The sequence below is a fragment of the Periplaneta americana genome, chromosome 17 (assembly GCF_040183065.1).
Source record: "Periplaneta americana isolate PAMFEO1 chromosome 17, P.americana_PAMFEO1_priV1, whole genome shotgun sequence".
Lineage (NCBI taxonomy): Eukaryota > Metazoa > Arthropoda > Insecta > Blattodea > Blattidae > Periplaneta > Periplaneta americana.
Genome location: NC_091133.1, coordinates 41,825,463 through 41,897,551, shown reverse-complemented (window position 1 = coordinate 41,897,551; position 72,089 = coordinate 41,825,463).

Below are 72,089 nucleotides of genomic sequence, written 5' to 3'. Positions count from 1 at the left end.
TATGGGCTGTGGGACGCTTATGAAAGTACATATAAAGTTACATTCATGTACAGTCGCTAGTAGTAATCTAATTGTATTGACTAATTGACTTCATGTCCCACATCTGACCTATTTCTTGTGAATTCGCCTACAAATCTATCAGGCTGCGTTCAATTCGCATGTCTATACATTGTACTTTGCAAAGTATACCAAGGAATATATACATTTTTTTGTAAAATAACAGTTATTATTTATATAAATGTAAATTAATTTAAAATTATTTCAGATAACAATTCTTTGCTCCAAGATACCTAACCCAGACCTTCGGAACTGTAGCTCCTCAGAGAGCTGCCTTCTTACCCCTTCTACCCCACCCACCTTTCTACCAGTGTGGTCATGGCGTTCTAGTTGCGTTCAGCTATATCAACATTCATCCTAGCGGCGGCAGGTACATAATACGCGTACTGCAGCTTGAAGAGAACTGAAACATGGCAAAATCTAAACCCGTGAAGAAATACTGCTTCAAAGGAAATGGGAATATGATTATTTTGTTGTTGAAGAAGACGAAAGAATTGTTTGTTTACTGTGTTCCATCCAATTTATTTGTACTCGTCATTTCAATATTAAACGACGTTTAAACAAAGCCCATATTAAGAATTGTGGAATAGACAAACTTTCGGGTAAATTCATTATTACGTACTGTATATTGATTACTTACTTACTTAGGACTTTTAAGGAACTCGGAGGTTCATTGCCGCCCTCAGATAAGCTAGCCATCGGTCCCTATCCTGAGCAGAGTAATCCAATCTCTACCATCATATCCCACATCCCTTAAATCCATTTTTATATTATCCTCCCACCTACATCTCGGCCTCCCCAAAGGTAATTTTACCACCGGCCTCCCAACTAACAATCTATATGCATTTTTGGATTCAACCATATGTGCTACATGCCTTGTCCATCTCAAACGTCTGGATTTAATGTTTCTAATTATGTCAGGTGAAGAATACAATGCGTACAGTTCTGCGTTGTGAAACTTTCTCCATTCTCCTGTAACTTCATCCCTCTTAGCTCCAAATATTTTCATAAGCACCTTATTCTCAAACACCCTTAACCTCTGTTCCTGTCTCTCAACGTGAGAATCCAAGTTTCAGAACCATACAGAACAATCGGTAATATAACTATTTTACAAATTCTATCTTTCAGCTTTTTTGAGAGCAGATTGGATGACAGAAGCTTCTCAGCCGAATAATAACTAGCATTTCCCATATTTATTCTGCGTTTAATTTCCTCCAAGATATTTGAATTTTTTCACCTCTTCAAAGGGTAAATTTCCAATTTTTATATTGCGTTTCGCACAATATTCTGGTCACGAGACATCATCATAAAGTTTGTCTTTTCGGGATTTACTTCCAAACTTATCTCTTATATATTGATTATTTATTTATATACTGTTAAATGAAGGACTTTACTCGTTGTGTTCATTTTGTATTGAAATGAAGTGACATATATATTAACTTTGAAAGTTCATTACTTAAATGCTACAAATTTATGTTCTCGTAGGTGATGATAGGAGGAAATTTTTGGAAAATCTAAAGCAGGCTAGGTGCAAAGAAATCTAAAAGATACTACCGACAGAAAATCTAGCATAATCGTGCACCTTGAAACGACATAACGCATTATAAATACAATGACTTTATTACAATCCTTTTTGAAAATTACAGTGCCGCCACTGATAAACCTTCCTACACGCAAAGAATGTCAACAACTCTACGTAAAAGTCAATCATCCCCAATAGACGTGGAGTGATGCTGACGTCGTATTTGTCCTACTTCAGGGTTCTGCAGGCCTGACCTAACCTAATACATTTGTCAAATTTACATAGGGCCTACCTGTCCCAATTACTGAAGTAGTGCAACATAAAAAACCGCCATACATAAGTATTACTGGCCTGTCTATTAAGATTAATACGTACTTATAATCTACATTCGCTTGTCTCAGGAATAATATAAAAGTTAGGTAAGACCATGCGAGGTCGCTCTACTGTAATGAAGGGATTAGCTCCTTTTCACACACTGTTAGTCAACTGTGTACCAGCGGTTGAATGTCCGCAATACAAATCTGTTCCCCTCCAACAGTTTACTTTGATATTAGTCAGTTGCTTGACAGTAAGTAATAGTCAGAACTATTATAGACGTATAATACTTTTTAATAATTTTCTGCATTTTAAAAACCAATTTTTAATTAACGAAGTGTTATTGCAAATGTTTTAAATATAGGCTTAGGAATGGATATATTGTGTTCATTTTTGCTAAATTTATTAGTTACATTTGTTTAAAATATTCACTGGAAATGAAGTGAATTATGGAAAATGGCGCTTATGGACAAATAGTTAATTTGAGATCACTTATCAAAAAAGTATTAACACATTTACTTAAAACTTATTATCATATTGTAACTTAATAAAATATAGTACTTTTAGAGAAAAAGTAAGGATTAATATATATACTATTTGGGTGACCAATATATATTTAACGATACGGTAATGAAGTAAATACATTATGAAGCGAAATATTACTAAGGTGTAGCAAAGAGCATGAATTTTTGCAAAATTGAAAAAACTATAATGACAAAGTATGTCTCCTATTTCACGCTCTTTTTCGTTTTATTCTATTCTTTGTACATCGTAAGTAAAATATAATAGTTCTATGTATATAGAAAGAAACTAAAAAATGCAAAAAATATACGGAAATTTTACTAATTTATAATAATAAGGAGAAGTGCGCAAAAATGTGCATTAGTTTTGGGCTCTGCTGTATTCCAGCAGCGATTTTCTCTTTACACACTCACTGAAGTGGTATCTTGCACATGGTTTGTCACAGTTTACACACGCATTCCGGTGATGGGTCGTAATAGTTTGACCTTCTGCAGAGTTTGTGGTGATACCCTTACTAAATTATACACTATTAGTTCTTATATTTTATAAGCTACTTAAAACTGACATACTGCATTTACTTATAGTTGCATGCAGTGACGACAGTCAATAAATTTGAATATCCAGTCGACAGGCGGTCAAAAATAATTGAATATAGAAAAATATGACATAGTCATATGTTATTAAAGAAAAAATTCAGGATGCGTATAATTATTTACGTTATCCGTCACAGAGAAGAAATAGGAAGAAGGAAAAATTCACGGAGAACTCGAGTTGCGCGAATGGTCAACTTTGATCATATTTACCATACATACGTTGTGCGTAATCATTTCCAAAAGGTGTGCACGAATTGCACGTAATGGAATATACTTCTTTCTTACGCTTGTTAGAAACATAATTTCTTCTTTCAGTTGTGTAAGTCGCCAGGAGTTAGAACTGTCATCCATTTACAAAGATTCAACAAGCGAATGTGGAAGGTGGTTGAGATCTACTTTTGGAATGATACATAGATTCAAGTAAAGTAAAGAATGCTTTTGTGTACGATTTTATATCAAGCCAACCAACCATCGGAAATGTCACAGTTTTCAGTCTATTTAGTAGACACTTACATTGGAGTTAATGCAGTTTTCCAACCATAATTATGGGCTTCAGAATCTATTTATCTAGTGATAACGATAGCAGAGAAGAGAATACGACAGACATAGACCTAATATGTGTGTATTTATTTTACTGTCTGTGTTATAATACTCTTTGTTAGAAGGAATAAGGATTCACAATTTGTTCTAGTTATTTTTATTTTTATTATTATTATTATTATTATTATTATTATTATTATTATTTGCTATGACCGCGATATCATACGGACGAAAAATCCTCGTGGACAAGCAATATAGGCGGAAAATGGAGGAAAGATTAGTGTATACGAAAAATAAGAGTAGACGAAAAGATAACGGAACTCATGTGGACGAAACCTCTGGGAACCGTGAATATATGTTATTATAATATTAATAATGAGAATGAATGGTGGTAGTGTCAGAAAATTGTCATTTTGTTTATTCGTTAACTCTATACTGAAGGATTAATGTAATGTTATATAAAGTAAATAGCTCTGTGTAGCGTTGTGGTAAGGTGAATGACTTCATTGTATGGAGACCCAGGTTCGAACCTGTTCTCAACTAACTTCTTCAAACGAAACACTACAAAGACTGACGAACACTACTGACGCAGCAGAACGAGCCACGGCAACGAAGTGGACCTGGGGGGACATGTGGCGAGACTACATCAGACAAGATGGACCCATGCAGTCACGATGTGGGACCCCTACGACGGAAAGAGAGGACAGGGAAGACCACTGCTCAGATGGTCTGACACAGAGGCGGGGAAACAGTGTTCGAGGACAGCAAAGAACAGAGTTTTGTGGAAAGAACTAGGGAAGGTCATTATAAATAGATAACGTAACCAGTGTTAAGATATTGTAAATAATAAAGTCAGTATTAGTGAAAGTGTGAGATAAGTTTTGTAAAGAGTAAAGTCAGTGTTGAGAAAGTGTCAGTTAAATAGTGTGAATAGCAATCAGTGTTTGTCAAAGTGCTGGTGTTAGTACGAGTATAATATGGGTAGTGCAAAAAAAAATGAACAAAGAACAGAATGCTGAGACTAGTTAAAGTCTAACAGGGTTATTAACCATATCGCAAAAGTAGTATACACGACAAGCTCGCCTGGATTGGCTCACCAAGCGAGTACACATCCCTGCCGAGGGGGTTCTAACCCCATCATAGGAGGCCTGTGCCCAACATGGGATATTATGGCTAACATTCATTCATATAATGCTTTATTTTTTATATTTTACTTTTCACATTTGAGTATGAACACATTTAATGTGATGATACTTTATTTCCAAAATAATAAGAGTAATTGATAAGGTTATTTTCATGAATATGTTAGGCCTATATTATGCATAAAGTGAAGGAATGTTTTGTTGTAATACATTATTTACAGAAACAATAGTCAATGTTATACAAGCGGATCTTTTGAGATAGTAATAAATCAGTCGATGAAAGAGGACAGAAAGAGAAAGGCTATGTCGTCTTTCGAGACGGGTTCGGAGTTCCCTGCCTCAAGTTCGAACTATGAAGGAATCGTTGCGGTCTGCAGGCAGGCTCTGCATGGGCTCCGCGGGCTGGCCGACTCGGGCTCAGTCGGTCTAGAGTTCATTGCCTCGAGCTCGAACTCTTTAGGAGAAGTTCATAAGGACCGCGGGCAGCCTTAGTGGGCTTACTGCTGTACAGGTAGTCGGCTGAAAGTCCGCGGTTCGCTCATGCACATCTCTAGTCTATACACATCTGTCATTCGTTTCTTCGGTAGTGTTCAATATTGCGATATGATTAAGTGTGACATTTTTAATTAATATTAATATACGTATGTCTTACAAGGTATTCTATGTAAGTATCCAATACTCAGGATTTAACAGTGAGTCCATTAACCCGTCTTTTCTCCTCTATTCAATTATATTTAATAACTTGAAATATTGCTTTTCGATATCGAGCAGAAAAGAGAAAGTAAAAAAGAGAAAGGGCAGGGGTGGGTAGAGAGATATCAATTACCTCCTCTGTTCCATACGTATTTCTGCGAACTACTTCTCTGCTGATACACTTCTCATAATATAACATTATGCATTCATTAAAACGGTCCATTCCGAATTGATTTGAAACTTACGTAAAGCTGCAGAATGTGTTTCGTTTTACTATGTACACTCTGTCTAAGGGAAATTCGGTAATAATTTTCAGTCTGGTTCAAAAAACAAAACTGGCAGCTAAATGGAGAGTATTCATATTATAATTCTGCTTAAATATTAAAACAATACTGAGATTGTAAATATATAACTACATGAAATAACGTACAACATAAGCAATACGAATTTGAGAGACATAGGCTACACACGATATCAACTTTTATTCTAAACAGGGTACAGGGGTAATTTTGAATAGGCGAATTTTAAGGTATCCCCATCTGATGTTCGTAGGTTTCTCAAAACAATATTTAGGGTCATATCTTTTCATTGAAATAAACTATCGAAATATCAATAAATTGTGACGCGTATTTAAAAACTTTAGGAAGTGTGATGATTTTCCCACACTTTGCATCTCACTCGTTCTATTAATATTATTTTAATAGTAACGTCTAGAAAGATGGCGAGCGTATATGACCTTAGCACACCAGCGTTCTGGTTACAGACTGATCTGGAATGGAATGTCAAGGCATTTATAGGAGGGGGGGCACTATGGCCCAGCACTGCAACCTGTTACGATCTATTGCGCTAACCCTCAGGCTGACTACACTAAGGTTCGCTGCGTACCCAGATTTCGAGCATGCAATCCTCCTCGTTCCTAGGCCTGCTGGCAATCAAGGAATGTTAGGGAATGATGACGGAATGATGAAGAGCCTAATACGGAAAAAAACCGGAGAACCCAGAGAAAAACCCCAAATGCGACCCTGTCCGCTACAAGTGTCACTATAGATTTTTCAATGAAAAATTCAGGCCTACAGACTGAGCTACACCATTGCTGTACTTACGAAGTTATTATAACTTCATAACCTGGAAATATACCCAGTACTTTCCCACAATTATTATTGATACAATACAACATATGCTAATATATAGGTATTCTTTTGCGGTACAGCCATGCAATTTCGCGACAAATCCGATGAGAACCGCTGTAAGAACGTCAATAAAAACCCTTATGTCATCCTAGCATTATAAACAGGTTGTTACTACATCCAATATCTTGCATGATCGGCTTATTATGGCACGGGTGCCAATAGTAGCAATGACGTAATACTGGAACGCTTGTGTGGGGTTGCATGCAACTCATCTGGCTATTTTGCTTACCGCTTCTGCGCGCCATGTAACAAGAAATGAAATGCAGTACAGGAGGTAACGTATCATTTAATTCCAATCTTTAATAATTTTGTATCATTTTTGTAATATCACATAAAACAATTCTGTGATTCAGAAAAACTATATTAACAAAATAAACGAACATTTGTAACCTACAATTTGATAGCTATAACTAAAGTTTGTAATGCCTACAAGATCATTTAAGCTTTTTAACTTAAAAATTAAATTCAATAAAAATAATAAGAAACAGTATATTCCTCTTTATCCAATGCCAACGCCAGGCGCAACTAATCGATACGATCAATAAGAACATATCAACACTTATCTCAGCTATGGATGCCGAATTATTTCATAATTTATTTCCTACAATTTATAATGCTAAGATATCATAAAATGTTGTATACGACTCGTGGGTAATCTTATTATGACACTCGTGAAAACTGTCGCTCACACTATCGTTAGTGCGACAAACATTCACTCATGCCATAATCATCAAGATTATCCACTTGTTGCATAAATAACTATTATATAATCTGAACTTTGTTCTTAGCATCTAAAATATATTACCTCATATGTTTCAACAACGCTGGAAAAATTCCACCATGCCCATCATGGGGAAACGATAATCTTCAGGAGAAAACTAAGAAACAATTTACAGTCACTTAAAATTCCATCGGCCTCGTCTAGGTTTTCTTCCGTGACACTTGTATCCTTAAGTAAAATCTTTAATCACTTGACAACCAACAATGACTGCTACTGGTCCTAAGTTAGTCCTCTAATATAGCATAAGTTGTCTTTCGGATTTTTAAAATGCATGATCTTCCATTTATTTAGAAGTATGGTTACAATCAAACCACAAGTTCATTTCACATGTAAAAATTTTGTCAAAATAATATTGGTTTCAGCAGTGAGGAAAGCTCTTTGATTATTATGCAGGTACTACGTGGTTCTGTGTTATTGAAGCAGTTGCTGATACGTTTAATCTTTTCAAACCGAACACAGGCAATTTGGTGGCATCAACACGGCAAATCTTTGTTTATAAAGCAAATATTATTCTACTTTACAGTGGCGATTAATTACATTTGCGAGCCGCAGTGTGTAATAGTAATCATGTTTCCTGAATCTCGCTACGGCTCATGACGCCGGGAAGTGTACACCTAAGCTGATCAATAATCCATTTCTTTAATATCAACATTACGAAATTACAGTTCACTAGTATACTGTATATGAAAATTACACAACATGCATTGTGTCCATTCTTCATCCCAATACTTAAATAATATTGTAACTGTATTGAAATGGATGAGACTAATCGACTGGTTTGTTGTTTCTCTCGCGGTTTTTGTTCTTTCGTTGGTGATCGGTTTAATGTTTCATTAGTTGTTTCATTCGTTATTTTATTAGTTGGTTCTTTCGTTAGTTTGTTCTTTTGTTGGTTCCTTCGTTAGTTTGTTTTTTGCTTAGTACTTTTGTTGGCACTTTGATTGGTTTGTTTCATTCTTTAGTCTGTTCTCTGGTTAGTCAGTTCGTTAATCCGTTCTTTAGTTGGTTAGTTGTTTGGTTGTTTTGTTCGTTAATTTGTTCTTTGGTCGTTTTCGTTATTTGGTTCTCCTTTCTTTTGTTCATTATCTGGTTCTTTGAATGTTTCATTTGTTACTTGGTTCTTTTGTTAGTTCTTTCTCTACTTTGATGTTTCTTCGGTTGCTTCGTTCGTTACTTTGTTAGTTGTTCTGTTGGATCGTTAGTTAGTTAGTTTGTTTCCCGATTGTTTTGTTCTTTAGTTTTTTATTTCTTCTGTTGATTTGTTCTTTAGTTGGTTCGTTCATTAGTGTGGCTGATTATTTCCTTAGATCAGTTCGTTATTCGTTCACCGGTAAACTCGCTAGTTCATTGCCCGTTTGGTTCAATGTTCGGTTCATTCTACATTTGTTTTATTAATTTGTTTTTCACTTTGTTGGGTGTTTGGTTTATTTGTTAGTCGATTTATTTCCTTTGCTGATTATTTGACTTATTAAGTGCTTGGTTTATTGGTTATTTACGTTAGTTGCTTTGATCTTCGGTTACCAGTTTCTCGGTTGCTTCCTTAGTCTGTTCGGCGAATGGTTAATTGTTTAGTTTGTTTGCTGATTGTTGAGCCTATTGGTGAGATGGTTGGTTATTCGGTTGATAAATTAGTTGCTTATTTAATTGATGAGTTAGTTGATTTTTCAGCTTGTAAGACAGTTGTACATTCGTTTGTTCAGTTGGTCGGTTGGTTTGTTTGCAGATTATTAAGCTGTTGTGTATTAGATTGTCCGGTTGGTTTTTCGATAGTTGTTTGATTAGGTTGTTATTCGGTTGTTAGTTATATTTCATTTGTTATTAACTTTGTTCATTGTTTCGCTAGTTTGTTTTATTAGCTGATTTCTATGTTGGTTCTTCATTTTGTTCACTCATTCGTTAGTTGATTCTTTGATTTTATAGTTGGTGATTGGTTATTCGTCTTGTTAGATAGTTAATTGGTTGTTCGTTTTGTTAACTAGTTTGTTAAATGGTTGGTTGTTCGTTTCGCTCGCTAGTTCGGTGCTTATCGCTTATAACTTGTTGCACGAATGATTGCCGATTTCGAGAGAGGCATTGGCGCTGCGTTATACGATACGAGCCAGAGTTTATGCCTTAGTTCGTCAACTGGCCGCCGGCAATCATTCGTGCAACCAGTAATATTTGATTGTTTGTTTAGAGTATACATTTAGCTCGCTATTTAGTTCTTTGTTTGGTGCCTAATTTTATATATTATGTAATAGATATTATACAATACATGAAAAAGATATTTTATGACTACAAAGGGCTGCCAGACAGTATACCCACTCAAATATTTATTAAGACTACAACGCGGACTTAGTGGATCGCACCAAAATATAACTAGCGAGGAAACGATCTGGATAAAGTAGGCCTAAATAACTTACATGGAAACAATTTGCTGTCATGAATGCTCAAAGTTTTGAAGATTGTGTTTATGAAAGTCACCACAATGATCTGACAATAGTGTTTCTTTCAGTAAATTGATGTTATATTAATTTGTAATAAAGAAAAAAGTGAAAGAATACAAGAAAATATTGTCAGACTTACAGGAGGCATTCCCAAAGTAAGGTCCGGCAAACTACCACTAACGACCAAGTTTTCCAAAAAGGTTCGTTCATGTACTTTCTGTTTAATGTGAATCATTGGGAAGCCTACTGCCTCCTCGTGGGATCGTGTGGTTATTTATTTTGAAAAAATTCGTTAGAATAAGCAATACAATTGAGAATTCGACAGCTATGCAATTTACGGTTTTATTCGCGAGAAATAATAAATAAAAATGTGTTCTGTTTAATTCAGCCACCAGTGAAACTTAATCGGATGTGGCGCTTTCCTGCGGGATCCGGTCTTTTCGCCACATTTTTTTCGTCATAGTTATGTTTCGTCACACTTTACATTTTCGTCATACTACGTTTTGTCATAGTATACAGATTCTTAACGATCATATTATGTCTCTTATTAGTAGACAGTGAATGCGGGATGACTTAAGCAAAAGTGAAGTTGTTTCGTATCAGAGTATATGGCACGTGCCACGTCGTCCGTCTTTTGTGTACCTGGCGAGTACAGCAGCGTACAAAACGAATTAACCCCGATCTTTTCATAGTAACTTTGCAACGCAATGTGTGCAGTTTGTGTTATCCTGCTCAAGTATTTAGTACGCGTTGAATATGTTGTGCTGATTCATTCATAATGGTAAAACGTTAAATTCGCTCAGAGATACGAAATGCAATTAAGAAGTACGAGAGAGTGACATTTTATGTATTAACGAAGCCAATATCGTGTGTAATGTATTTAGAATTAAAATAAAAACCAGAACAACTCAGGCTATAGAGAAACACTGCAACAGTACATCGCACAGGAAATGCGTTGAAATGAAATCTGAGTAACCATCTATATCATCATCATCATCATCATCATCATCATCAATTAGTTGTGCGGGTCTAACGACACGTGAAACATGATGCTCAGTGCAAATATACCTCTAAAGAAATTGAGTGATCCCCATTTTAGAGGTTTTCTTCAGAAATTCTCTCGATAGAAAAACAGTTTAAACGATAGAGAATATATCGTCGTTTACTGCAACGCTGGTAATTGCATCAATGATGACGAGGACTGAACCTTGCAAGGTATGTACTACAGTACGTTATTTTTCTTTTACTTCTGACTGTACGGAGATACAGTAGCATGTTGAAGTAGTCCATTTACGTTTAAAGCCTGTTCAGCCATGGTATGAATGAAAAAATTGTAACATATAGTAAATGTGCACTTACATTCAACGATAAGTCTTCCCGCATCCACTGTCTATTTATTAGACTTCGACATAGACAAAGGTTGTTAATTTATTGTTGCTTATTTCCATTAACACCATCATCGACTCATTTCCGTCCCGTCACAAAATTAACAGTTACGTCAGACGATAAACGTTTTTCAAAGTCTAAACGGGAAAAGAAAAAAATTAATCGATGAAGGACAGAGTACAAGCAGGTAGAGTGGAGGTTTGAGCAGAGGGACAGTTATAATTCTACAACAACGGTATTCATGTGAACGTCAATGGGCATGGCTTCCAGTTGTCGTTGCATTTATAAAAATTAGAACAAGATGTGCCTATGAAATAATTTTTAATTTCTTAAACAGAAGGTAAATAATCGTTTTTATCTACAACTGCAACAATACTTTTTATCGACAGATTATGAAAGCAATCGTCCTGACAGTTGTTCCAAATACATTCCCACAGGCAAAGCTCGCCGATTGTTTCTTCTCGGATAGAATTTTCGGAGACTACTCCAGTCCTAGGGATTGTCTGATGAGTACCGTCAGGAAGATAATGTTAACTTATTAACCCACTTCCACTCGCTAATATAATTAGCTTTCGTTCCCGAAGAAGTCGTGGTCTATATTTTGACCTGCTTCAGGACACACTCACTGATGATCTCATTACTGTTTTTGTAACTACATCAAAGATACGTAAATGAAGGGACGGAACAAAGGCAGAGGAAAGCAATAACCATCTTTTCTCCTTCCACCTGAAACTGTTACGCCCAGACATTGGAGAACCTTTCGAAAACAACAAACACATGCGAGTCGTAACAGAGATGTCTTAACACATTAATTTAGGAAAACATCATCCTCCATTGTATCACCTTCTCCACGTGCTGTAGAGTGAAACCAAGACATGAAAAGGTTGGATCGTGGACAGTGAGCAACGCGTAAAACAGAAAAGGTACGTTGATGTCGATACTAGAATTGCTGGAATCGTGGAAAACTATCAAGAATAAAATTATCAGAATAATATTCTCACATACTTGAAAATCATTGGACACAGTTTGGCTGGACACATCGCGTAAAGTTCACTGACATATTCTGATACTTTGGACATAACTCACTTTACAGAAAGAGTTTTGGCGAATACACATTTACTGGGCTCCATATTTTGTTTTACTGCTAATTGTTAGAAACTCCCAAAAATCGAGGCTGTAACGGAAGTCCTTCTGTCACAAAAATACCATGTGACAAAAGACGACATTGTTACAAAACCTATCATGTCGAAATTGCCGTGATGAAATATACCAGTGACGAATCTGGTCGTTATGAAAACGCCTAAACTCCTTGCCTGCCTATCCAGAGTTGCACTCGGGCGCGGGTTCGATTCCGTTTGGTCTGATTATCTGGTTGGGTTTTTTCCGAGGTTTACCCCAGCTTTAAGATGAATGTCAGTAATCTATTATTATCTTGCCAAATACCATCTCACTATCACCAATCCCATTGACGCTAATAACCGAGTAGTTGATACAGCGTCGTTAAATAACCAACAGATAAATTCTGGTGTCATCAAAATAAAGCACTATTGTCTAGTCCGACTTCTTATACCATATATCGTACACCCCTGATCGAGATCCTACTTATTAATGCTTATATTTGCACATCAAGCAGCATCTAAGATTAGGCCTACGAGAAAGATCACAAGTAGCCTACTAAGCAACGAAAATATGTCTCAATTGTATTTGCATATACAGAGAAAATAAACATTGACTATAAATTTAATAAGGTCTAGATAGTTAAACATTTTAATAATAATTTTTTAGTGATCTACTGACCCTTCGTAGACCTACTTCTCAAATGGTTCTGATAAATTCAATTTTTTGCCCATAATACATTTTCATTACAGAATAATACTAAAGACTGTCATCATAATCTATTTAGGACGGATCAGATGAACCTTTCCGATCATACAGGAAATAAAGTCATCTACCTATCTTATTTGTGAACGTCCCATATCTCGACATCCAGTACGTGTGTAATCCTTCGCTTTTCGAGCTGCTTTTTATTATAATCCCTTCTTGATGTGTGTTCATACTAATTGTTTTTTGTTTGCTACCTGCTCCCTTATGTTTAAGATTTCGAATCTTTGTATAATAATGGCATCAATTTCGGCTGTTTTCATTTTCCGTATGTCATTTATATTGTGCCCATATCTCGCAAACCACTAATTAACATGGAGACAGCCATTAATTTATAAAAATTTTAATCTAGGGTCATTTCGGGTTTTATAATTTTTAAGGTTCAATGTGTGGTTTCACACAGCTGTTAGTATTTGTATAGTTTATTTTATAAATAATTATCACTGGGTAGAATACAACAAAGCCTAAGTATTTAAAATTTTAATCCATTTAATAATAGTCTCACATTTCACTGCATACTTTCCATTCCATGTCATACCCTTTTCTTAATTTAAGGATGTGTTTAAGTTTATTTTTCATGTTGTATTACAGATAAGACTGATTATAGATCGTTTTTAGACTGTCCTATGATGAACTGATTATCATAAGGTACTCTATGATAGTATTTTGTTCATTTCCATAATTTAAAATTTCCTGATAGCTGATATCGAAAACTGACTTCAATTTTGTTGATAGAAATTTCAATAACAGTTAATTATAATGGGCAGCCTCGTCTGATTTCTTAGTGAACAATTTCATAGGCCTATGTAGAAATTGTATTTACGTTTTCAATACATATTTAAATTAAGACATTATTAAGTATAAAAATAGTAATAATAATAATAATAATAATAATAATAATAATAATAATAATAAATTTAAGTATGTATGTGTGTATGTATATATATATATATATCTGTCTGTCTGTCCGTCCGTCCATCCATCTATCTACCTATCTACCTATCTACCTACCTACCTACCTACCTACCTATCTATTTATTTATTTATCTATTTATTTATTCTGTCGAAGTTAAGGCCATCCGGTCTTCTTTTACACTCAGACAAAAACAAAAGATTCTTATATAGTACAATGTTGCAAGTTCATAATAAAAATATTTAATACAGTAGAACCTCGAATATCCGTCACCCTATTAACCGATTGCTGGATTATCCGACTATCTTCCTCTACTTTTTTTTTTTTTTTTGCTACCGACACATACATAGTTTGTCTTCTTCATATGTATGAAGCATTACTATACGTTATATTAGTACCACTACGTATTTTTTCTAGAGTCCTATGTTATTACAAACCTTGACATTTATACAGTATGATCTGTTGTTAGAGTTGCCGTACTGTAGAATTTCTATATAAAATATATTCCATGAGTATGAAAACAAAACGTGTTGTGCTAAGTACCGAAAAAAACGGAAATAATTGAGTGGTTCGGGGAAAGAGAAACTCTCTCGCATCAGAGTACGAGATTGGTATTACAACTGTGCGCGATTTAATAAAAATTAACAATATAGTGTATAAAGTATGTAAATCTACAACACGAGATCTGTATTATCCCTATGTTTCCGCTGACAGCCATTACAAGGAATTTCCTTGCCCCTTAAAAACCCGTCGTCGACAACCTGACTTGAATGATGAACTTTTGATTCACTATTTAACGTGTTAAACACAAGAACATGGAGGAAATTAAGAAATGCAAGTATTATTCACTTAATTTACGAAAATATTTTACGGTACGGATTACCCGATTTTTTTCGCTTTACCGTTCAGTCCACCTCCTTCATTACCATGGATAATAGAGGTTCTACTGTATGAGTATAAATTAATTACAAATATGAACTTCTAAGGAATGTTGTGCAATTCATGAAACTTCAACACTGAATTTTCATTATTTCATCATGCCAGTCCTATTCAGTTCTCTTTGTAGGCTACAAGGGATATAAACGTATACACAAGGGATATAAACGTCCACACAACGAAAATAAATAATATTTTATTCAATTCAGAAAAAAGTAACACAAATGTGACGTTATTCATTATAATAATTACCCTGTTCTCATGTTTTCACAGTTACGCAAGGGAGATCTGGAAATTACGACCAAATAAATGCTCCATTATTCTTAAACTATGGAACCGAAATACACCAGTGATTTTATACCATATTAACTTCTATATATTATTCACAATTCCAGAGAGATGGACGCTGGAGACCTGAGATGGATTACTGGACATATTTTCCAACTGTATCTCTGCGAATAAAAATTATCTATTAAATTATTACTCAAAATTCAGTTTATTATTATTATTTTAATCGTCAAAAACAATTGAAATTATATAGGCATACTAAAAGGATTATGTATGAAACATTTCCTGAAAGAGTAATGAAACTGATAACCATCTAGACGAAGGAAAAGAGATAGATCACCGGATACCTGGATGAAGGGAAAACAAACATCAAAGAGGAAGAAAATTTTGTGGGCAAACTAGCATGGAGAGGAAGAATAAGAACAAATCTTATGTAATCGTAAAGTCCGGAAAAAAGTATAAATATTGTTAAACCGGAAGTATAATATCAACTTCCGTTAATGGAAAAATTCATTCCTTAGACAATTTTTGGACTCATGGCCAAACATTTATCTCAGTTTCAACAATGCATCTTAAACCTAAACGTTTTACACACAACGGCCAGGCTCTTATATTAAAAGACATTTCAAGCATCAATGGGTGGCTTCACAGGTTATAATTTAAAACTAAGAAACATTATACTTATGTATAGTTGAGTTTTGAACAATCTTATATTTACATTTGTTTAGAAGACTACATCCATGTATGCAGACTGACAATAAAATTACGTAAATTTACCGAAACTATTATTTCTCAAATCACATAGTTTTTTTACTACCAATAATTTTCGTTTAGATTCCTAACCAGTACTAATCTTACGCATTTAATAGGACTTACTGGTCATGAAATGATCTTAGCACAATTTGAAGATAACACAAGAGAAGTAACACGCCACTATTCGATACGAGAGGTAGATAAGCATAAGGTTTTCGTCCTGAAAGTCAAACCTAGGTCTTCTGAATTTAGAACTAGAAACGCTACCGAATACGCGATAATGATGTAATAATTAATAATAATTATAGTTATAGGTAACTACCAGAAGTAGCCTATTATTAGAAACTAACAAGGTCCATCCGTAAAAAAATTGTAACTTGTTCCATTCTTAAAAAAGCTCATTCCAACTTTAAAAAATATTTTGGAAAAATTAGACAAGTCCAAATCTTGGCAATTGATGCTGGATGTAACTGTAAACTATCTTCAGTTAAGTAATGTTTATTATATAGTTGGAAGATGACATACAACTGCAATCAGAAACATTTCAGGAGGAATTATACCAACGCTGATTGAATTTTTATAATACGAGTACAATACTTCTTTGAAGTTCTTTATTACTGTAAAATAATACAGAGACTTATCACCTGTATTCAAATCAATATTTCTGTAGACCAGAATCCTAATACATAGTGACTATAGACTCATTAAATTTCACATGGTTCACTACTGCAACGGTTAGCATGTCTGCCCGTGAAACGAGCGGACCCGGGTTCAAGTTATCTGGTTGAGAATTTTTTCCGTGGTTTTCTCTCAACCCATTCTGAGCAAATCCTGATTAACTTTAAGTACTGGACCATGGACCTTTTTCGCTGGCACTATTACCATCATTTTACTCAGATGCTGATAAACATTGCAGTTGATAAAGCGTCGTAAAATAAAAATATTGTAATGTACTGAAGTATGTATGATATTTCCGTGCAGGAATTCTGTATTATCATATTGATGAAGGATGGGTGGAGCGGAGAAAAATCCTCTCCGGCACCGGAATCCGAACCCGGGTTTTCAGCTCTACGTTCTGACGCTTTACCACTAAACCACACCGGATTCCAGTTCCGATGCCGGATTGAAACCTCTCAGTTTAATTTTATTTTATTTTATTGGGTTATTTTAAGACGCTGTATCAACATCTTAGGTTATTTAGAGTCTGAATGAAATGAAGGTGATAATGCCGGTGAAATGAGTCCGGGGTCCAGCACCGAAAGTTACCCAGCATTTGCTCGTATTGGGTTGAGGGAAAACCTCGGAAAAAACCTCAACCAGGTAACTTGCCCCGACCGGGATTCGAACCCGGGCCACCTGGTTTCGCGGCCAGACGCGCTGACCGTTCTCTCTCTCAGTTTAAGTTCCACCTCTTAGTTTCCCTTTAGTGGCCGACTCTCAAGCACTGTGTCGCAGATGTGTGACAGTGGCACAATATCCAACACACTATGTGCAGAGGTGCACTCATTACGAGTGACTAAGTGGTCGGGATCCGACGGAATGAGCGCCGTCTTAAATAACTAAGTGATTACTTACGCATATCATATTATTGTGATGTACTGAAGTACGTATGATATTTCCGTGCAGGAATTCTAGATTATAATATGATGAAGGATGGGTGGAGCGGAGGATTCAATCCGGCATCGGAACTGTGTGTCTTAGTGGATAAAGCTTCAGCACGTAGAGCTGAAAACCCGTGTTCGGGTCCCGGTGCCGGAGAGAATTTTTCTCCGCTCCACCCATCCTTCATCATAACCATAAAGAGACCATATCATATTCCAGTATATAGGCTACAGAGTAAAGTCTAAAGTATTTCGTTCGTGTATGAAATTTTTACATTATCTATTGTGTTCCATTTCAAAACAGAGCTGGTTAGCAGAATGGTAGAGGGCTGGCTTTGCATTCGGGAGGTCCGGGGTTCGATCCCAGGGGCCGGCAATGCTGAGGTTTCTCATGGTTTCTTCAGTTATTTCCAGGCAAATGCCGAGACTGTACCTCTTGAAAGTCCGGCCATGGACGGCGATCCATCCCTTAATCCTTTCATATATGTGAGTGAATGCTGTGTAATATCTTAAATTTTTGTGTTGTATCGGAGGTGGTCCTGGCATTCACTGATCCCTCATCCGGGGAGGCCCTCCATGTCCTTGTGTGGTCAAAAAAGTATGAATGTGATCCATAGATTAATTCCTCTCCGACAGGTAGCGGTCCTGTAAGGCACGTGTGGAGTGGGTCGTATAAATGAACCTAAAAGGGAGAGGTTAAACTAAGGTAAAGAAGAAGAAGAAGAAGAAGAAGGTCCATTACATTTACTATATTATCATTTATCATTTAACACTCTATAATGACTTTACAGAGTCAATGTACAAGATACAGCATTTCTGTAAAATCCAACCTCAATGTCACAAATGCAACAAAATTAATAATTGCATACAACTAACATAAGAAATATACAACAAATTGACTTTTAAATATGTAATCGAACTCTAATAGATAGTTATCATAACACATACCCTTATTAGGTACTAAACTACAGAGTGGAAGTATCCCATTTTTCTCATACCTTCAGAAAGTTATAATTAGGAAACCGTCGCAATATTAGAAGACATTTCTGTGTCCCAGAACAAATAAATTTGAATATGCCTACACAAACTGTATAAATAGGTCTATTATGTATGTTTATCGTATCTAATAACTATTAGAAATAAATAATAGCATTATTAGTAAAAACGTAACGACAGCAGACTAATAATAGTAATAATTAGACACTGGATGCGGGATGACTTAAGGCAAAGTGAAGTTGTTTCGTATCAGAGTATATGGCACGTGCCGCGCCGTCCGTCTTTTGTATACCTGGCGAGTACAGCAGAGTACAAAACGAATGAACCCCGATCTGTTCATAGTAACATTGCAACGCAATGAGTGCAGTTGTGTTATCCTACTCAAGTATTTAGTACGCGTTGGATATGTTGTGCTGATCCATTCATAATGGCAAAACGTTAAATTTGCTCAGATATACGAAATGCAATTATTAAGAAGTATGAGAGTGACATTTTTTGTATTAACGAAGACAATATCGTGTGTAATGTATGTAAAATTGAAATAAAAAACAAGAACAACTCAGGCTATTGAGAAACATTGCAACAGTACATCGCACAGGAAATGTGTTGAAATGAAATCTGAGGAACCATCTACATCATGATCATCATCATCATCATCATCTAGTTGTGCGGGTCTAACGACACGTGAAACATGATGCTCAGTGCAAATATACCTCTAAAGAAATTGAGTGATCCCCATTTTAGAGGTGTTCTTCAGAAATTCTCTCGATACAAAAACTGTTTAAACGATAGGCGAAGACGATTCAGGTTCGACAACTTACGAGAATATATCGTCGTTTACTGCAACGCTGGTAATTGCATCAATGATGACGAGGACTGAACCTTGCAAGGTATGTGCTACAGTACTACAATACGTTATTTTTGTTTTCCTTCTGACTGTACGGAGATACAGTAACATGTTGACATCGTCTGTTTACGTTTAAAACCTGTTCAGCCAATGGTCTGAATGAAAAAAAAAAATGTAACATATAGTAAATGTGCACTTACATTCAACAAGTCATCCCGCATCCACTCTCTACTTATTAGATACTAAGCTACAGAGTGGAAGTATCCCATTTTTCTCGTATCTTTAGGAAGTTGTAATTAGGACAACCGTCGCATTAATAGAAGACATTTCTCTGTTCCAGAACAAATAAATTTGAATATGCCTACACAAACTGTATAAATAGGTCTATCATGTATGTTGATCGTATCTAATAACCATTAAACATAAATAATAGTATTAGTAGAATAGTAATGCTAATAGACTAATAATAGTAATAATACTCCACACGTGCAGCAATAGCTGCATTGCACACGTGAAGAGCAGGACTACCACAGCCATCGTGGTAGAGCGCAGGGGGTTGAGCACCGGCACCAATAATTTAAATCCTTGATGGAATTGCTGATACTGATGAAACCTCGAAATTTGTTTAGCGAGATGAGTGTTAGTGAAGCCAAATATTGTGTGTACTACACACAATAATTGCTTGACAAAAGCGTCACCATATGGCAATTCCAGATCACTGATTGCGAAATACACTCATATCCCAACGCTGCCTACACATCGCATCCAAAAACTTCAATGAAACAGAGCATATGTCCATTATAGTGCACTACTAATTTCATACAGACCCGTGTTATATTTCGTTTTAAAAATGTGCAACAAGCATGCATGGAAGGCTAAAGGTGACATCTTTTGTCAGATAATTTACAATTCACGTACCGTTTTATGAACTAGAATCTCCACACCCACAAATGCATACAGTGAACATCCATTTCACCGCTGAATTTGGATTTTGTAATGGTGGAGTGTTCATATGGAAGTCTGGGAGTGCGGGAGGGAAGTTAGAGAGTACTTAGCTTGGGTTTAGAATTAATTGCAAATTGCTTTTTTTATCCTCTTCACTGGCGCGAGAGTTATGTGGAAAATAATAAAGGCTGATGACCCTTCACATATATCTGCGCCCCCAGGGTTAGTTTAGCATACATAGCCACATACAAACACAAAGTTAATAAATTCGTGTTTCACATTTATTTCACAACTAGCACCGCGAGCTGTTTTTCTGTCAACATGTAAAACGTTCTAACGTGTTTCAGATTATATAAAATAATATCAAGTATTGATATTAGTTTATATGTATTGAACTTCGAATAGTATTTCTCAACTGATATTTCGATTCGCCAACAATTTGTGTAATTTGATAGTGTTTGGTTCTGGCCAATTTATATATAATATGAAATGTAGTGTACAATTTGTAACAATAATTTTCATTTGTTTACATCTAATCCTGTTGATCTGAAACAGCTGGAAACTCATTAATCCTCTGCTTAGCATGATATTAACATAAGATCATTCTTGCCCCAAAGAACAATCGTGTCAGCATTGACAAATTACATATATACACTGTGAAGGTGAATGTTTGAATTGATTGAAATGTCAACAGAATATTCTTACTGAATTAAATAATACTCCCTATTAGCTTAATAAAAACATTTCAATTAATCAGCATCATAAAGTAATCAGGGTTATAGACTCCACCGTCTGGCCTGATCCTATCCTCCTGAGTCCTGAGACATTTATTGTTTTATTTTTAAAGCTGAACATAATTCTACACTTCAAAAAAGGGCACTGAAATGAGGAAATATGCTTGAAAAAATTCTGCACGTTAGAGTTAGGGCACAAATGCAGGTATATTATACTATACTTCTAATCTCTGCACATACATCTTATAGGCAATCATAATCATGTTCGAGGTTTATTCATTAATTCATTAATTCATTCATTAATTCATTAATTCATTAATTCATTAATTCATTAATTCATTAATTAATTCATTAATTCATTAATTCATTAATTAATTCATTAATTCATTCATTCATTCATTCATTCATTCATTCATTCATTTATTTACTTACTTATTTACTTACTTATTTACTTACTTACTTACTTATTTATTGATTTATTGATTGATTGATTTATTTATTTATTTATTTATTTATTTATTTATTTATTTATTTATTTATTTATGTATCTATCTATCTATCTATTTATTTATTTATTTATGCATTCATTTAACTAGCTAGCTAGCCAGTACAAATTAAAATTATAAAACGAAAATGTTTCTAGCCACTACCGTGAGAGCCAGGCTCGTGTACGTTGTGGTCCTAGCGAATAATATAACATAAAATTTACAAGGACAGTTTACTAAATACAGTAAGTAACTTAATTCAAACCCATAAATAACACACAAAAGCAAAAAAAAGGGCAGAAAGGGAAAAAGAGAGAAAAACACATTTAATATACATTTACAATCAGATAAAAGCCAGTGATATTCAATAAAAACATGAATATAGTCGACAGAAATAAAAGGGAAAAAAATATACACATTTGTTAATATTATATATCATGAATAATTTTATAAATTTCTTTTTTTAAAGCTTCAATTTTAAAATATTTCAAATTTGGAAAATGGTTTGTAATTGCATTATAAAGTCTTGGGTCGTTATGCTATACTCTCAGAACTCGGGAGGTTATATTCCTGATGTATCAGTCTAAAAAGTCTCTTTAAAGATTGACCTTGATTTCATCTTCCACAGGAGTAGTATTTCAGAATTAAATGATTGGTAATATGTTGTCTTCATTCGATATGTTGAATACTATTTGCAGAGGTAATTTTGAATTCCGTCCACAACGGAGTTGACTTAGGGTATTAATAAAATTTCTTGATTTGTTTAATATTTTTTCCATGTATATTTTCCTGTTCTTCCTAAAAACTTAATCTCTGTTATCCTTGTTCTGAATTTATCCTGTTCTATTATTTAAAGTCTTGCATATTTCAAATGTAACATGTTTCTCAATTTGGGATGATGTTAGAATTTTGTTCATGACATTTGTTATTTGAAGAATAAATATATGGAGAATGCCTGCTATTATTTGGTTGAGGCGCTTTTTTCATCCAGTCTGCTTTCAAAATAATTTAAAGTTAGAATTTATAAAACAGTTTTAATACCGGTTGTTCCGTATAGTTGTGAAACTTGTACTCTCGCTTTGAGAGAGGAACAGAGGTAAGGATGTTTGATAATAAGGTACTTAAGATCTTATTTCAGGCTAAGAGAGATGAGTTACAGGATAATGGAAAACGTTATGCAATGCAGAACTACACGCATTGTATTCTTCACCTAACATAATTGGAAACTTTACATCTAGAAGTTTGAGATGGACAGAGCATATAGCACGTAGGGGTGAATCCAGAAATGCATATGGAATGCTAGTTGGAAGACCTGAGGGGAAAAAGTTCTTTGGGGAGGAGGAGACGTAGATGGGAGGATAATATTAAAATGGATTTGAGGAGATAGGATATGATGCTAGGGACTGGGTTAATCTTGCTCAGAATCGGAACTGATGGCGGGCTTATGGGAGAGCGGCAATGAACCTCCGAGTACTCTAAAAGCCATTTGTAAGTAAATTATTAGGAGAAACTCCACAATTATTCCCTTTATATCTTCTTTGTATGAAATTATACGTAATATAATTTGAAGCGTTTATTTTCTCAATTATTTCATTATTTATTACAATTTTACTTCTAATTCGGCCTCTTCCTTTGAACACTATTGATTTCGGATTAGAAATGAAAATTTTCAAACCATTAGATGTTGGTGTTTATTATTTGTGTATTGATATCTGCAATGTATCCTCTGAATTTATTGTTTTAACCTGGTCATCTGAAAACTATTTAGTCTGAATTTTTTGTTTAATGAAATACTAATGTAATTTATGCTGGTTTGTACTTCAATATATTGTGTATTTAATAAACAATTTAGGGAAATGTGGGCATCTGTTTCGAGCACAGTTTTTAATCTTCGTAAAACGTGTCAATTTTAAGTTTTGATACAGCGGTACAGCGGTGTAAATAACCCATTTGTTTGGGACGTAATGCCTCAGTAATGATGCCTGTCTGTAGGTAGAACGGCTATAACTTTACCAACAGACTCATCTATTGAGAGAGCAGTAATCCCTAAAGGGAAATTTTACTTCATTTAAAAATCTTACATTATCATTAAATAATAATATGGAATTGTAAAGCTACGGTTTGTTTACAGCGATCCTCTCCGGACGCACATCACCGGCGTTTATAAATGCTGGAAGTGGTTTCTTTATCAGCGTACATCGCTGTTAATTCTCAATTGTTTTGTTGCCATAACTCGATTCATTATTTCTACATGGCCTTCTCTAAATATCGATTATTGAATATGTATGCGGCGATATGCGTTCTGAATTTTCTTCAAAAGCAACCTCCAGCGATCTGCGTCGCGTCCAACGGTCTACGTTGGCGATCTTTGCTGTAAAGAAACCGTGCGCATTAATATTAACTGCTAGCAATTCCAGATGACAATCGCCAACGATGTGCGTCCGGCGATGATCGCCGTAAACAAACTGCAGCTTTATATTTTGTGATTAGATGCAAAAACGCCTAGGTTCATGTATAGATGATTAACAATAAAAGAATGAGACTGCATTTTAAAACATAGTCGTCCTAAACTTTGGCTACTCATCAGCAGTAGTATTCGAAAATTCGTGCTTCCATTATTGTCACTTCCTAATTTTTACTTCATTATCTTTTACTGTCAAGCAAATCATTATGTATGAAGACATGCATTCTGTGGTTTGGGATTATAAAGAACGCTTTCCATGTACAGTCTTAGGAAAAAGTCTTGTCGCACAAATGCTTTATAAGTCCCAGAAAGGAGGCAGTGTGCATGATCAGAGGACGAGAGACCTGGTTCACAAGAGAATGACTTGTTGAAGTAATAAAATTGGTTTTGTTTCGTTGCATGTCTAATCATGAGCACTGCCTCCTTTCTGGGACTCAGAAAAAAAAATTGTCGCACACATACTTTACAAGACTGTACATTATTCCGAGAACGAAGATTTATTTTGTTATTTGATTAAATTAAAAACATTTTATTTCGTGTATATCCTCTGAATGATAGTTCAAAGAAAAATATATATAATTCGAAACAATTAAATAGAACTGAATATGATAGTATTATACTTTCGCTCGGAGAAAAACCAAGGGAAGGGGTGTAATAAGTGAGTAAGCTACCGAAGCAGTGGTTGTTGTTACAAAACTCGACACGCGACTAAGGAAGCAGCGTTGCAACATCTACTAGTGTATGTCACTTCACTTACGATCTGTGTTATTTTCACTAATAATATTTGTCAATTTTGTTAGCCTATTATTATTATTATTATTATTATTATTATTATTATTATTATTATTATTATTATTACCAGTGTTATTCATATTAGACGTAGGCCTACTATTATTAACCGCCAGTGAACGACCTCCGAAATTGATAGTGAGAAGAAGTCTATATATGAACCTTGTCTGCCGTATCTTTCTCAAAAGTACAACGTCCCTCTTAAACAATGGTCTGTCATTGTTTGTTGTTTGGCAGTAGAGGTTCTATTACAAAATTCACGTGGAATTATCTTAAGGAACTTCACATTCCTTTTGATTATGTAATGTCTATTCTTATAAATATTATCAAGGTTTCTCTTTAAATATTACATCATCATCATCATCATCATCATCATCATCACCATCTCTATTTCAAGTAATCCACTTATATTATTTGCCTTCAACGATTAACTTTCTTTTTTCTTTAATATTTCAAATCACATTATACTGTAAATGTTTATTGTATTCAGGACCCTTGTGGTCACTCAAATTCTTTGAGCTGATGTCTTTAATGAATAAATAAAAGGGTCTTTCAGACCGATTTTCTAAATATGAAAAAGTATATTCATATGAGTCATATAATAATAGTTTTATTCTTTTATAAAGTTTCTTTCTTTCTTCTTTCTTTCTTTCCCTGAGTTTAACCTCTCCCTTGTAGGTTCATTTACACGACCCACGCCACAAGGGCCTTACAGGACCGCGACCTGTCGGGAGAGGAATTAAACTGTGGATCACATACATACTTTTTTGAGCACACAAGGACATGGAGGGCCTCCCCGGATGAGGGATCAGCTCAGTGCCAGGGCCACCTCCGATACAATACAAACATTTAAGACATTACACAGCATTCACTCACACATATGAAAGGATTAAGGGAAGGATCGCCGTCCATGGCCGGTCTTTCAAGAGGTATAATCCCGGAATTTGCCTGGAAATAACTGAGGAAACCATGAAAAACCTCAGTTAGCATTGCCGGCCCCTAGGATCGAACCCGGGACCTCCCGAATGCAAGGCCAGCCCTCTACCACTCGGTCTTTTATAAAGTTAACATACCTAAATTAGTGAATTTCATAAATTTCAGAATTGTGTAACCTATAACAACTGAGTCATATAAATTATATTTTTTTACCAATACAGTAATTCGCAATCTGTGCTTTGTGGTTTTTCTTGCACTGCACTTAAAAATGATATCAAATGTCGGGGATATGTAGTTGTTGTAACATTCATAAATGGTGCGTCGTATTATATCACGTCCGAAACCATCAAATTTCTCGAATTTCGTAACTGTTTGTAATGCAATCTCAGTTTTCCTTTTAGAAGTGTTATAGGTACTCGGTTATGTTGATAGAAATTATCTTCTTGAAACAGTTTTAGCAATCGGTGAATCATATTTTGCCTTCTTCTTCACTGAAAAATAGGTATACATTTATTTTTATAATATGTGTAGCTTCTCTCTCTAATGAATTATCTCTTCCAACAGAAGTGCGAACATTAAAATTCTTGTCGTCATCACTATTTTGTGCACTCTCTTCAACAGACTCCCATGGTCACCACATATTTAATTAATTTTAATGTAAACTAAGAAAACTAAACAAGTAATGCAAACTAACAGTTAGTACATTCCAAGTTGTTACAGAACTGGCAACTATGTGGTGTTTACCTCTGCAAGAAACGAAAGAAACAGCAGTAACTTGTGTGGCCTTCTGCATTCAGTCCCTAACCCAGCGTTGTCAGACACAGCCTAAACGGAGCGGAGCGCTCCACTATATCTCGTTGCGTGCTCCGGTGCTTCCACAGACATAAGCAAGTTCACGCTTCGACTGGACGTCTCTAGCATCACAACCTGTTTCGGAGCTTACAACTCTGACACTACTGCCTAACCCCTGGTTTTTCTCCGAGCGAGCGTACAATTATGTATTACAGTATGTTCGTAACACCTTTTCTAGAGCCAGGTACTGCTAATCTATCCATCATTTCCTCGTTTATGTCACAATTTCTGCCTTTACTTTATTATCGCAATTATATTGTTTAAATAGACGACCTAAGCTCAATCCCTTTCAACTGATCGAAGTTATTTCTTTTTAAAATAAAGTAAAGATATTTCTGAATTTAATTGAATCGCACTTCTGTATGCGGAAGCAGTTTCCATCTAACGATGATGTATTCATATTTGTTTCTGTCTGTTTTAAAGGGCGTTGAACCGATTTAAAACAGCAAATGATTAGTCGGTGTTCAAAGAGTTGTATGAATCCTGCATGGAAATTATTCTATGCAGAAGAAATTTATCATCCTAATTGGAATCGCCCTCGTTAAAATGAACAGATATAGGACTTAAAATCTGGCAAGTTGTATTGCCTCTGGGACTAATTAGCTAATACTGCTGTAACGATAGCAAAAAGTTATTCGCTCTGTGAATCGATGTAGATAATTAACTGCTATGTAACTACCTAATATAGGTGCGTGTGTTGCACATAAACGTATTTACGTGAACAAGAGTAAGACAGACATAATTAACCTGTACATATCGTTTTATCAAAATTTAGATTAGGTAGTAGAAAGGTAGTATGGAGTAAACTTTGTTAGAGAGAACGAAATAAAGTTTCCTTTATACACGTAAATGGAATTATTATATTAATAATAATAATACCAATAACAATTATTATTATTATTATTATTATTATTGTCATTAATATTGTTATTATCATCATTAGAGACGTGTGCAAATTATTAGACTCAGCATCACAGTTTTTACATTTTCATAATTATCCTTAATTGCTGGTCACAAAATAATTCTTTAGGACACTATGCGACAGGATCAATACAAAAAAAATCCTAGAAACCCGAATTTTTCCACAAATGAGGGACTGGTTTCCTGATTGTGAGTGTCTCTTCATGCAGGCTGGAGCACTCTGTCACAAAGCCAGATCAGTAACTAATATTTTCTGGCTCAAAATAATGTAGACGTCCCTCCTTGGCCAAGTAACAGCTCAGACGGAAGTCCAATTGAAAATCTTTGGTCTATCGTAGAGAAAGAATTAAAAAAAAAAGAAAAGGAACGACTATTATCACCAAGGTGGACCTCATAGAAGCACTTATCCAAATATGGCACAGGGATGAAGGCATCTAGAAACAACGTGAAAATCTCATGAACTCATGAACAGCATGTCAAACCGCATAAAATTGATGATAAAGAACAGAGAGTTTCGTTCCAAACAGTATGTAATAAATGAGTGTTGTAGAATAAATGTTGCTTGAATCATATATATTATCGTTTGAGTCTAATAATTTGCACAATCTGTATTATTAAATACTACCATTATCATGTTTATTTCAATCCTGTAAAATTCTCACTCTTCCATCGCTATATGTATTGCAGTGTTTGTTATATACCAAAATGAATATAGATAATTTCCCTTTGAACTTGCATTTTCACGAACACCATACGAGAAGTTGTAAAGATATAAGACTTGATTTATGCAGATACAAGACTACACAAAACGGTTTTCATTATGTGCCTCTGAAGTTTTATAATAGCTTACCTAATTCAACTAAACATTTAAATTATGATTCTTTCAAATCGTTAATTAAAAGAAAATTGTATGAACGCAGTTTGTATAGCATTAACAAATATTTTAACTTGGTTAATAATTTTGTATGATTTTATTTATATTGACGTTGCTATGCATAAGGTACTTATGTCCAAGCAATAAAGTAGCTACCTATCTATCTATATATCTAGCTACAGACTATTTATATTTACCTGACCAACAGGGTAGAAATAACAACTGAAATAAGGACATATCAAGATAAATGGAAACAATATGTACAGTGGATGCTCACCAGTAGATATCCACACAATGCTCTACTGTATAGGCCAGACCTGCAGAACTTTAGCTCCTCAGAGCGACTGCCTTACTATCCCGTCTACCCCACCCATCTTTTCTACCAGTGTGGTCATAGCGTTCTAATTACGCTCGGCTGCATCAACATCCATTCTCGCGGCAGCAGGTATACAATACGCTGTTAAGAATTACAAATGAACAAATAATAAAATCCTTAGGAACATATCTTTGGCCAGTAAGAGAAAAACGAATGAGGGAAATAAATTATTTAAAAGACATGTAAAATAAATGTTTAAATGTATATGTGCATATAATCTAAGAAGGCCTACATATGTATATATCGTCCTATTATTAGTACCCTAAAACTGATAAAGTCCACTTTTTGTCCAAAATAAATTAAGTATAGTCCCCGACGTGTCTTTCCTTGTTCTGTATTCTATTAAAATGGAATAAGTCCGAAATGTTGTAGGCAACAAACCAATTACTTTATTTGAAGAATTCATTATGATTTTTGTGCATTAATAAAGTTTTAATTTCTGTTTTTACAAAACTTGCATTACTGGACTTATCTGGTTTTACTAGTAATAGGACGATATATAAATCGTATGTTGATAAGTGAGTGATAGCTATATGACCGGAGGTCATTGCTGTCATTCAACATTGTAACGCACTACAGCTAAATAAATAAATAAATGAATAAATACATAAATAAATACATAAATAAATATATAATTACATAATTAAATAAATACATAAATAAATAAATACACAATACGCGTACTGCAGTTTCAATAGAACTGGAACATGGCAAAATCTGAACCCGTGAAGAAATACCACTTCCAAAGGAAATCGGAATATGATTATTTTGTTGTTGAAGTAGACGAAAGAATTGCTTGTTTACTGTGTTCCATTCAATTTATTTCCACTCGTCATTTCAATATTAAACTACATTTCAACAAAGCCCGTATTAAGAATTGTGGAATGGACGAACTTTGGGTCAAGTTCATTTAACGAACTATATATTGATTATTTATTTATATACTGTTAAATTAAGGACATCACTCGTTGTGTTCATTGTCAATTGAAATGAATGGCCACTTTCAAGTTTCATTACTTAAATGCAATAAATTTATGTTTCCGTAGGTGATGGTAGGAGAAAAGGTTTTTGAAAATCTAAAGCAGCCTAGGTGCTAAGAAATCTCAAAGAAACTACCGACAGGAAATCTAGCATAATTGTAAACCTTGAAACGAGATAACGCATTATAAAAACAGTGACTTTATTACAATCCTTTTTGAAAATGACAGTGTCGCCACTGGATAGACTTTGGACACGCAAAGAATGTAAACAACTCTACGTAGAAGTCGAACATCCCCAATAGAAATGGAGTGAGGCTGACGTCATATTTCCCCTACTTACGGGTTCTGCAGGCCTTAGCTAAACAATAACAGGAAAGGAAATACATTTTAACTGTCATAGAATATCTTAAATCGGTAAATAAACTCTTTCTGAATCAATCAAATAACAAAAATACTCTTAATTTTGGCCAGCTACATCAGGAAAATACCCCACTATACGCCCGCCGGTGTTTTACTATGATCATCATCATCATCATCATCATATTAGTGATAATGTTTAAAAATTATTTTATTACTTTCAATTCCGAAAAACGAAACTAACTGGTCGAGAAGCAACTGGCGAGGTAATTTTTTCAGTAGACTTATGAATAAGAGGAAAACTTACTTTCCGTGTTGTACTATTGCAACTCTACTGAAATAAGGAACAGCAGAGATATTATCACCTGTTGAAGAAATCAATCCTTCAACTTGGGACTCAAAAGGCAAGCGAGAACGATACGTGGCACTGATCTGTATACACATTTTACCACCATGGTTGCACGTAGACATCAATTTATGCATACGCATTGACGTGACGTCTCACACTGTCAATTTTCTGACGGACAACAACAGGTATATAAAAGTTTCTTGATTGGCAGGAATAATGTTGGGTATGACAGCATCCCAGCTATGTAATATCAAGCTACGTGTGTGGACAGAAATAGCTCAATAACGTTCGATTTTGCCGATACCTAATATCTGGAATATCATCTCTATAATTTTGCAGTAGATTCTACCATCCTCCCAGGTTTTACGTACTTAGTGATCACTGCTTATAACAACGCAGGAAAAATACTAGTCAACTGTCACATACGAGTATTTAATCCCGAAGGTTTAAAGAAAAATCTATGTTTCTTCTGTAAAGGCTGGTTCACAATAAACCGGGAATGGAAACAACGAGAACGAGAACGGAGGTAGTGTTAAAATAAATGTATTTAAATGTCAGTATTCATAATTAACCATTGTAAATGCTCAAATTTAAATACATTTATTTTAACATTTCCGTTCTCGTTGTCGTTTCCGTTCCCTGTTTATTGTGAACCAGCCTTTAGTCTCATTCTTGCATCTAGTCTTCCATAACTTACGCACAGTAATATCAACCTCATTAATTAAATACAGTGAAATGCATACTTTTCATTCACTGTTTGTACACTACAGTGTACCTCACTTAAAATAATACAAAAAGCGATTCCACTCGCATTAACTTCCCAAATCTGTTTTTCTGATCTCCACATTTAGCCTGCACAGTAGTCGCAAAGAATCACTTAGGCAGTTATAGCAATTAGCTAATTATCATACATTGTTATTATTAAGGCCCGGGGTTTAGCCACAAAAACATTACAGCAGGTTAGTAGTGACGGGGTTAAACGCAACCTGTATTTCGCAAACATGAGGGAAAACACGGAAATTTTACTTGAAGCAAGTAAAGCGATAGGTTTGGAAGTAAATCCCGAAAAGACATAGTATATGATTATGTCTCGTGACCAGAATATTGTACCAAATGGAAATATAAAAATTGGAAATTTATCTTTGAAGAGGTGGAGAAGTTCAAATTTCTAGGAGCAACAGTAACAAATATAAATGATACTCTGGAGGAAATTAAACACAGAATAAATATGGGAAATGCCTGTTATTATTCGGTTGAGAAGCTTTTATCATCCAGTCTGCAGTCAAAAAATCTGAAAGTTAGAATTTATAAAACTGTTATATTACCGGTTGTTCTTTATGGTTGTGAAACTTGGATTCTTACTTTGAGAGAGGAACATAGGTTAAGGGTGTTTGAGAATAAGGTGCTTAGAAAAATATTTGGGGCTAAGAGGGATGAAGTTACAGGAGAATGGAGAAAGTTACACAACACAGAACTGCACGCATTGTATTCCTCACCTGACATAATTAGGAACATTAAATCCAGACGTTTGAGATGGGCAGGGCATGTAGCACGTATGGGCGAATCCAGAAATGCATATAGAGTGTTAGTTGGGAGGCCGGAGGGAAAAAGACCTTTAGGGAGGCCGAGACGTAGATGGGAAGATAATATTAAAATGGATTTGAGGGAGGTGGGATATGATGGTAGAGAATGGATTAATTTTGCTCAGGATAGGGACCAATGGCGGGCTTATGTGAGGGCGGCAATGAACCTGTGGGTTCCTTAAAAGCCAGTAAGTAAGTAAGTAAGTAAGTAAGAAAGTAAGTAAGTAAGTAAGTACGTAAGTAAGTAAGTATTATTAGAATTAATTAGTAAAATAATTATATTTTTACGAGTTCAAAAGCCACAAATATTTCAACGTCAGCTTTTTACTGCTGTGTTACTGTTAGAATAAAAATGAACTGCGTGCCTTACTTAGTAACACTAAAAGCGAAGAGGCGTTATCTTATGCATAACTCTTCTTCATGTTTCACTTTGTTGTAGAATGTAAAAGCAGGAAATAAGCAACCATGAAAAAGTATTTTAAGGAGAGTCCACGGAGGCGGACTGAGCTCTTCCTATCAGAGAACAAAGCTTGTGAAGCTTTTACATGGACTTTAGACCCCACACATTTAAATTGTGTACAATTAGTTGCAGGTCCTTAAACCGAATTCCCGGTCTTTTCTGTGTAAATACATCAAAAGGAACTATTTCTCTCTCAAGCTTGCATGACGCTAGACTCCACCATATTTGCAAGAGCGTTCATTTAAATCTAAATTAAAAGGACTCGGGGGGGGAAATCTCTCCACAAAACACACATGCTTGTAAAAATAAAGAAAGAAAATAGAAGAGCGGTTCACGTTAATCTTTTTTCTTTTCTTACATAAACACATGCAATAAACGTTACCGCATATAAGTGATAACTAGCATTTACTAATAAAACAAAATAATATTCCTTTCCACCTCATATTTTCTATTTTACATACCACAAAACCAGACACTCCGCAGAAATAAAACTTACTGATGTTATAGAATACCCCTATCAATATTTGCAGATAACTTATTTGTAATGAGCGAACATTATTTGTTTATTTTTCTTCATCATCGAAGTTCTACGGTTTAGGTCTTCTTAGGCCAGTTTAATCTACAGTATTTCTTATGAAGGTTGTATTGGTCCTTCCATCTTTGTTGATGACGTTCCAGATCAGTTCTTCTTATGGGTTTATATTTAAATGATAATGTTATATTTCGAGAACACCTTTTTATTAAATATGTTGAGCTTTCAAGTAACATAGTAGTCCTCTGGATAGGTTATCAACCTTTCGCAGGACAAGTTCAGTAATAGGTTTGCCATTTTTCAGCCTCTGGACCGGGAATTCGGTACAGTAAGGGGATTCCCTGTCTTCGTGACGGATATAAATCTAAATACTATGTGAGATACATACATATGAATTGTTACCCGAAATGAGCATTTGCTCGTGCTCGGGTACAGTCCGGTAGTCTACATAAATTTTACAGAGATCAATAATAATATTGATAATAGAAATAATAATAATAATAATAATAATAATAATAATAATAATAATAGAATAACCGTGACGGAGATGATACAAAGATAGTAATACAAATTAATTTAATAATAATAATAATAATAATAATAAAACAAAAATATTTACAATAATAAAATAAATACTAAGAGAGATCAAATAAAATATAAAACCACTTAGGGAGAGTAAGTGTAGATCTACTGTTTCAGATATACGCTTTATATTGCTTATGACTAAAATAATATATTACTTTATTTGTTTTTCCAATAACCGAATAAATGAAATAGATTTACTTTTGTTCTTCTATGTAAATTTTTGTTATAGCCTACATGGGTCATACAATAATTAATGGTAACAATGTTTGTATGTGGCGCTATCAGCGGTAAGTGATTCAAGCTGACAACAATGAGAAAGAAGAGCATCTCATGTGTGTTATCTGTGAGTTTGAAGAGAATAATCTCATTCATAAGATATTTGAGTAGCTTAATATCAAAGACGGACATCTGACCTCATTCGAAATTTAGATAGCTGTGGTTTTTATACAATTTTTCATGCTTTTTCCAGTTTAGTGAAACCATATGCAAACTCTAACACTACATTTATAAAATAAATTGTGTTAAATGATACAAAGAACACTGTGAATTAAAAAAATTGCCTCTAGATCAAAACTATGGAGATGACAGATGTCCGTCTTTGATATTAAGCTACTCATTTGTAGTAAGTTTAATTTGTAGACTGTTACTTGTAGTGCTTTAAAATCTTTAGCAAATACGAACAAAGATGCTCGATTTAAATTCATATTGCAAGAGGCAAGAATGTTCTACAATGCCATACAGCATTACTAGAAGCTTGTGGTAGAGAGACTTCACCATATCGTACCGTGGCTAATGGGCACATGCATTTTGCAACGGGAGGGAAAATGTTCATAAAAAAAACCTGGAGCTGGCAGACCGCAATCGGCAAGTGATGTGCATGTGAACGCTGTAAGAGCACTGCTGGAAGAACACCGTTGTCGGACTTGTATTGAACTAGCAAGAGAAGCTGAAAATGATCCTGGTACGATTTTTTACATAGCCTAATTAAGAAGAAGTTCAAGATAAGAAAAATCTACGCTCGGTAGGTTCCACACAATCTTAAAGAGCAAAACATGTGGTAGAGAATGGAAACAGCGAGATTGCACTTAGAACACTATGGAAGTGAAGGTAAGCATTTCTTTCGACTTATAACTTTAGATGAAACCTGAGTTCGATGCTACCAGCCAAAATTGAAGAGACAATTATTAGTATTTGCTAAACATTTTTGAGCACTACAGATAACAGTCTACAAATTAAACTCTCTACAAATATCTTGTAAATGAGATTGTCTTTACTCTCTTTGTCTTTACTCTTTCGAATTCTGCACACCTCAACACCAAATTACCTTTCGTCTCGTTTCTCTTATCTATACTCTAACCACGACGTAAATACCAGATCACTTATCTGTGGCACGCTAAATATACCTCTTCATAGAACATCTTGTTATTCCTCATCTTTTACAATATCCACCTCGCGTCAATGGAATTCCTTGTCACAAAGTATTAGGGGCTGCAAGACAACAAACACCTTTAAGAACAGCTTAAAAGATAACCTTATTAGCATTTCACTCCAATCATACTGATTTAAAATATTACTGACTACACTGTTACTTTTTTCTTTAGACATCATCCTGATTGTGCTGCATTTTCAAAATTGTCTCATAATAATCTCTTTCTATTATCTAATATCATTTGAAATATATTAACATTCTATGTATTTTAGTTTAATTCTGCTACACAGTTTATTTCAGTGTTTAATTAATAGTTCATAGTATTTTGTTGTTTAATTCGTAAATAACTCTTGTATACATGTAACTCTCATCTAAATCAAATTGTTGAATTCTTTGTAAGTTCATGCATATGTATATACACTTTTTGCTGGTTGAGTGGAAGAGAAGGCCTTACGGCCTTAACTCTGCCAGCTAAAATAAATCATTATTATTATTATTGTCTTCAAACGCACAGATAACACATCAGATGCTCTTCTTTCTCACTGCTATCAGCTTGCATCATTTACCGCTGATAGCGCCACATACATTGTTGCCACTAATTATTGAATAAACCATGTATTATAAAGAAGAGAGATGTCCGCTAAGAAGACGCCCATATGTTTAACAGTATTTTCTAAACTCCGAACGCTCTATAGCGGAAGTAAATCCTTGGCATTGTATCCTCCTGGAGGGAAGCAATCTAGGAGGGCAGATTCATAGATGTACAGCACGCAACAGAAGCTTATACCGGATAGAGTGATCCATTAAAAATTTGCCATTTCTCGCTCACGTTGAATTTCGACCCAGAATAATCTCTGCAGTTGAAAGAGTGGTTAAATAAAATGCTACTAATTCTACTCTATAGCAAACAGAGCCAGAGGAATAAGAGATAAGGAAGCTACATGGCGGAAATAAAGTTTCTAAAAAAAATCAAATTGTCTAGTCATAGCAGACCCAAAAGAACAAGCGACAAAATGGGTGCTATTCATAGACATTTCGCTACAATGCGCTACGAGCATGCTAAACTAGCCTTGGCTATCGACTGATTACTTGTTCAGAATTCATATCATATCATATCGCTAACACTGGTTTATGAATACGAAAAACTTTAGTTCGCTGATCATCCACTGGAAGCCCACGCTAAGAATGTCTATTAATACGGCCCTTACTGTCGAAACGCTAGAGGAAACTAAGTAACAACCAACTCTAAAACTTCTGAAATTTGTACCCTACTAACCTCCTCCACTTCACGCTCTCTCAACCTCTCTCTCCTCTTACGGCTCTTAGACCTTGCAGGTACCTTTGACAACATTTGGACTTCATCCAGATCGGATCCAGCTCTGACTTTCATTTGATCGAATTTGACAAAGAATTAGCATGATTCAAGTGACTCAATTAACAAAGAAACCTTACAATAAACTGTATATATCGTATAAGAGTTTCAGTACTTGTGAGAAATTAATCACTCTCTATGTCAAAAGTGCTCAAAACGATAAACTGGGGAGATTCAAAGAAATGCATCACGCAATACACAAGTAATGCGTGTAGAGTGGGAGGCGATTTCAAGAAAGAACTATAGCAGCGGCGGATTATAGTGTTTTGCTGATCATAGTTTATGTATCTAGTTACTAAAATGGCCATAAATAGAACAAAGTTATACTATGAAACATTACATTGCATTAGTGTTAAGATACATTAAAAAAGTTAATGTTTGTTCGAAAATAAAACGTATTTAATGTTATGAACTAAGTTACAAACCTTTATAAAATCAAATACCATATGGCATAGATATTTTTAAAGTACTACTTACAGAAACAAAAACCATTCATTTTTACATTCAAACATTTTAAATACCTGCATGAAAATAATATAACTCCACTTTATTCTTCAATATAAACCCCTACATTTTTAACCTAAACAAAACGAAACAAACAAATCAATTACTTTTATGTACAGTTCACTAACTTGTAAACTCGAGCACGAGCATTATGCTTATTTCGGGTATCTATTCATATGTATTCAATTCAAATGTAAATTGTAAATAAATTTGAATTTGAATTTGAAAAAAAAAAGCTTCTGTGACTAGGAATTATGGATTCAAAATCAGGTGTTATGTCGGTTACAACAATAAGCATATGTGCAAGAAATAATTTGGATCTTACCTTCGAATTGTGAATATATAAAATGATCGGCCATGTAATGTCGCCTTATATTAGTTTTATGTATTCCACGTGTAATTTTAGAACAAATAAGGTATTGGATGTTGCCTTCATGCTCGCGACAAAAGAACGTTTCCTCCCACTCAGAAATAAATTTCCTTTTTTCTGGACGCCGGTCCAGAAGAACACACCTTCGACACAGACATTGGTAACAACAGTAAGCTAAATGCCACCACTGTCTCGAATAGCCTACTCACCCACCGCTGCGCGAAGGGGGTGGAAGGAGGTACGTACTACGTCAGTATTACGTAGTATACCCCTTTCACCTTTTTCCAAGGGTTGGAGTTAAAACCTCACTTTTGAACGCCTGTGCTTTATGTCACTAGGAATCCATTTTAATGAACAGGCGAATGAAGGCAGAATATTTCATGAATGAAGAATAAATAATATTTCTCTTACGTCATATACAGTTATATCAAACACGTACACACGGGTAAAATCTATAAAGAAAATTAATTATAAGAAGTTGGCTGACAATTTTAAATATAAAACACAAAAAAATTCAAATAATAGGTTAAATCCTGCGATTGGTTAGCCATTTTAGAAGACTGTTGGAGCACACAGGCTGGTCATAATTATTTAATATCTTTCTCTGCTCATCCACATACAAATTATAAATATTCTGTTTTCATTCGCTATTTTTTATCACATTGGATTGAAGTTGACGTAGAAGGTTAGTAGTTCCTCAGAAGTATTCAGACTATTATATTATGACACAGTTCATTGCAGTCACCCATAGCTACTAGCATTGTAATTAAATTTCTCAACTCGTCTCTCCTCAATCATCTGGTTTGCGTTCGCTAGTCAAAAGTAGCAAAGTTATTGAAATACTATGATAAGTGCCTTATTTTTCTCTAAATATAAAACTTATTTTTCTCTATTCCTTCTTGTAGATCTCTTTGGCATCTATATTTTTGTAGGCTTTTTCCTGTACTCCATTCACCTAAATACAGATTTGAATGGTAATTTCTAACTGAGGAAAGTTTTCCTTTGGAGACGTTACAAAAGATCACTAAGACAACTGGTAGACACATCTTGCAACCATGCAACGTTAATGCTATTCACAGTAATGGTAACAGTATATAATGCTTTCAGTACATAGTGGAAATTATGTTACTCAAAGAAGTGTAATGATAAACTAATTTAAACATTACAGGTAGAATTCACACTGTTCGCCACGCACACACAATTAGTTTTCCTTCCTTGTAACAAATATGGGGCATTTAGTATTACGTAAAGCAGCTAATTAAAGTTACTTTATGTGAAACGAAAAGGGTCGCTGCTAAAAGTAAACATTGTGCAAAATTAATCCAGTTCCCAGAAATTCTCTTTTCTTACAGTTTTATGTATCATATTTTATTCACGTAATGTGTACAAGGCTTTAAAATTTGTTAATTAGCAAAGCAGTTCGCTCACCTGCTTGTCATTGTTTACAAAACAACTGTTGAAAAGGCTGGTAGAATGTTTTCTCCTAATTTAAAATTCACTTTCAAAAGAAGTTAATTTAAGACTGTATGAAAGCCTTGAGGGCATTAAATTTTAATGCAATATTTCTATTCCGGAACCTGATGTGCCAGGCACAATATGGACCATGTTTCTTAAAAAATAACAGATACAGGTAAAGAAATGTAACATTATACAGGGTGATTCAGGAGGAAAGGTAAAAAATTTAGGATACGATATCTTAGGCCATTTTGAGTGAAAAATGTCCATATAAACATAGGTCCGTTTTCGAACGATGGCGGAGCTAGATGCATTTTTTGGTAAAACTTCTCGCCCCCAATGTGAATCAGACGTTACCATATGCTGCTGACGTGAGACGAGGCGTGAGACAAGGTCAAGGTCGCAATTAATGACGTAACATTGGAATCCGCATTGTGAACGATGTAGATAAGAGGAAGAAGCCGGGTGGTGGGGCATTACAAATGTCCAATCGCCTGCCCTTGTCTGATGTAATGACACAGAACCCGCAGATAACACAAATTGCCTACACCATCATCAATTCACAGCAGTCCAGTCAGCTACTTACAGTACAGTAGTTATACAGGTACAGTTATCGGAAGTGTTAAGTTGTGTTTTTCAAGATGCCTTATAAATTTTCAACTTCAGAATACGTCGATGTTGTGTATGTTTATGGTTTGTGTGGTGGAAGTTCCTTGCGTGCCGTTATTGAATATGAACGACGCTTTCCGAACAGAAGGGTACCATATCGAAGAGTACTTACTGGCTGTGGGGTTGTATGAAAGACTTGGTATAGCAAAGGAAGGGGGAAACATGCAACTCTCCCGCGCGATGAGCGCGATTCACGTCCGAGCGCAACAGTGCATTGAAGCAGAAGGCGGTACCTTTGAAAATGTGTGAAAACATCGACCCCGATGTCTAGAATATTAGGTATGTATGCATACATGAATATAAACTTTAAATTTGTCCGTTATCTGTATTTAAATGCGAGTTAGTAAAATGGAATCTTAGAAGTTTTTGTGAAATAAAAGAGCTATATCTCCGTAACCGTTCGAAAACGGACCTATATTCATATGAACTTTTTGACTCAGAATGTCTTCAGAATTCACATCCTAAATTTTTTAACTTTCCTCGTGAATGACCCTGTATAATATGAAATCTCAGAGTTTCCTAATAATAGGCTATAGTATAGTTCCCGTTCCGAAATGTTCTCCCAGATCTAAAGTATTCTGTTGTCCCCTGCGGTGGCTGAGTGGTCAGACTTCCAGCCTGTCACGCAGGCGGTCCGGGTTCGAATCTTGGTCAGACTTGAGATTTGAAAAATCCATAGTGACACTTGTGGCGGACAAGGTTGAAGTTGGGGGTCTTCTCGGGGTTTTCCCGTTTTCCCATATTAGGCATCTACATTATTCCGTGAACATTTCTCCATTTCGTCATCATTCCACATTACTCCCTGAACGCCAGCTAGCGACGCTAGCTGGCCTAGGGATGAGGGGGATTACCTGTTCAAAACCTGAGTAGATTACTTAGCGAACCTTAGTGTAGTCAGTAGGTTTGGGTTTGAAAATGCGCCTAGCTTGAGGGTTAGCGCAATAGACCGTAACAGGTTGCTGGGTTATAATCCCTCCCTCTCGAAAATTCCATTACATTCCAAAGTATTTAGCTTAAAATATCACAGCACTTCTAAAAGTAGTCAATTATGTTTCTAACTGAGATTTTAAAATTAGACCTATCCATAAAAGCAGATTTTGTAGCAAAACCTAAATAATATATGATCATGAAGTTATACTAATATTTTAAATGTAACCTACTAATTATATAAATGTTAAATAAATGTTTTAATTAAATCGAATTATTATTTTACTTCAGATATCGGGTCCCTTACCTTGTGCAATCGTTTAGTTTTGTAAGTGGAAAGACTCCTTTGTTACAAGTCAGCATGATCAAAGGCCATCGCTTAATACTAAAACAGAACATATATCAAATAAGAGAAATGAATCTAGTCTTCAAGAAAATAATTTTAAATTATTAAATTTGGAGATTATATTCTGATAAGTATATGATGACATTTATAATATTTTGTTTAAAGTTTTCAGTCTTAGTAACTTATCATTGCTTGAAAATTTAAAAACAAATTTGTTATATATAATATTGATTTTATTGCAAATTTTTCCGCCATTCTGGCATCCACAAGTAATAATCACAATATTTAAATACATCTTCTGCATACACATAATAGGATAGGAGTATAGTGATTATACTGGTTAAAATTAAGTTAAAATATAACTGGAATATAGTATCAAGTGATACTTAAATAAATGATAATATGCTTATAATAATAGTGTTACATAAATGTAGTCATTCATAAAATCAATTGTAGATACATATTGCAATTAGTTAGAACTTCTACAAAGAACAAATTAGTTTGAATTTTTGGATTGTGCTTCAGATACCAAGTAGCCTGAAATGGAATATACCAGATGGCTTTTGAAGCCCTGAGCGATAGATGAATAAAATTACGTACAAAAAGCAAATTACTAGGAGTGATGATGATGATGATGATGATGATGATGATGATGATGATGATGAGGACGACGACGACGACAAATTCTTATAGATCAGAAATCTTTATCAATTATTTTACAGTCCTAATTGTAAGAACTTTAACTATAATTAGAAATTCATGGTCAGTAAAAGCTTAAGAAGCTATTGTAAATGACACGCAAGAAATAGCATTGTCGATGTCGCAAAACTTGAAAAAAAAATTGCCACATCTCCTAATTCAGAGAATGTAAAAGTAAATAATTGTAGGGAATTGAACATGAAACTGTCATATTTAGAGAGTTACCATTTAAATCACAAAATGACCAGACCTGTGGAGTAACGACTAGCGCGTCTGGCAGTGAAACCAAATGGCCTAGGTTCGATTCCTGGTCGGGGGAAGTTACCTGGTTGAGGTTTTTTCCTGGGTTTTCCCTCAACCCAATATGAGCAAATGCTGGATAACTTTCGGTGCCGGACCCCGGACTCATTTCACCGGCATTATCATCTGTATCTCATTCAGAAACTGAATAACCTAACATGTTGATGAAGCGTCGTAAAATAACCTACTAAAATAAAAAATAAAATAATAGATCACTAAAGGAACCGGAAATACTGTACACTTAACCGACGTATTAATAATGCCCGTTTTCTTCAATGTTTTTTTTAGTTTGTTATTTAACGACCCTGCATCAAGTACGAGGTTATTTAGAGTCGATGAAATTGGTGATAGCGAGATGGTATTTGGCGAGCTGAGGCCGAGGATTCGCCACAGATTACCTGGCATTTCCCTAACGGTTGGGGAAAACCTCGGAAAAAACCCAACCAGGTAATCAATCCACGCGGGGATCGAACCCACGCCCGAGCGCAACTTCAGACCGGCAGGCAAGCGCCTTAACCGACTGAGCTACGCCGGTGGCTTTTTCAATGGTGTTCACCACCACCTTTTTTAGTGTATTAAAATTGCTTCAGGCTAACATTTTATTGGCAGTATGAAACACGTGATGTGTTCAAAACACCCTCTGACAAGTTGTAATAATATCAGGGATATTGACTATGCAAACAAATTCCCTTTTCCAGATTTAACTGTAAAAGCTGCTCATGATGGACCGTGCAAATCACCTGACATAAAAGCGTTGACATAAAAAACAATAAAAAACTTAACGATTCATTCGCCCATAAATGGTGTACAGAGAAAAGCATTCTCAGTAACAAACCGCCTTTTAATGATGTTTAGTAGGGCGACTGAATCGAGAAATGATATCCCACAGGACGTCATTAGAATGTAACATTGTCAACAGCAGAACCGCAGCTCCACATGCAACTCCAGTCCCTTGAGGTAGTCACTTTATTCCTCCAAACAAGTGGTAGGTTCAGAGTTTTCATCCTACAACACACGAAACTACAGGATTGGGAATATGGTCGTAGAAGTGGCGTATTACTACCTGTGTAAATAAGTCCCTAAGCAGTATAGTCTTAATGCCGCCAAGCTATCCTTGCTAAATATTGTCCAATATATACGACTATTATCAACATAATATGAAAGTCTTAAATTTAACTCGATCCTTTATTAATGTGTCTATAATGCTGTGTCCTCTCTTTCTATCTCACTACAGTCGAACCTCTATTATCCGTGGTAATGAAGGGGGTGGAGTGAACGATTAATTGAAAAATCGGATAATCCGTACCATATAGGATTTCATAAATTAAGTACATAATACATACAGTTTCGTAATTTCCTCCGTGGGCTTCTGTTTTATCATGCTAGATAGTAGATCAGAAGTTCACTAATTTAAGTCTGGTTTTCAACGACAAAACTTCTTATGCCAACTGTCTATGGAAAACTGGGAACAGTACAGGTCTCATGTTGTAGATTTACATATTTATTACACTTTATATTTGTTTTTCATTAAACTGTGCACAGTCGTAAATCCTATTTCGTATCCTGATGCGAGATGAACCACAGTTTCTCTTTTTCTCCAAGCCACTCAATTACTTGCATTTTTTTTCTAAGCGCAACACGTTTTCTTTTGACACCTGTGGAAGACATTTTGCATAGAATGTTAGACAGTACGGCCCCTCGACGAGTAGACCATACTGTTAAGGGTAAAGGTTTATAAAAATACTCTGTAGAAAAATTCGTACTATAGGCTATAATGTACAGTACTTCATATTTTTTCTGCACCAAAAAAAAAAAAACCGAGAGAGAAAGACAGTCGGATAATCCACCAATCGGTTAATAAGATGACGGAAAATCGAGGTTCTACTGTATTTCTCTCTCTATCTCTCTCCTTTCCTTTTTCTCTCTCTCTCACCCCCTTTATCTCTCTCCCTATCTCCCTCCCTCCTTCCCTCTGTGTGTGTTTGTGTACGTAAGCGTGTACACAGGGTTTTCAAAAGTTACGCATATCTGTAAATGAAATTGAATAAGAGAATATTAGACAAAAAGCTCAAGCACGTAAGTCGCTGTATTTAGAAAGGGATATTTTTTTATAGGAGCTAAATATATTCGCGAATATTGTTGTCCGAGTTATGACACCATCAGTAATATTTTCACGTGACAATATATATATATATATATATATATATATACATATATATATTTTTTTTAATATAATCTAAAAGAACATAATTTGATGGTAAAGGAAGATATGTTATAAAAACGAATTTTGAATTAAATGAAAATTAAACATTGGATCCTTATTGCAATAATGTTGTACACAGATAAACATCAAATATTAGTATTCTTCTGTTTTTTTGCACACTCACTTTTAGAATTTAACTTGGAAGGCATATGTCACTGTTGATAGTGTTTCGTCCGTCGGATGGGGACGTTAAGACTGGCGGCCCCCTTGGTGTTATTCGACAGGAGTAGGCTACATGCCGGCACAGGGTTTCGCCATCTCCCTTCCTCATCATCATCATCATCATCATCATCATCATCGTCACTAATTCCCTATTCGTCAGCACAGAGCACGCCTTTGCTAGAGTCTCTTACCCGCGGATAAGAGACTGCACTATGGTGCACCGTACCTGCTGACGGGTATGCTCTATCCCTCTCTGCCTGCTGTACGACGGTGTATTTGATGTTGCTCCGAATACTCTTTTCCCATTTCAGCGAGTGCTGACGACCACTGCCCTATGCTATACTTACACGAACACTTAACATACTCTAGTACAAGACGTAATTCTTCACACATACACATCATGCATAACGTGGCCCGCCGAAGTGATGTGCAATTTGAAAATGGGTCACATTCCTACCATCTATCCGGAGTATGAGGAACCCGAATCACGTAAAGTGAAGTGGGTAGGCATTAGACACAGACAGACAGACAGACAGACAGACACACACACACACACACACACACTTGTGTATTCCCCTAGGGAACAAAACTTAATTTGCAAAATAACCTTACCTTAACACCATCGAATTATTAGTCTGTATGTAATACTTCATTCGTTTTTTACTGAAGCACTATGGTTATGGTTATTATGGTAACAATTTAATTGTCGACATATATTGTTAGTCCTTATGTTATGGAACGAGATTTATTTCTAGAATGAAAATTACAAAAGATGTTTTTAACAGAAAATGATAGAACTTAAATCTTGATGACAATAGGATTTGATATCAACAATATGGTGCTCATTCTCATTTTGCTACTCCTATTCCAAACGGATGGATTGTAAGAAAAAGACACGCAAAATGACCTGCAAGATCACCTGATCCTTCTCCCCTTGATTACATCTTATGGAAATATCTGAATATTATGATATTTGCTACGAGATCTCGTGATGTGTGTAACCAATGTCAATCCACTTCACGTGATTGATTCGGGTTCTGCATACTGCGGATAGTTGGCAGGATTGTGAGCTAAATTCCCAAACATACAATTTGCTTATGCTCCTTATTTCAAAAAATCAATTTAAAAATTTGCTGTTTAGAGAGAAAATTTGAAGTTCAATTATTATGATATCTGTGTTTCTGTTCTTTTTTCTTTTTCTTTCTTTTTTTGTTTACTTTTTTCTCTGTTACTTAATAAAATGCCTTAACATTATGTGAAATGCCCCCTGAGAATGAGTTTGCAACTTACACTTTCTGGGGATCCTAGAGCGTCTTATATAAAAAAAGAAATATGTACCTTTGCTCTGGCAATAATAATAATAACTCCCTGTAAAGTTAATTTGAATAATACACGTCACTGTACGTAACAGAAAACCACAATTTAAAGTCACACAGATTTAGTGTGCACTCAAATGTTGGTTGCTTGACGGTTTCAGCCCACTTTGAGGTCTGTGGATATAGAGGGAAAAATTGGATCGGTGTCGGGTAGAGTTCCCGGGTAGCTCAGTGGGAGAGCGTTGGTACGTTTAACCAAAGGTTCGGGTTCGATACCCGGCCCCGGAACAATTTTTCCCTCGAAATTAATACTTAATTCATAAACAATGAAACAGTTAAGAGTAATAAAGAGATATTACAAGCAATGATTTACGGTTACAAGTTACATATATGATTCAGGAACAATTACAATAATTAAAATACAACACAAGTAATGACTTACAACTAACGAATACCGAAATTCTTGAAGGGCAATATATAATGGTAGGGGCAATACAAAAGATTTAAAAACAAATGTAAACAGTACAGTAAAGAAATAGTAGAAACAATGACTTAAGATTACAAATTAAACACATTCTTTTTATAACAATAGGTAACAACAAAGAGATACTAATAACAATACACTGACTGTAGTTACAAATTAAACACATTATTTTAAAAAACAAACACGCAAAGGATTAATAGCTATTTTCAGGCATCATTCAAAGGGATAATGACTGTAATTCATATCTTCTTGACGTTATTTCGTATATTATTTTGTGTTTCAATCTATTCCGTTTGTTATTGAACAGTGTAAGACTGTAAGAAGGATTTTTTTGTGGCAATATAATCACACGCGCATTAATCGTTGTTAGTATAAGTTATGAATTCGTTCGATTGCTATTGGCGGTTTTCGTATGTTATCTTCGTTGAGTTATTTAGTTATTAAACAGTGTAAGGCAAGTTTAAAAACAATAATCACAATGCCACACTGCGTGCCTCTCAGTGTCAATACTATTAAAAAATGTCGTATCTGTCATTCTGCATGTCTGGCAAGTTCAATGTCTGTAGACGTAAACGGATCTTAAGCCTGCAAACGCGCCTATCGCCTGAGCTACGCCTGTAGCTAACTCAAGAGTCAAAGCTCCTGGCTCGTTTTGTAGTCATTCTTATATTTTGAATCATCACTTGATGTTCATAGGCAGCAGAGATACCTTAAATTTTTAACTAATGTTCGATAAAATAATAAATTATTTCGATGTTTATATCTTAAACATTACGCAAATATAGCATACTAATATTTGTATGTCACTGCGTACAAACTATGAATATAGTTTTAAAGGATTCAATGACTCCATGGACTTGAAGAAAATATAACGGGGCTAGATTAAATTAATCTGGTCAAGCAAGCGAAGAGCCCACCTGTGGGACTGACGTGTAACATACATTTGCAACAGCTTCCTGAACTGTTGAATTGCAATTCCCTGTTCAAATTTCCTGTACCAATTATCCCATTATATTGTTTTCCTATTCACGATAATTAGTTAATTGGGTTTTGTAATAGAAGTGACAGGCTACAATAGCCTACAGTGGATTTTGCAATAGAAAACAAATCACGTTAATGCTATTCACACATGACTACATCTGAAAAGACGGTGTCGCTTTGACATTTCAATATTTTTTTCTGTTATGTTAGCACTATCTAAATATTTCTACGTTATGGTTTAATAATTCTAATACTCGGCGTTGCCAATTTATTCTTCTCATTGATTTATTCTATAGTTTTAATTTGTTCTTTGTAATGTTTTTGCTCTAACTTTTAAGTTAATTTTTCCGGTTCGTTGATCATATGCGTTCCTTCATGTAGCGTGACTGTCAAAATTATGCAATTACATTCAGAATTCGATTCTGAGAATATTATGTATAGATTAGAGTAGTGCACAACCGGTTACGAAAAATAGAAATTAAATATTGCTATTCAACGCCTGGCGCTATAGTCAATATGCAAAGCTCTCCCGTCTCGCGGAGTGTCTCAGGGTCGGTTTATCGAATATTCGAGTTCTTTCTCATTTTTTGTGGGTGGACGGCAAAGACAGACCACATTGAACCATGCACTAGATACAAGAGCCCTTGCAAGGACGCGTTTACCATCGTGTAGGCCTACTATTTAAATGGTAATTCTTCCTCTCTCAGTACATTCAATCAATCAAGCAAATTCATCGATTCATCCATCCATCGACTCATTGATTCATTCGTACATCGATTCATTGATTCATTTATGTAGTCTACCGTAAGTATGGACTGATTCATTCATTCATTGACTCACTGATTTATTTATTGATTAATTCATTGATTAATTAGTATATTCATTCATAGATTCATTGATAGATTCATTTATCCAATCTAAGTGTTACAGTTCTTTTTGTTAATAACACTATATCTTCTAAAAATGATTTATTAATGAAATAATAATGCAGCTCTTTAGAGTAATTAAAAGATATTATACTAGTATATTAACAACTGCTGTTTCAGAGGTATGCATTTTGAGTTCAAAATGTAAATATTACACTAGAATGTAAGCCTATGTACTTATGTGCACTTCTCTTTAGTAAGTAATTGTAATTTATTTTATTCTTGCATTTCTTTACGCACCAGATTTCATATTCTGCATTACTTTTATTTCTTTTGTTGTTACCGGTGTCCATATGTTCATTTATGTATTAGTTATGGAGATAAGTGTATTGAAGTGTCCAATCAATAGACCTATATCAAGCAAACATATTTCATAATAAGACAAAGTAAATTTCTTTCAATTGTTACTCCATTTGTGTACTCAGAAAATGTCGTTTTCATGTATGATGAACTGCGTCTAGTGTTTTGTCTATCTGCAAAACATAAGGGATAATCGGTTCAAAGTCGAATATTCGGACGGTTGCTCGACCTTGACGAATTTTCTCTAACCGGTTGAATTTAAACCGGTTGTAAACGCTATTTTGCAACTCTCTGGTATAAATTGCGCATTTTATGCCATTTTAAAGTCAATGCAGACTTTCAATTAGTGCTTGGTTAAGGAAGTGTTATGTGTTCCTCAAAGGAGTGAGGAAGGAAAGGGCCTAAGGACTCAATCCTCGATGCAGACGCTCCTGCCCTCGATGATTATGATTATGATTATTATTATGATTATGATGATGATTATTATTATTATTATTATTATTATTATTATTATTATTATTATTATTATTATAACTATTGTTATGAAGTAGAAGGACGAGAATAATACTTAACATTTCTAATTCTTTAAACTATTTACTTTAAAAATCTCAGTTGACACTACAATTATGTCCTCTAACACAAACAGAAACTCTTATGCCACTATACATTGTGGCGTAAGTGTCATCATCGCAAGCCTCCAACATCGGAACGAGTCTGAGAGTTTTGATAAGAGCTATTATTCACGACGATGACATATCATACAGTAAAAGCATCTCATGCGACCATAGGGAGATTTTTTCAATTGCATTCGAAGTGGTAAATGGTATCTACTGTTCCATCAATAAAAACATTTACATTCCATTTAGAAAGAACTCAGTTAAAATACCATGTAACCCAATATACGTTTGTAATTGAGTTTCTCTTCAATTGTTCACACATTTTCCAATGTGCTTCTAAGTGATACACATTTTTTTCATAATTACAATCAACAAACAAATACCAGGAATGCTGAACTGAAACTAAAAATTGTCATCTCTGTTAGCGCAAATGTCTTTCACAATATTACTGATTAAATGATAAAAATTATTATACATTATATAAAATCGAACATTGTGTCCTGAAACGTGTCACACGTACAGTCATGAAACAGAACTTTTTAGTTAATATTTACAATTAATATTTGAGGAGAAAAATTCGCTCCGGCGCACAGTGCGAAATTTTGCCAATCTAGCGGGCCAAAAATATTTGTCGCTTCTATAACCATGAGTAGTAATGTTTTATGTTACAATAACATAATATTATCCTTATTCTATCATTTGACGGCAGTTTCATATGAGCGAGACTTCTGAACTCGCGAGGTTGTCGGTTCGAATCTCTACGGATTACAAAAAATTATGTTACATTTTGGAGTTGGTATAGAATATTCTTAAATTGGTCAATTAGAAAAGAAAAATTACTGTAGGTAATGTTCAATATTTTAAAAATAATTTTATCACTTCTTTAACCAGAAATAATTATTTTGCGTTAAGTGTTGGAGGGATAATTATCGTACAATTATAATACTGACACGTACACATTTAAACACTATCTTCGCAGATATGGGAAAACCGACTTTATTTTCACTCACATATGTTGTATCTAACATCTAGAACCTTAAACATTTTCACAACACATCACACTTTTAGAACATAATAAAATATATAAAATATTATTGTCCAGCAGTGGGGGAATAAAAAAAACATGTTAGCCTGTAATTTATAAGTGAATGAAATTACACTTAAAAGTGACATTTAATAATGATAGTAGTAGTAATAATAATAATAAATAATAATAACAGTAATAATAATAATAACAATAGCATACTAAACATAATAATTGAGTAAACACAAAATAAATACTCTTGTGTAAATGGAGATAGAGCAGACTGAATCATACAAACAGAACATAATGCGAAATAGAAGTATTTAAAAGAGAATGAAGACAGTAAAAAGGCAATAATACTAACTCAAAATAAAATAAATAATAAAATCTTAACATAATAAAGAAGGGATATATTAAAATACCGACTGACATTTAAATTAAAACGGTAATACCTAAGCAAGAGAATGTTTTCAGACCAACAAATGCGTAAAGCTCATTATCACTCTCACTATCTCCAGCATTAAAGGGAATTATAGGGTCCGTAAGCAACTTTATAGCATCCGGTGATAAATCAACATGTGCTGAGTGCCGAAACTTTCTGAGACTGGAGATGACAGGATCACTTGAAATCAACAACATAGAAAGTATATCTCTGTTAGTATGGATTCTTGACATCTTTCTAATATGATTCTGCCTGTATCTTCTACAGTCCTTGTTTCGAGTCTCTTGGGCTTCTTCCGATAGTTGCCCTATTGGTAGCATGAAATTACTTACAAATTCTGGGCCATGAACCAGGACCTTATGAACAGATACTGGCATAAAATACCATGGGCATAAACTAATGTACAGTTCTGTTGTTTGATTTAAATATTGTTTGAATTTATTTTGATTGGTGTCTTAATAGTATTTAGAACATCCTCTTGCACACTTGGTAATCGATGAACAGTTATGGTCCAATAATGACTGTAATTTAATTTCTGCATTTACTTCTGTGATCGAAATACTGTCCTCTGGAGGGTAACATGTTTCTTTTGCCTGATGTAAAATATAGTAGAAAGGATATATCTGTGATCCTAATTCTTTTGCATTATCGTACATAATTTTATATTGATTGTACGTAAGATTGGCACTCAAATAGAAGGATAATGCCTGTTCATGAGTAATTTGCTTCGGTTTTGATTCGAACAACTGCCTGAATTTTTTATTTTCGTTGCTCTTTGAAGCTAGGAACAGTTCTTTAACAATGTTAGCAGCATCTCTTTTGTCTGAATGTTTAAGATCTAATTCAGCTGCTAACATTACAGCTCCGGAACCTTGCCCCTGAAAAAAATATTTAGCTTTCCGCCTCCTACTCCTGTAACTACTATCGCCAAAGGATAATTATGGCCTACCCTTACTTGAACCCGATTTGTTTGTAAATTCTGCGTAGTCCGATTTCATGTCTGTATATATTTCTGCTGGGAATGTTAAATCACAATCTAACCTCTGATGATTCAATTTAAAAAATTGGTGCATCCGTCTTCCACACTTAACCCACTTGTTACTAAACTGTATCGAAAGTTTTGACACAAAATTTTCCATTTTATTAAGAGTGGTTTTATTACATTCTCTTATGTCCAAATCCTGAAGCAGCGAGTCCAGCATTTTTGTATTCCTTGTTTGTTTGGAGCTACTACGCCACACCACAGTCTAGATATTAGACTGTGGCCACACTTCAAACAGCCTCCTCCTTGCAATTGAAGTGCGCGAGTCTGAAAATGACAAACTTCCGCACATTTCCGCACATTGAGATTTTGCATGCATATTTGAAACAAATCGATCTTCATAATTATGTAAATTCCAGAGTTTGGAACTTTTTGGAAATTTTCAAAACTCTATTTAAAGAAGAAAATATATTTTTTAAATTCTATATTTTTTTGGCCATTTTAAACTTAATTCTGTGGCTTATTAGTAGAAAACAAGTTATTTAAATATATATAGGATTAACGTGCAAACGTTTCTCTGCATATTCCATGTTTCACGTTTAAAATACCACGCTTCTGACAAAAGTTACACAGTTTCTTCTTATGGTGCGCAACTGAGAACGGCAACCCAAACCTTATCTCGAGGCGTATGTTTATGCTTGTGCTGAGTGTAAACTATGATGACCCTTGTCAAACAAAATGAAGAACAAGATACTGCAGACATTTAATAATAAAATGTGCTGCAGTATGGATCTCAATTTTCGAAGTCAAAAATTGACTTTTGGCTAGCTAGATTGGCGAAATTTCACACTGTGCGGCGCCGGGGATAGAACCCAGGTCCTTGGTTCTACGTACCAAGCGCTCTGACCACTAAGCTACGCCGAATTCAACCCACAGTACCGGACCGAATTCTCCTCCTTCAATGTTTCCCTTTGTGGCCTGACTCCAAGTTAGGCATATATGTAGACGTATATGTCCAATGTCAACTGCCATTACACTAGGAGCGCACTCAGCTGAGTGACTTGTCTGGTCGGGATTCCGCAGTTACGTGCACAGTAATCTCTACAAATATATGCACTGCAGCTATGAGAATATTATGGCGCCGGAGCGAATTTTCCTCCTCAAATATTAATTGTCAATATTACAGATATTATTCTGTAGGACAAATTAATAATGTCATAATACTTACTTACTTACTGGCTTTTAAGGAACCAGGAGGTTCATTGCCGCCCTTACATAAGCCCACCATTAGTCCCTATCCTGAGCAAGATTAATCCAGTCTCTACCATCATATCCCACCTCCCTCAAATCCATTTTAATATTATCTTCCCACCTACGTCTCGGCCTCCCCAAAGGTCTTTTTCCCTCCGGCCTCCCAACTAACACTCTATATGCATTTCTGGATTCGCCCATACGTGCTACATGTCCTGCCCATCTCAAACGTCTGGATTTTATGTTCCCAATTATGTCAGGTGAAGAATATAATGCGTGTAGTTCTGTGTTATGTAACTTTCTCCATTCTCCTGTAACTTCATCCCTTTTAGCCCCAAATATTTTCCTAAGAACCTTATTCTCAAACACCCGTAATCTCTGTTCCTCTCTCAAAGTGAGAGTCCAAGTTTCACAACCTTACAGAACAGCCGAGAACATAACTGTTTTATAAATTCTAAATTTCAGATTTTTTGACAGAAGACTAGATGACAAAAGCTTCTCAACCGAATAATAACAGGCATTTCCCATATTTATTCTGCGTTTAATTTCTTCCCGAGTGTCATTTATATTTGTTACTGTTGCTCCAAGATATTTGAATTTTTCCACTCTTCGAAAGATAAATCTCCAATTTTTATAGTTCCATTTCGTACAATATTCTCGTCACGAGACATAATCATATACTTAGTCTTTTCGGGATTTATTTCCAACCCTATCGCTTTACTTGCTTCAACTAGAATTTCCGCGTTTTCCCTAATCGTTTGTGGATTTTCTCCTAGCATATTCACGTAATCCGCATAGACAAGAAGCTGATGTAACCCGTTCAACTCCAAACCCTATTATCCTCAACTTTCCTAATGGCATATTCTAGAGCAAAGTTAAAAAGTAAAGGTGATAGTGCATCATAGAGCCATAATACAGAACTTATTAGTTAAGATACTTCTCACAAATCTGTGTCAGGAAGAGGTAAGAAATGTACAGAGAAATGAAGGCGTACAGAAATGCAGGGAAAAAACGAAAGAAATAGAGGGAAAAAAGGAAAGATATGGAGGTAAAAAAACAAAGGAAAATTGAAGGAAAAAGACGAAATAGGTAGAAGGAAAATACGAAAGAAATGGAGAGAAAAGAAGAAAAGTATTGACGGAAAAGATGAAAGAAATGGACGGAAAATATTTCGAATACAAAATGGACAAAAGAAAAGATTTGGACTCTGAAAAAAAAACATATGTATTTAGAAAAAGAAAAATATATTAGGAAATGAAGAGGAAAATAGGAAGAAGGGATCATATTTGGAATTTGGTTTCTGTTAACACAGCGACGTCCTGCGCATTACCAGACATAAAATAAAAACTTCAATTTCCCATCCCTTAGAACAACGAACTTCATAGTACATGAAAAAGCACACGGTTTAGCAGAAAACGGCAGTAGTTGTAGGGCTGACATCTTCGTCCATACAGACGAATCCACAGGCTAGCGTCGTAACTTGCTTCCTACTCGTGTCTTAGAGGCTTTCGTTACATGATCGTTGCATATTTTTTCTATATCCCTTTTCACGCGACTTACGTAGTTCTAGGAGGCTCAGAACACGATCCATTCGCGCTTAAGTGACTTTGAATGGTTGTAACTCAAAAGCATTATACTGTAATGTGAAAATTATTTTAACACTGTTTGCGCCTATTGTCAATTATTTCCCCATCAGATTTCATACGGCAGCAATCTCAACCGATCAATAAAGCTGTTCAAACACTGTCAGGCTAATTTTTATTATTATTTTTTTTTGTTAAGTGCCATACACAAATTAAATAAATTTCTTCAACAATTCTTTTAGCTAATTATATTAAACAATTCCATGTATTGTGAATCCCTATCACAACGGCATGGCGCGTCCTCAGGTTGCGGAGACGGCCTCCAGATATGGAGGATAGCTGCGAATACATGGGCAGCCGACAAAGGTTGGTCCTCCAGCTTAGGGATTGGGCGAAGGACCAACAACCCATCACCGCAATAAAACAGCTTGTTACGAAACCACACAATAAGCCTCGGAATGGGACTGATTCTCTGGCACGACCACAGGAAAGGCATAGATAGGAGGATAATATTAAAATGCATTTGAGGGAGCTGAGATATGATGATAGAGACTGGATTAATCTTGCACAGACTAGGGATCGATGGCGGGCTTATGTGAGGGCGGCAATGAACCTCCGAGTTCCTTAAAAGCCATAAGTAATTAAGTAGCCCCATATTAAACAATTAAGAATTACATGTAGCCTAATTTAAAAAAGTTGAGATACCAGGGTTCGAACAGTAAACTTCTCGATACGCAATCGAATTCTCATCCAATGAGATACAGTCAATGCATGCTTTTAACGTGATAAAGACTTTATTATTATAATGCTGCGGATTAAAACAGCGGAGAAGTCGGGATATCGTTACTGTAAACATGTTAAAAATGACTTTATTTCGCTCGTGGGATTGTTTCGTTCCGCCTGCGGCCTCATTTCGCAAACACCCGTATTCACTAAATAAACTGCCATTGCTAACATTTGCGTCGTAAATAACTATTATGGTTATGAATGCAATGCCAATTTCATCCGTCTAATTTGTTTAGAAATGCCCGGTCGACCTAAAAATGCATATGTTAAAAGCTTTACGTATACAAAAAGGTACACACTAATAAATAATAATAATAATAATAATAATAATAATAATAATAATTTATTTAATTATACTGGCAGACTTCGAGCTAAAGGAACTTCTATTACACTCTACCAGGTCACGAAGTATACAAGCAGTGAAATTTAACAAAACGTTAAAGAACAGAATACTAACATATTACAAAAAATAATAGCACAACAAAATCGACACTAAACAATATGAAAATAATACCATAATAGAAATGATTAAGTAAAAAGAGGTCTAAAGATTGGAATATAATAAAAGCAACTCAGTTAATACAAATAGTTAACAGGGAAAACGTAAGGAAGAATACAACAAATTGAACGCAATAGAATAATAATAAAAAAATACGAAATTTAAATAAAATCCACAATGAAAAGCGTATGATGATAAATTCATTTTGTGATCGAAAAAAAAAAAAAGGAGAAAAAGAAATATATATATTTTTGACACTACTATCGCAGAGAAAAGAATCTGAATTGAAAAAGGTAATTTTAGTTTATTTTTGAAACTACGTAATGTTCGACAGTCTCTGACATCTAATGCTACGTTTACACGGCGACAGTTTAGAGAAGAGAGCTACAGATTATAGCTGAGTATCAACGTGTAAACGGTTGTGAGAGCAGGTATCTCGTTGACTCTAATATCTAAATAAAGAGTCTAAATAGAACGGCCTTGAAAACTGCTCTCGCCGTGTAAACACCCTGAAGAGAGAACTCGCATAACCTATACTGCCAGCTCTCATTATAGCTACTCTAAATTAGTCAGCTAAGTTGAACTTTTTCATTAACTCTCGCAACTGTTCAGTACGAGATTATAAAAGGTGACGCATAACTCTTGAAATACAGGTCTAAAGTAATAATCATGCTACCTTTGTACGGCGACAGTTCAGAGCGAAGTTATGAAGAATCATGAGAGCTCTCTAACGGAGTGTTTACACGGTGACAGAATATAGCTTCTCTAAACTCATTAGCGACCTCTCATGAGATTTATATAATTCTAAACTCTAAGTTACTCTCCGGACCGTTTACATGGTGCAAACAGTTTAGAGTGAGAGAAAGTGTTGAGAGATAGCATTTAGAGAAGAATAGGCTGGTCAGTGCGTTTTTATGACATCATCACCCATCTAACTTCTGAGCAGTGTGTCAGCAGTTGTGTAACCTGACCGCGCATAGCACTTGCGTTACTGAAATTGTTGGGTAAGTCATTATTTATTTATTCGTATAGAATACTATAATTGCACGAAGAACGGAGTTGATAGTCTTGATCAAAAATGTGCAAATTATAGCTCAAGTCGGCACACATGTAATTTGCATTCTATGAATCAGAGATGCATGAAAATAGTACCAATGGTAAGAGAAACTCAAAAAGTTTAGTTGTGTTAACATTGTTTCCCTACTTGATAACACGCCTCATAATAGTGCATATAAACAAATTTGTTCATTGTTGAGACGAAATGGCTGCTATAGACGATAGAAGAGCTTAATTTTCATGTGAATCAGTCGGTTATTAATGTGCAAAAGCATTACCGAACAAAGTTTGGTGCAGATCCACTTAGTGGGCCTAAAATCCGTAAATGGTACACAGATTTAAACGCACGATTCTTCGCAAGCGGTTGCGACCCCATCCATATCTACTACAGTTGCTGCAAGCCCTAATACCAGAGGACAAAGAGCTACGAAGAAATTTTTGAACAAGTATGTAGACTTTAATTGAAAACGATCATGAATTTATTCGTTCCGTAGTGTTTTCTGACGACGTCACTTTTCAACTTTCTGGTAAGGTGAAGAGACATAACCTCAGAATCTGAAGATCGGAAAATCCGCGTACCTACTTGGAACTTGACTATAGGCTTGGTGTGTGCCGTGTTACTAAGGAGGGGGGACACATTGAAAACCTTTAAGTCAAGAAACTAAACGTTTGGAGTTTCTCTTTCCATTGGTACTATTTTCATGCACCTCAGATTCATGGCACGTAAATTACATGTGTTCGAAACCGGAAAGGTCTTTTGTAGGAACCCTGTATAAAGACAATTTTCAGGCTTCCTGATGAAACGGATGCAGCTGAAGAAGTGGTTCTTGAGAAGAAGAAAAAGAATAAGAAGGTGTGCTTTGTGCCCCCAAAATTAAAGAGGAAAAAATATTCTTGCTACAAGGGCCAAAGTCCAATTTACCTCCAATGTTAAAAAAAAGTGTGCAGAATTTGCGATGAAAGTGACCGATTGCGTTTAAGCTCCTCAAAAGAGACCGAGTGTTCAAAGAAAAAAAAAAAAAACAATTTTTCACATAACATTGTTAATCTTTTTTCATTATATTGTGTTTATAATGGTTCTACTAAAACAGTGTAATAGTTGTGTCTATTTCGTTTTGTTAAATTATAACTATATTCTTGTTAACAGATACCGGTACAGATCCCACTGTACCAGTTATGTGATTTGTTTGTAATGTACTAGGTGAGCGTTATTATTATTAATATGATGCATTGTCAATAGTATTAAAGGAATATAGAAAATATTCCACATCAAGTGGATGGTGATAACTGCACAGTAATAATAATAATAATAATAATAATAATAATAATAATAATAATAATAATAATAAAATAATGATAATAATAATAAAATAGTGATAATAATAATGAAATAGTGATAATAATAATAATAATAATTATTATTATTATTATCACTATTTTATTATTATCACTATTTTACTATTATTATTATTATTATTATTATTATTATTATTATTATTATTATTATTATTATTACAGTTCGCACTTACTGGAGGTTATGAACCTTTCGCTGTCAAATAAATAAGCAAGAATAAAACCCACAAATTAACAACTAAAACAATGGACCTTGCTAAAATTACGGCCATATTACAATAAATTAACAAAACTAAAAGCCAAATTCAGATCCCTCAACAGTCCCAGCTAATTTTGACAATGCCTGATTTCTCAAGGTCCTTATTCTTGTAATTACTGTTAAACATATTCCACAAACATCTTTCGAATTCATATGCTTCAATCAATCTTCGTCTCTTTGACACTCCATTGTTTTTGGCCGTCATTTACACTGCTTCTCTCGCAAGAGTATATGAAAAATTTCAACTGAATTGAATAATTTAGAGTGGCTATAATGAGAGTTGAGAGCATATGCGAGTTCTCTGTCCAGGGTGTTTACACGGCGAGAGCAGTTTTCAAGGCCGCTCTATTTAGTCTCTCTAATATCTAATTAGAGTCAACGAGATACCTACTCTCAAAACCGTTTACACGGTGATATAGCTCGAACGGAACCTGGTGAAGCTTGACCTTGATGAAGAAACCAGTTCTACGGGCGGTTAGGAGTGGAGGGGGTAACGCTTGTTCAGTCTCGCTTGCATCTCGTCACATAACATCGGTCGGTAGTCGATCCCACACCACAATACTGTTCTCCCTTCAAGTTTCACCAGGTTCCCCATGAGCTATACTCAACTATAATCTCTAACTCTCTTCTCTAAACTCACGCCGTGTAAATGTAGAGACGCAATTGCGCCGCTCAGAGCGCTGTTCGGTTCTAGATATTTGTAGCAGAACACTTATTGACATTGACATTTGGGGCATTTAAAGGACTCATCGTTGCGTATTAAATGCTTCGTACAATATTTTATGGTCAATAGACGTAAGTTCAAAACTTCTACGTATCAATTATATTAAAATAAATGGTTGTCATTTTTGATATGAAAAGATATTACATATTATAAACTCAGGCACTGCTTTCCTGTTGTTCAATCCATACACCACATCTTTTCGAACATAATGAAAGAAACTTAATACATTTTACATGAGCAATGTAGTCTACCCTTTTCATATGTTTATTTATTATTATTATTATTTTATTATTATTATTATTCGTAATTTATTCTGTTAAGAACAATAAAATAATGTGTTTAGGGTACAAACCTGTTGCTAGGAAGCGTAATGTGACCAACAGCCTTTCCTTTATACTAATGGAAATTCCTCATATTTGTGCCTTTTTGCTAATTGAGGACCGTTTTCACAAAACTCAACAAACGCCATTTCAAAAATTTTACAGGAAAGGTTTTTTTTAGTTTACTCTCAGACCTTTGACATAGTAATTCTGAAAAAAATATATATTGTTTCTCTTTCAGAGATGCATTAATTGATATAAAGTGCAACTATTATTCTTATCTTTTTTATTTGGAAAAAAATATGAAAAAAGTTAAGAATTTCACAAAACTCAACATATCCACTTTTTTAAATGCACATACCTCAAAATTTTAAGTATTTTTCATTTTCAGCTGGTAAAATCCTCATCAAAATTATTACTGCATATTTTAAAATAATGCTTGAGTACTGCTGAATTAAAAAGCAGTTAATTGAACACACTGAAACCTAATTTCAAGCCCTTTTTTTCCTTTTTTTAAAATTTGTTATTGACTCATATGAACTCTTTTATTTGCATGAATTAAATATTTCTATTTGTCCAATACATTACCCAAATCACTGAAAATCAAAATCGTGCAGAATAATCTCAGTGCATGGTTCATCATAATCCATTCTATTGTCAGAATCTTTCGCACATCTCTTTAAAACTTTTTGATAAAATACCTTGTCCTCTTCCGAAATATCATTATGGAAGTAACTCATTAACTTCCTCACATCATTAGCTTTGTTTTTGCTGACATGGTTCAACAGTAGTAAGGCAGGTGTTTTAGACATTACAGAAGCACTTCTCTTTCTTGGATTAAATACTTGAACTTCTATTGGTGCAGAAAAATATGTTTTGTATATAACACTTTACACAATTCTTAGAAGGTTTTTGGTACGTAAGTATCCTCATCTCTGACATTTTAAATGGTAATTTAGTTTTACAATATTTTTTCTACCGATTTTAAGTCATAAGTATGCCAGTCTTTGCCCAAAACTTTTACGTCCCCAAACGTTGCCATAATTTCATACTATTATGATGGCAATGTGATGTATTCATGTGTTCTCAGCTCTTTCTTTATCAATCGAAACACATGTTTTAGAGGCATATACCTTTCCACGGATAGAAAAGAAATGTTTAATTTCTTGAAAAACTTCAGAGCTTTCCAAATAACCAAAACGCATTAGCCATAATTATGCAATTTTTATTCTGAGATCCACAGGAATCTGAAAACGATTTAGGAGTCAACTTTCTGGATTTTTCTGTGAGTAAACATTTTTTCTAAATAATCTATGTAATCCTGCAATGTTACAATAACAATGTTTAAACTTAGCAGCACATACTGGGAAATCTTCTCCATTTTCACCTCTTATGAAATATGAAATAGACACAGATCTTTCTAGCTTTTTGACGTTCTCCTTCACTCTACGTCGTTTAGGTAGATCAAATTTCATATGTCTTAGCAAAAAATTGTACTGTTCAACATTTGTACTATTTATGTATAAATTGTCTCGAAAATTAACTAGATCATGTAAGCACAAAGAACCTGCAGCAAGATTTCCCCCCCCCCTGTTCTCAATGATTACAGTTCATTTTCGATGAATGTCATTATTTTTAGGCCCAACTGTATATTTCTTACTCTTAGATTAACATACTCTGTTCCTAATTTTCGTGCCCCTTCCAGTAGCTTGAACGGATTTCAATACTCAGGGTTCTTATGCATTTTTCATCACTACTCACAATACATGCACTTACAACAGCGGCCAGATTGATACCGAATTGACACCGGAAACAACAAAATATTATATAATATTTGAGCTTCGAAATGTGTCACTGTTGTCAAAATGCAAATGTATTACATTGTTGTAAAATAGTGTAGTTTGTGAAACAGGATAAACGCGTGAAATGTTTAGTTAGAGGATATGTTGAGTTTTGTGAAAATTTAAGAAATGGATATGTTGAGTTTTGTGAAAACTCTCTACATTGAGGCACTCTTTTCACCGGAAAATGTTGACTTTTGTGATATTATGAGCACTGCATCATTTTCCTCTCATTACAATTGACCAGAATCCGTCAAAACCCGCAATTCGAAAAAAATGGCGTTTGTTGAGTTTTGTTAAAACGGTCCTCAATTACAGGTCCGATGTGTAAGCTCCATGCGTGTTCCGGCGAGATATCCAGGGTTTTTCCCACGTAGATCTATTTCTCCTTTGCCTTCTTCAATTCAGAAGAATTTCACACTACAGCCGCCGCAAAACATTGTGTTTCTGCTGTAGTTGTAAACGCACTGACCAGCCTGTTCTTTTCTATATGCTCGTAACACTTTCTCTCACTCTAAACTGTCTGCACCATGTAAACGGTCCGGAGAGTAACTTAGAGTTTAGAGTTATATAAATCTCATGAGAGCTCGCTAATGGGTTTAGAGAAGCTATAATCTGTCACCGTGTAAACACTCCTTTAGAGAGCTCTCCTGATAACTTTGGGTCTTCTCTCGCTCTAAACTGTCGCCTTGTAAACCTAGCATAAGCCTCACATGCACATACAAAAAAATGTAAAATACTACAATCACAAAATACATATCAACAGAATCTCGTGACATGCATGGCATAGGCCTACCAAGAAGAAGATGAGAATATGACTTCCGAGGCGGAACGTGTCACTATACTAGTTTCCACCTTATGAAGCGACTAAAAAGCAAGTGACATCATGTTGGTGTCATTAGAGGCTCGGTTGCCACATAGATAATTTCTATTTCCACCGTCTTATATTCTTTGCTTCCATTTCATGTTCAAACACTCAGGAGTTTACATGCTTCTTTTAATCACGGTGTTAGTAACACATCTACACTCGCAATAAAACCGGCAATGATACAGAACACGAAATCAATTACATATAACACACGTGACTTGGCGCCATAAGTTCGGCAACATTGTCCCGGAAAAGAAGAGAATATCGCACCGCGCTCGGTTGGCATTGTATTGCCATGTTTATGTTAGAAATTTATTTTTTCAGTCGTTGACTTTACTACTTTTTACACGACCAACATCCACAGAAAACACTTCTACAACAACGATCTCAGACATACGATTCACACCATGTTAAATAAACTTCTGCAACATCACTACTGGATTGAATAATCATCCCGTAACATGAGCAACAACAGAACATACGCCCATCATCTAATTAACTATAAACAATTTAAACTCAAACATATTGGCATAAATAATAACACCAAGATCTGCAAAATATAGGCAGTTATAACAGGCTAGAATCTTACACCATGATATGGAAAAGTGAATACCTTGTAACAAAACATTGTAATTTGCAAATCCTCACATGCATAGTAAAGCATTGAATAGAGTTAGCTCATTTTTATATTTTAATCTCACTTTTAGTCTCATATCATTACATCGCTCATAATATTGTTCACATGTGATGACTTGCAAAAAAAAATATATATATATCCATGATAATATAAGTATATTTTAATTGTTGACATTTGGGGTATCCACAATTGAACATTATAAAACTAATTCATATAATTTTTAATAGGTTTTATCCCCATATGATAGTAAACTTGTATTGTATGTGTAGATTGTGTAGATAATACTGAGAGTACTGCTATTGTAAAATGACAGTTTGCATCTGATGATGTTGAAATGCTCAACGAAAACGTTCATACATCACGCAACTTATTATGTATAGGTTAACACCTAACAAAATATATAAAGTAGTAAAGTCAACGACTGAAAAAATAAATTTCTAATATATTCATGGACTTTTCTGAAAATTACGAAAAATGAATTGCAAAATATTATATTGCCAGTTTGTTCCTAGCAGACGAATTTTTCTATTGTAAACGCCAGTGAAAAGTTTCGTTCTCACTCAATGCTGCAACGCTGTACAAGCTACCCTTTTAGCCCGCACTCACCCCTCCCCTATATAACTACTTCCTGTTTTGTAGCTTTAAAACGTGGAAATTAGTATAGGTCCACCTTGATGATGATGATGATGATGATGATGATGATGATGATGATGATGATGATGATGATCTTTAGGTATTTCTTTAACGAACCGACAATACTGATCTGAAAACAGCTGCTTATTTCTATGGAGTATTTCTTACCGACAGTCACACAAATTCAACGCATTTACTGTTCAGCTAATACAAATAAATATCAAATGGTAATTAACGCTCGAGATTCTGTCAAATTTAATTATTCAAGGGATTGGAACGCTCGGCTCTGCAAAGAGCAAACTTCAAGGCAGATGTTTTTAATCCTAGTTCACTCAAATGATTACAGGTCAACGATTACAGATGTTTCCACACCGAGTATTAAAGCAATTTATTTTACGTTTACATTTTTTAATCTATTTGTAAATGTCCTTTGCACCTGTGATCATGGAACTCCTGACATTTTCCACACAAAGCTAATACTGTTTTTTTTTTCGTAGCAGAGAAATAATTAAACGATTATTGAAATTTTTGCTACGCTATATCAAAGTCTACAGCAGGTTTCATGTTTGGCATACGAGAGGCATTGTAAAGCCTATTTAACTATTTGTGGGTGTAGTGTTCTCAAAGCGTACGACGGGTCGATACAGTTACGCTGTGAAATTGAAAACGATCTTGACTGATGAAGAGAGAGCTCTGTATTATGATGTAACTTTATGTTAAGGTCTCAATTTAATAACAAACACTTTCTATGAAACAAATAACTTTTCCTTTGTTCCGATATATCTACGTAGAAGTAACACTTGCAGTGTATTTCTTACATTGAGAAACGTACAACTGACTAGAGAATTACAGTACCTCAATTAAAGATATTCATAATTATTTTATTGATATTTAAAATAATAAAACTGCTATTTAATAAAAGCAACTATATAGTCCTTATTAAATATTAAACGATTTTATTTAATTATATAATCAAAATTCTTTGTCGTGTTGAAGTTACCACGTTAGCTGTTGGATCAGAGACTCAAACTCGATAGAACTCAATAAATTTTAAAGGACAGAAAATTCTAAAAATGCTGAAGAGAATAACAACTGGAAAATATGTTGTAGATTTGCGGACATAAAAAATCTATTCCGTGATAAATTGATCCAGCAAAGTAAGTCCCACAAGGTATTTGTAGGCAGTAAAATGGGCCCATATCAATGTTCTAAGTGCATGTGGTTTATCTCACTCTCTAATCTTAATCCATATAATATTAAGAAACAAGTTAATAATTGAAGCGTCGGATGGAACAACGTTATAAGTTACATTTGGTAAAATTTACAGGAGCTGCAAAAATGTGTACGCCTACAACATTGTTCTTATGAGGGTAGCAAACTTTTTAGTGGACAAATTTCACGTACTGCATTGATGGATAGTTGCAAGCCAAGGAGTATAGAAAAGTAACATGATATACAACATTATTACACGGAAACACGCCGAATGAAAATTTTGTAACTTACAACGTTGTTATATTAATATTTAGGTAATTTTTCGATTTAAACATTCAGCTTAAATTATTTTCAATACTTCCAAAATATAAAATAATACATAAACAATGAAGTATCCCGTTCAGATATCATTAAAAAGGCGTCATATTGAAACAAAGTGTTCATGAAAAAGAAATGAAGTTTATTTCAGATGACAAAGTTACTAAGCCTAACATTTTTAACAAAGTTATTAAGCTAAAATCTTTAACCATTTTATAAGTGACAAAGCTAACATCTTTAACCATTTTATAAGTGACAAAGTTATTGAGCTAACATCTTTAAGCATTTTATAAGTGACAAAGTTATTAAGCTAAAATCTTTAACCATTTTGTAAGTGACAAAGTTGAAGACCTCCCTCAAAGAACGTTGTATATCATATGCAAAAGCCGTTGATATACAACCTTCTTTGAGGGAGGTCTTCAGTTATTAAGCTTACACTTTAACCATTTTGTAAGTGACACATTTATTAACCTAACATCTTTAACCACACATAATTTCGTAGAAAGTTCGAAGTCTGTGAAAGTAGAAAGGAAGATTTTAGCGTGCCACACTTTACATATATGTTGATGACGTTATTTGCATCATCTAGTTGGCGAACTTTACACATATCGATGACGCAGTGTACATAATCTCGGTTTGGAAAAAAGGTACAAGTGGCGCTGATTACTACCTCCCTGTGGAATACGTGTAGACTAATGTGTGTTCTGCAAAATGGCTTCTAACCCTCGTATTGTGTACAGATACCGATGAATGAGATGATGAAGGATTACCAAGGGACAACACGGTTTCAACTAGAGATGAACAAAATTAACTGCCGCTCTCGCTTGTTGTGTTCGTAGCACTTGTCTTTCAAGTCTCGATTCGTAACTCCCATCCGCTTCGAGCCTTGCTCATCAATCGTCATTCTCGAAATAGCATTTGGTCGGCGTGAAAAGATTTCGCAACTTTGAATAACATACATCATTGAAATAAATAACATTAGAGATGTTTAATTGATACAAAACACAAAACAAAGTAGTATCATAGTTATCCAAATGTTCTGGTTATATTATCAGATATTAGGTACCTATGGTTATATAAAAAATTCTCAGATATATCTGCATTTCTAAGAAACATAATATAACATAATGTTAAATAAATCGTTAATATTTCTTTTCTTGAGATTGTACACTTGATCTCAAACAGACGAAAAAAAATCTTAGCCTTTTAATAAGGGCCTAGTGATAAAATTGGGAAACATATTATTACAGACTGAAAGATAGAGATGATGTTTCAAATAGGCTAACTGATTGCTTATACATATATAACAGTTGCCGAAAGAGGTGAAAGTTCAGTCTTGTATAAACTACTATGACAATTCAAAGCTACCTGATGTTCGAGAGTTAACCACTCCCGATGTCTTGAACGTTTCGCTTCATTCACTCACAAGCAGTCAACGACGTCGGCAATACTGTCGAGCGAGGTTTCGGTTTTTCGTGAGCTATTAGTCTTGCTTTCTCGATCGTTGTTCAACTCTAGTTCCAACGCATATCGACAGGCGAATTGCACGGCAGTTGCAAAGCCTATTGGAACAACATGTCAGTTGCGACGCTGTCATGTTGGAAGGATATGCATAGTAATGTGATAGTGCTGGAACGTAGGACAATTCATCTGAAGATAGTGATGCACCGGGTTCTCCAACACAAAGCACGGGAACCATCACACCCCAAAGTGAAATAGAAAAGCTTTCACGAATAGTTTTATGAAAAAAACAATGTACCGTGAACTTAACCGGGGCTATGGTGTGGATGAAGGTATGTGAATTAATGAAGGCGAAATGAGTCCGAGGGCCAACACGAAAGTTACAAAGTAATTATGCTTCAATCGATTGAGGGAAAATCCCGACTAAAACCCCTACCAGGTAACTTGTCCCAACCAGGATTTGAACTCGGACCAGCTCGATCCACGGTCAGACGTGCTAACCGTTACTCCAAACCGGTGAACTAGCTTGGGGTTAGTAGAGCATGAGGTCCTCCAAAGAGAACACACAGAATAGAACATTAACGAAGGACATCTATCTACACCGAAGGCGGAGATCTAACCCCGAACACTTGGATTTCACTGTCTAAGGGGAGAGTGCCTTAAACCGCGTAGCTACCTGCCCTAATACTTGAAATGTAAAATTGTTAAATAATTAGGAATCTTAATATTTTGAATTATAAAAGGAAATATTTATCTGAAAACTGTAAATCAGAAATAGGGCGCCTAATAAAATTATGAGGAGGTGTTTCCTTTTCATTTTGGAATTGAAACAGGCAACCTATGCTTAAGCTATAAAGAATATAATTGTGATAATAATGATGATGAGGACGACGATGACGACGGTGAAAGTAATTATTTTTGTTTTCAATACAGATACACAAGCGTAAAACTCATTTTATTTGTCTTATTTTCAGATATTATAAAGTATTGAAATTACAGACAAATTTCAGATGAAATATAATCCATAAACATACAATTACGAACTAGAATACATCAACGCAACATATTAGAAACTTAATAGATTCGAAACGTGTGACGCGTATGATAAAAAAATTAAATTAACCTGCCACGTATTGTAATTACATACATTATATCAGGAGGTTAAATCATTCTTTCTTTCTTGAAGTCTGAATTAGGAGAAGGTGAGTGGTTAGCATCACTCACCGCTCAGATCAAAGCCATGTCAATACAAGCCATTAATTTGAGTGTCGAAAGCGAAAGCTCTCATTATTCTGATAAATGAATTACTTCCCATCCAACTTACGAAATCAATGGAAAAGGAAATGATCAAATTAAATGCTTCATTCTGATAAAGCCAAAAAAGAGTAATTGACCGTCAAACACGTTAAATAGTAAACCCATAGGGTGAGAGAGAAAATTCTGCATCATACAACCATTGCGAATGCGAAAAGTAACAGACGCCACTTCAGATCAGAGTCGTTTTCTTTACAATACTTACATTTTAGAATATATATCCACGATGAATGTTTTTCAAAATCCTGCAGAACAAATCACTTGGGGTGCTATTCATAGACATTTCGCCAGTCCGCGCTACGAGCGTGCTAAACTAGCCCCTGCTATCGACTGGTTACTTGTACAGGATTCATGTCATACCACGTCGCTAATACTGGTTTATGAATACGAAAAACGTTAGTTCGCTGAAAATCCCCCGGAAGTCCGCGCTAAGAATGTCTATGAATACGGCCCTTGGTATTTTGCTGACTGGCTTTTCCAGAATAGGACCAGGAATGCATTTGTGTATTTAGGCTTACAATGGCCCCATTGTGCCCCTTATATGAGATCATTATTCCAGCCTGAAAGAGGGTCTGGGTATCATTCGTGAATCCGACGCTGACAGGTGGGCATCTTATTTCAACCTTGACAGAGTCAAATCCAACTTGATAATTTTTTTAATCACGAGCATCAGGAGCACTAAGCTTATATACAATGAATATATTTTCGAACTGCACTTGTATTTATTGTACAGTTAAACATACACGCACGTGTCACTGAAGATCATTGCTGCCATGCCTCTTGGGTCAGTCTATGAAACAGTGTCAGATTTTCTTTAAAAACTGAACTTCTACGCTTGACTTCGGTCCACACCTGTGGAGTAACGACTAGCGCGTCTGGCCGCGAAACCAGGTGGCCCGGGCTCGATTCCCGGTCGGAGCAAGTTACCTGTTTGAGGTTTTTCCGGGGTTTTCCCTCAACCCAATATGAGCAAATGCTGGGTAACTTTCGGTGTTGGACCCCGGACTCATTTCACCGGCATTATCACCATCTCATTCAGACGCTAAATAACCTAAGATATTGATAAAGCGTCGTAAATAATCTACTAAAAAAACTTGTCTTCGTGCAAACATTTCAAGGAACCATTGCGGTTTTTCCATATACACCTTAGGGCTAGTCTTCTTCTCTGCCGTTCACGTGATCCATGTAGTATATATTTCAGGCGTTTCACTAGTTTAGGTGTCTTTTCATGTCCGTGTGTCGACTACATTCAGAGAAATCCCGAAACTTATTGATTGCTCCTTGTATTAGAATCGAAGACTCGTACTATTCCCAAGAATCCACCCTAGTCATTTAAATATTACAGATGATAGGCGAAATGAGGAGTGTTGGTGGAATTAAAGAAGGAAATGGGAATGCTCGAAAAAGAAAAAAAAAAAAAGGCATCTGGGCGTTCCCTTTGTCCACAACAATTTTCATCAAGACCAGGAAAATCAGGACAGCAATAGAAGCTTTTACTTCTTAATTACGTACTTCATTACTTCTTAAGCTTAATTAGTTTACGCAGCGACTGACACACTCCGATTAATTGTTGAGTAATACAAATACGGGACTTCGAATGTCTTCGTTTATTGTCAATTTGATGTGGTGCGTTATCTGAGATTTATTCCAACGTATAATGATTATAAAAAATTGAAGTACGATAAGCCACACAGTCTATCGCGCAAGACTGTGAAGTTATGGGTGACAAATTTAAAATCGATTAGTTCTATTTTCTGTAATATAGATCACATTACACTTAAAAGAGAAATTTAACAAAAATCATACATAGAAAAGTTTAAAATAAATATTTGTAGTAAACCTAATTAGATTACCAATCAATTAGATGTATCATAACAGATCGTAAGCACGATAAACAAATTTAACGTTTTCACTACATAAATTTAAATTATTAATAGATTACTATTTTATTTAATGGTACTACTCTATGCCTTATCCTGTACACAAGACAAACACATTACGGTGATGTAGCAGTATCACGGTAGGTACCTCTCTGTGGTGACAGTAAGTTAGGCATTCGGATTCGATTCCCGGTCAGGTCTGGGATTTGTAATTGAAGAATCCATAACAATAGTTTCTGAATGACTAGGTCTTAATTGGGATTTATCTCGATATCCCCCTGCTTCACCATGTTAATCTACAATTCTATTTCGTCCCAACACACTTCCATTGTCATTTCATGGTATTCTCCCACATCGCAGACTAGCGACGCCCGGATGCTACTGGTCTAGAAAGTTCTGAGGTTGCCTGCTAGAAACATGTTAGTCAGCGAACCTTAGTTCAGTCGCCTGGTGTAGGTTTGGACTAAGCCTAACTGGAGGTCAGCGTATAATTTCTCTCAAACATAGCGCTAGGTTCGCCTTCCTTCAAGATAAAAATTATCGCGTCGCTATCAACAACGACAGGCGGCGGGCTTTGTGTTTAGGGCAAAAAAAAAAATACCAACAGAATCTTTAACTTCTCCGCGCTAATCGCATTGCTTTCCAAGGGTCGCAGTTTAAATAGGCTTTTATGTTAGCGCAGAGCAAGCTGGCAGACCTTACGTCATAAGCGCCAATTACATTTGTTTACCAACGGTCAATGTTTGATTACTGTTTGTTGCCGACAATTTATTTTCATCTACACTGTCGCTCATGAAACCGATCCAGTAGGCCTAAAGGTAGGGGAAACTCGGCTAATTCCGCAGTAGTGCATATATGATTTTACTGCGGCTTTACAATAGCGTGAACGTAAGTTTTGAGAAGCTGTCAGCAGGAGGCATGTCCTCTGCAGTGCTATAGAAAAAAAATCAAGGATATTGGTCGACACCTCTGTCGGCAATACAGTGAAACTTCGACAGTTGGCTGTTTTTCGTGATTCGCTACACAGCTGTGAAGAAAGCATTGTTACATATAAATTGTTCCTTTTATGTTACTTTCATAATGTATTTCATAATTATTTACTACTGCGGAATTAGGCAAGTCCTATTTCTGATATGTCCGCACTGCTGCGGAATTACCCGAGCTGTTCTTTTTCAACTGTTATGTATGTATAACTAAATATATTTGCATTTTAATAGATCTCTTTATCTAATTTGGTAATGAAAGGTTTCGTCCATGTCTACATACATTGATAATATTTTTCAACAAACATTTTGATAAAAATAAGATAGATTTACTTCTTAATATTGCGGAATTAGCCGAGTCTCCCCTATATGTTGCAAATATGATTTAGATAGAGAGTTGAGGTAGTTTTTTTTTTTTTTTTTTTTTTTTTTTTTTGGTAAACGACAATGAATAGACTTTTAGTATTATGTTCTTCGCTTTGTAAAGTGACCCAATTTAAAACGATTCTGCGCCTCCTGTTAGATGTTGGTTATATCAATAATTTTCAGCCATGTGTCAGTTTCCTTACTGTCTACGTCACTGATTAAAGTTTTATGATTTCGTTGTTAATTGTATTAATAAACTAATTGTATTTTTTAAAATTGTCATAGAATAAATTCTACACTATCACTACGAAAACTAATTGTAGGTGTCAAGTACTTCATAATCCGGCAAGAAAACTGACGACAGTAGACTGTTTATCTCTAAAGTTATAACTAGGGCTAGAACTTTCCGTATCACAACACACGGATACACTATTAGGGTTAGGTACTTATAGAGTATAGCTGCTGTGCAACAGTGTCTTGCAAGCACTGCTCGTACATGCTGTACGAAGGCAGCTAAACTGATTCTAAGCAAACAGATTGTGTTCAGTAACAGGCAAGTGCATCGAATTAGTTGGCATCCGAGTGATGTAAAAATATATTTTAAAAATTCCTAGGTTGTCAATATTGCGGGAAATCACACCAGGTTTATCTTTACCTCCAAGATCGGTGATATTTCGTAGGGGAACACAGAATATAATAATAATAATAATAATAATAATAATAATAATAATAAAATAATAATAATAATTATTATTATTATTATTTATTTAACCTGGCATAGTTAAGGCCATACGGCCTTCTCTAACACTCAACAAGGAGTAAAACTCTATCTTCATACAATCGTGGAAGTAATAGGCGTAAACGCGCTTAGTACTGAAGACAATTTTATTCGAGCTTAGCGGGAAAATGTCTCATATCGGATGAAATTTTTTAAGATTTGCTAATAATTGAAAAACATTTCAAACATGTGGCAAGTGCAATCACAAAGCTGGAATCGGAAAACATGGAAACTGTTAAAGCTCTTTAATCTCTCGATGATTTCTATGTATTTATTAACACTACAATTGGGTATACACCCGGTGGCAGTGATACATAATATGCAACAATACTATTACAATTATACAATAATTACATCAATAAAAAGAAATAAAAAATAAAATAAAATAAAAAAATAAAATGGACATAAATTTATTTCTAACTATAAATAAATAGATGCAATAAACCTAGGACTATAAATAAAAACTAGTCCGAACATGTGAAGCAAGTGCAGCACAGGAAGAAAAACTGTAAAATGTGTTTCAGAAAAATGCAGGATTTTCTGCTATATTGTCTAAAACTAGAGATGAGCTTTAAGAATCCAGCGTAAAGTTTAGCTGCAGTTGAAAAAAAATAAACGTAATATCATTTTTTAATATTATAGATATATATTAATTTGTCCACAGAATTTATCTATAATATTGACACTTAATATTTTTTGGAGAAAAATTCGCTCCGGCGCCGGGGATCGAACCCGGGTCCTTGGTTCTACGTACCAAGCGCTCTGACCACTGATTTAAGCCGAATTTAATCTACA